Below are 72,089 nucleotides of genomic sequence, written 5' to 3' on the forward strand. Positions count from 1 at the left end.
GGTTTTTTTAGAATTGTAATATATTCATTTTAAATGATATAATTATTATTCGTATATAATTATTTGTTTTATCTTTAATATATTTAAAAAATTTATTGAGTCGATGTCATGAGTCAACCGAATACTATCTTCATTGGAAAATGACTAAAAGTATACTTTTACAAAATAAATTATATTATTAAGAGGACGTTTTGCCATTTTATATTTTTATATAAGTCGATAAAAATACTCAAACATGTTAATATTTGAACAGAAGACAACATGGCCTTTTAAGTTTTTTTTTGTCAATTCAATCTCTAAGTTGGTGTCACTTAACTTGTGACACCAAATTAAATCAAACAAGTTTATGTTGTCTATGTTTCTATAATATTTTGTAAAATATATAATTTATGTTGAATTGTTCCACTAAAACAAGTTTCAAAAAATGATTTCAGGAAAATTTGTCAAACAATGAAAAGTATTTTATGCATTACCCAAACATTAGAAAATATCAGTTTTTTTAAAAGTAAATCTATTTACCAAAAATTATTTTTCAAAGTTGTTTCCAATGAAGCAAACACAACCTTATTTGATATATTGTTAGTGGAAAATTTAAACTCCACAAAGGGCAACACATATTCCTTTTAAGATATAATAAACATTAAATCTTAACAAGGGTAATTATTTGATACACAACACGTGAAGTTTTTATACTTCACAAGTAAGTTGAGGTTGTGACAAGTGAACCATTTTTATATATTTAGTTTTTTTTTTACTATACCTTATGAAACACATAGTATACCCTTAACCTACTTGTGGAATATAAAGAACTCCACAAGCGATATATGAGATAATTTTTCTATTAAAAAAAGAGTAATTATTTCATACACTATTTGTGAATTTTTTTATACTCCACAAGCAGGTTGAGGGTGTGACAACTGTCGCATTTATTTATATTTATTTTTTATTATACCGTAAAATATACTTGTCAAACCCTCAATCTGCTTGTGAAGTGTAAAAGACTCCACAAGCAGTGTAACAAATATTTTTCCTTAAAAAAACATAACATTATGAGAAAATATATGGTATACTAGCTGTGAAATTTGTAGACTCCACAAACAAGGTTAGGGAAATTTACAAGTATTCTATAGAAGTATAGTATAAAATTAAAATATATATACATAAAAAAAGAACAATTTTTCAAACTACTTGTAGAATAAAACAAAAGTATACTATTAATAGACCAAATATTGACCCAACATTATTTTAACTCTGTTTATGAAATTAAAATTTTTGACTTGCTCATCTTTCCTTAACTTTGGTTTAAGGAATTAGAAAGTGTATTAGAAAGTAAGTTTAAGTAAAAATTTGATAAATTAATGGCATGTAGTTTTGTATAATGATTTAGCTGGTGTTCAACTTTATTAAAAAAATAGTTTTAGTTTTTATTTAATTTTTAATATTTAAATTTATATTATTTATTAAATTATTTAAAATAAATGGAAAAGTTAGTGTTTGTTGACATGACATACATGTGTATGCCACGTTAGCAATTAATTTTTTTAATTTTAAGATAATAAAAAATACTTTTATAAATTTTAATCTTGTTTGTAAAAAATTTGAATTTTTAAATTAAAAATAATTAATTATTGACATGACATCCACATGTATTCCACATCAACAAAGTTAATCGACTATAACTTTTCATCTATTATGATGTTAATTATTTTAATCTATTTTGGAATGATTTGACAAACAACGTAAATCTAATGGCTAAAAGGTGAAAATTTAAATGGATAGTTTTTTTTTTTTAAGTTGGAGAGCCAAATGAATTATTATACCTATAATTTTTTTAATTCATTAGTTAGATTTTGACTGAATTTTTGAAAAATATCCATTTAAAAAAATTTACTGGATTAGGCTGAAATAACGAAAACCTTCCAACTGGAAGCATTTTCAACTGATTTGTAGCAAAACACTGCCAAGCGCTTTCTGCCACATCAACTGAACATGCTTCCAGCTGAAAGTATTTTCCTTCCGTTTTTTTTAAAGTAGGGTTAGAGTTTTGTGATTTTTGTGAAAATTTAAATGGATAGTTTTTTTTTTAAGTTGGAGAGCCAAATGAATTATTATGCCTATAATTTTTTTTTAATTCATTAGTTAGATTTTGACTGAATTTTTGAAAAATATCCATTTAAAAAAATTTACTGGATTAGGCTGAAATAACGAAAACCTTCCAACTGGAAGCATTTTCAACTGATTTGTAGCAAAACACTTCCAAGCGCTTTCTGCCACATCAATTGAACATGCTTCCAGCTGGAAGCATTTTCCTTCCGTTTTTTTTAAAGTAGGGTTAGAGTTTTTGTGATTTTTAGGATTTTGAATTTAGGGTTTTGTAGGATTTTGATTTTTCTTTATATTTTTAAAGTTTATTATATATTATTTAGTTTTGTTTTATAAATTTTTTAGATGTAAAGTTAATAATTATTTAATTCAATATTTACAAGCATTGTATTTACACCAATCGTATATTTGAATTATTCAAATTGTAAAATTCAATTCGATTCATAATTGAAACTCAAACTACTTGATTTGATTAAATCTTAGTTTGTAATTTTTTTTTCAATTTTTTTTGAATGCAACTGAGTTTTGATCTATTTTTTTATGGGAGGTTAAAGTCGATCAAATTTTTCAATGCATTATTTTTGAACTTTCAGTGCATTTTTCTTCAGAAAATATATTCCAAGAATCCCGGGATATCTGATCGGTGAGTGGGAAAAAGTGGGGAGTTGAAAGTGCTAGAGGGAAAACGCTCCACGTAGGACATGTTTTCAGTGCAATGTCAGAAAGCATTGAAAGCGTGTCCAGCTGGAGGCATTTTCAGCTAGATGCGCCCAGATGAACATATGTGGTCGCCGATATCGAGCACTCCATTCAATTTGTTACCCGATAGATCATTGCGTCACAAACCAAAAGGTCGATCGACATCGGCTCGGATATGCGACAACATGGATATTCGAGAAAAGACAAACCAATCGAGCTTATGCAAGTGGTGTAGGAACCTAGAGCATACAATGTCGTCATCTCCACATCGATGGGATGATATAAGGACAACACCTCATTAACAAATTTATTAATTTTTTAACTACAATTTATTTGTTGATATTTTTCATTCATACTCAAATTTTGTTGTAATTTGTAGACACGCGTTTTTATTATACCATACAAATCAATAAAATATACCAATTTTGATGCTAAAGTGATATTTATTTAAAACATAAGGATTTACAACATCCATACGATAAAAATATTTCATATTTATTTAAAAATTTACATGAGAAGCACAAAAAAATCAATCCAATCCCTGATCAAAATGTGTGCCTCATCGGAATGGTCAACGGTTGCGAGCCGAATTCCTTCTTGGTTCAGCCTCTAGTACAGGTTGTGGTCCTAACCTCTCATCTTCTTCACCTTCATCCATAGTTGATTACCATCGGTTGCCATCGTGTATCCTCCGTTCTAGGAATAGGTGGTTGTGAAGATGGTCCACCTTGGTAGAACAATGAGCCCAGAGGTGTTTGTGACACCATCGGCATAGGGATATAACTATAATATGTCCCATACAACGATGACATAACAATCAGACTTTCGTCCAGTACTCCAAACATAGACGGCCTATACGTCATCATTGGCATTGTCGTTGTTTGAAAAATTGATGGCATCGACATGTAATATGTCAGGGATGGAGGTCCATAAACAAAACCTGGCATCAAAATAGAAGAAAAAACATGTGGTGCAATATGTGATGCTTGTGTAAAAATGACAGGGTTAGTATAAGTACCAAAATAAGTTGAGTCATATTGATCGTAGGTGTAGATGGTGGACCCGCCTCGGTAGCTTCGTCAGACCTTAGAAGCCTAGTCTCCTATCATGGCCTCCTCGTATGCGGTTGCCTACCCCTCGCCTCTTCACCTAGCAAATATAACTTTCCATGGACCTTAAACCATGGCATGTACTCTAGAAAGCAGGCTCACTCGATAGCGATAATGGCCTCGCGAGTAGGTAAAAAAGCATACCTATTGTTCCAAATGTTGATATATTGCGCGTGGAATGTAGGCCAATGCTCGTCCGTTCTCCCCCACAAGTCGATATGATACAAATCTTCGATGTCTTAGGGTGCCGATGAAATCGTTTGCCTATATCTAAATTGTTGCAACACTCTATCCGACTCATGCATCTCCACAGTAATGTACACTACCAATGACACATTCACGTGCCAGATGTTGGGATTTACCAAGAATTTGAATGGGATGCATTCTTAAAATTTTAGTTATCTATATACTACTAATGTTTAAATGAACTACGTTAATATTATATAATTCAAATTTAAAAAATACATACATCCGCTTCCAATTGTTGGTCTAACAGAAGTTGTATATCTCGAAGCTCATCCAGTAGTCCCACGTAACTCAACCCATGGTTTCACCTATTGAAATAATATGTTAACACAATAATTTAAATTTTAAATAATTTTATTATGGTAAATATATTATCTAATGAATTTTACCTTGTTACAAGTGAAAGTGTATAAGGGTAGTCTGCTCGAGGACATAAAAATGGCAGTCCGCACTGTGCCCATGATTGTAATGGTAGCATGCAACCACCGATTTTGATTTTTTGTGATTCTGTCGCCCAACAATCTCCCGATACAACGTCGCTAACATGACTGACCCCCAACTGAGTTCACCCACTTCTCTAAAGTCGACGAGTTTTAGATACCACCTTAAATGGATAAGATTTCGTGACTTATCGGACATTAGGAGACCCCGATAATTATAAAGATGTACACTCGAGCATGTTGTTCTCTTTAAACTTCAGTCGAATCCTCATCGGGACCACTGAATTTCTTCTTAACCAATTCATATCTATCCGGTCTCCATAAATCGTTTTCCGAATCCTTCCCAAAAGTTGCTCGCATACGTCTCTCTAATCGACTGCGTGAACTGACCCAGTCACTACCTGCCCATCCACCGATAACCTGAGCTGTAATTGCACGTCGTCCGGAGTGATAATACACTCGGCACATGAAAGATGGAATGTGTGCATCTCGAGTCTCCACCTTCCCACCAACGCACTTACAAGTGTGGGGTCCAATTTACACCCCTACCCATAAGGGTCACGTGCAAAAATCTGGCATCTCTGAAGTAGGGTTCGATTAAGGGTGATAAAGGAGCGGGTAGGTTATGAATATACGTCTCCAAAATTTCATTTTTCGCCTATATATAAAAAAACATACAAAATATTAAATTCCAATATAACAAGAAAGTATTTAAATTAAATTAAATTAAATATAATAAAAAAATTCTTACCATTTGCAATTGATTTACATAAATGTGCTTGTCATCTGAATGAATTAGAGATTTTGTCATTGTTAATTTCGAAAAACACGAAATAAATTGTAATAGAGAAAATAATTTACGAAAATCTTAAGACAATTTTAATAAATAAATAAAAAGAGTTGAGAGAGAAATAAAATTTGATTGAGAAATTCAGAGGGAATTGAGAGAAATTTGAGAATGTGAGAAAGAGTTGAGATTGAATTGAAAAAAATGAAATGGGGGTATATAGAAATTTAAAAAGTGATTGTTAGGAAGGGAGCAGTTGTTCCAACAGGTGGGGGGGAGTCGTTGCTCTCTAACGGCTAATTAAATAGTCATTGGAGAAAATAGCCGTTAGGAGTTACCGTTAGGGAAAAATCAGCTGATGTGGTAGAAAACGCTTCCACACATTGGCATTTTCCTACAAATCAGTTGAAAATGCTTCCAGCTTAGTCCCATCAATTTTCAAAAATTCGGCCTAATTAGTAAATATTTAAAAAAACCTACATTTTTATGTAATTGGTATTCTTTCCGAAGTTAAAGTGCGAATCACGCATTTGCAAACTTGAACATGAATATGAGAGTGAATCTTAAATTAGTATGTCTTTTGTTATCCATATGAATCCCTTTTTTCCTCAAAATACGAATACTCAAATCTTAAGCTTTAAGCATTCATAAAAAAATCTGTCATTCTTACTGAATTTTCAATTCGGATATTTTTGGTCCCACGGGTATGAATCCTGTGTATATTTCGATAGAAGGTTGCGTCCCGTATTAGGGTTGTTTAATTTACTAAAAATAACTTTCCAAAAATATTTTTTAAAAGTTGATTGAATTTTTGAAAAATATGATAATTTTTGTGTTTAGATGATTTTCATTAAATATTTTCGTTTGTTTTGAAATTTTAATAAAACAAACTCAACATAAATATTCTGTAACTGAAATATATTTATTTTATTACTTAATTTAAAAACTAAATTTGAATGTTAGTTATATATTAATAAAAATATTAATTGAAATGGTTTTTTCTCTAATCTAAAACGAAATTTTGCTAATAATTGTTTCATTAATGAATGTATATAAACACCAATTAATTATTTAATCATTATTTAATTAATTTTTATATAAATACTAATTAATTATTAAATTATTATTAGAGACTCAATGCCCCAGTATATTACGGAAATTCTAGAAAAAACGAGCTTTTAATAAGCTCACTTGTAATAAGCGGATCAAAATTCAATTCACTTACATAACAACTTCGTAAAAATTAATGAAAATATTTGCGAGTTCGATTTACGAAAACACTTATTTTTTCAAAACCATTGACTTTAGGGTCGAACCACTTGTACTTTAACTATCTATCCAATTAGCAAATTTATTAAATCAAAATCCAATATAACACTATAATAAACTTGTAGATATTATTTAATAATATTTACGAAATCGACCATCAGAGAATGGGTTCCAAAACTACCGTTTCCGATACCACTAAAAATTGGGTTGTTGCAGCTCTCCTCCTTTAAAAAATTTTGTCCTTGAAATTTTTACCAGCAAAAAGGATAGGATACAGTGTTTTCAAAATTTCTTTCCGTCCAACTTCCCGTAGCCTTTTAAATATATTTTCTTTTCAAATCACCTAAATTTTTTGACGATCTGAAGTAGGTTTCAAGCAATCTCGAATTAATCGAACCTTTCCTTCTGTCTCACATGTCAAATCAATTCATGTCAACTTTTTATCGCTTAACTCTAATTAATACAAATGAGTTATGTATTTGCATCCGTATAAAGCCTCGTATAGTATCATTTAATACTCAGTCGATAACTATTATCATATACAACAATGCAACTTATCTTCTAGTATTTGAATCAGTCGCTTTGATTTTCTATCAATCTAAAGATGACATGTTGTACCCAAATTTAGTTCTGTGCCTAAAGCTTCATACAATCTATCACAAAATCTGAAGGTAATTCTCGAGTCTTGATTAGAAATGAGAGATAATAGCATATAATGTAATTTGATAACTCAGAGATGTACAGTTCAATTAACTTCTCAAGTGAAAAGTCTATTATGATAGGAATAAAGTATACTGGCTTGGTCAACCTGTCAAGTATTACTCAGATCACAACTTCTTTTTCCGATATTAAAGGTAAACTCGATTCAAAATCCATAGCAACTTGTTTTCATTCCCATTCTGCAATCATTACAGGTTATAGGAAACCTGACAGAACCTAGCGTTTGACTTTATCTTGCTGGCATATTTGACATTTAACCACATAATCTAATATTTTGTCTTTTCATTCCCAGTCATCAGTGTAAATTTCTCAGTTCACACAAATAGTTTTGAAAGCACAAATTCTCGCTATTATCAATATCGATCTCTAAAGTCTAAACATTTTAACAAGTCTTCATTTATCTAACAATTCCATATCATTTTTCTATTATTCCTAAATTTTTTATAGAAATATCAGTTTAGTTCTCAGCTTGGTTAAAATGGCATCGTCACGTTCCAAAGTCAAATGAGTATTCGTTACTTTCAGAGCAAACAAAGACTTCTGACTCAAAGCATCATCTACTACGTTAGCTTTTACTCAGATGATAATCAATAGTCAAATCATAATATTTCAACAATTTGATCCATCTATGTTGTCTCAGATTTAACTCTTAAGTTTCTATTAACATAACTTTCGACTATTCGGGCATTTATCCAACCAAACAAAGCTGACATTTTTCTGTAACAGTTTTGACAACGGCAGAGTTATTATCAACAAGTCTACAGCAAATGATCTAGAATATCTATTACGTCCCAGAAAATTGTCCCTCTGTCATAACTTTCAGAGATTTTCATTTCACAATGCTGAAATTTTGTTTCAGATAAATACATATACTTTTGCCAATATTATAAGTCTCAGAAATTTTACTTCTTGAACTCTGATGGGCGTCAAAACCACCAAATATAAATTTCTACGACAAAAATAACAGTACATTGAAATATAGAGCAATAAGGTCGAATCCACAGGAACTGGTTATCTAATTTCGCCTTTTTTCGTGACCAGAATTGTTGTCGTGGTCATAGTCATGCCCACGACCTATGCGTAGCAATGCTGAAAAATAAAAAAGGGGGGTTTAAATTGATAAAGAAAATAAAATAAGGAAATACGTAGTGTAATAAAATAAAAATAAAAACAGATTCGAGATTGCAAAAATAAATTTAAGCAAATAAAGTAAATTGGTAAATAAAATATTTTTAAGCTTAGCCTTAGCCTCAGTGTACTCCAATCTTAAATCGATCCTTAAAATAGATTTTTCCTTCCAAGCGATAAGCTAGTTATAGTGACCAAGAACATCCCGACTACCAACTTTTCCTTATGTAGTCGATCCCGACAATACTTGCAAACCGAATCTTGCCAAATTTCTAACTACGATACACGTGTTCGCAATTTAATATTTTGACAGCCTTATGATCTGAAAAGCCCAACTCGAATCAACAGCCTCAACCGCGTGGGTTTTTTAAATCCGATCTCTATCTCCCTTGATAGAATCCAACTGGCCTTTTCCACCTAGACACGTCAATTTGTTCGTGGGAATTCAAACACAACACAATCGATTCGACTTCCCAACTGTATGCCAAACAACTCCAACCCAACGTGCACTTTGAATCGAAGTTGAATCAACTTTAAGGGACGAATTTGTACTATCCCATATACCGAGAGATAGAAAATGTTGCGTTAAGAGGTTTTTTTGAGCGGGTTCATATCTCACGATTGTTTTGTTGGAGCAATTTCTGAGCTAAAGCTAAATAGGGGTTTAGTTAATCATTGAAAGAATCATGCTTGAAAATAAATGATTTAAATGGAATTGTGGAAGGTGGAAAGGGAAAGGGGCTTAGAAGGTAATTAAACCAATAAAGTTTGAAAGTAAAAGAAAAAAAAATGAAACAGCAGAATGGAGAATGTAGAGATGCATAAAGGAAAAAAATAAAAAAAATTATTAAATGCCAAGGCCAAAGTGTGTGTCTCATTAGTTGTAGCCACTAGGTATTTATACACACTTTTAGTGCTAAAATTTAGCTAGAAATTTTCATAAATATTATCACTAAATAAATAAAAATTTTAAAAATCAAATTTAAACTAGAGATTAAATTCAAACTAATTACAGAATTTTAACAATATCAAAAATCTTTCAATATTTATCTAGCCACTTTTTTAAAATCTTCAACCCTTCAATCTTTATCCAGCCATCTTTAAATCTTCAATCTTTCAATCAAGCCCTCCTCTTTTCTTTTTGTTTCAATTTTGCCTCTTTTTGTAAGAGTTTGAATTCAGCACACCAGCTTCATTCCTGATAAGAAAATCCTAAATTTAATAGCATTTTATCAGATAATTAGCCAAAAATAAATATATTAAAAATATGAATTTATCTTGCTATCAAATTCCCCCTACTTAGCCGATGCTTGTCTTTAAGCATGATATCTACTAAAAAGAACTCGTTAATCCTTTTCAAAATCAAAACCCCCTTTCCTAGTCAAGCATACTACAAATAATTAAATGAATAAAAAATAAACAATTGCAAAACTCAATCAATAAGCATTTTATAAAATCTCGAACAGTATGTCAAATTCAAATATTTCACTAAATTTAGGCTTAGTTAAACATACGAAACGATCATACTTAATATATACTTTTACATATATATTTTTTTCAAACGTAGTCAAATCTTATGACACGATGTGAGACGACAACCCAAGCACCTCACCCCGGTTACTCAGCCTGACATGTTCTCTTTATTTAATTGTTTATTTTTAATGAATTCGAGACATAATCAAACCTTTTGACGTGAAACGAGAAGACAACCCAAGCACCTCATCCCAGTTACTCAATTTTATATGTCCCTAATCGATTTATTTCTCATTTCTCAAGGCAGCTTGGTTAGCAGAGTGTTACAAGTTTTAGCTCGTCACCAAACCTTTTGACGCGAAATGAGATGACAACCCAAGTACCTCATCCCAATTACTCAACTTGGTCACATTTCTAAATCTTCACTCTTAATTAAGCTAATAGCAAATTTATTTAAAACAAGTGCTTTCATTAGGCAAGTTAAAAAAAACAAACAATTTTCATGAAATATTGACTAAGGCATAACATTTTCAATTCTACGTTATTCATGATTCACCCACTTATTTAAATAAACTAAACATAAGAAGTAGAGGTTTATTTCCGAAACAAATTAAGAAATTATTCTTAGCAAATCACATGCAAAGAAAAAAGTATGGCATGATCCCCCTACTTAGCCCACATTGCCCTTAATATGCAAAAAGAGTAACAATAGTGGAGAAAAGTGTAATCCCGTGCATATTTAATAGGCCGGAGGGCAATAGAAGTGATCGCTTTGCAAGATGGTGACGATGCTTGAGATGTTAGCTCTCATTGTTTCTAGGCGAGCCTCAATGTAATGAAGTTGTTCATCCACAGTGGAAGATGGTTGCTCCTCTTGTTTGCTAGTAGCCGAATTGCGTCTTCGTCAAAAGACTTTATTGCTTCGAGCGATTCGTGTACCTGGGGGAACAAAATAAAATGAAGTAGAGGTGCTGGCAAGCAAACCCATAAAATCCAAACAATATTCATCCAAAGGATCCATATTAAAAACATACGTTAATGATGAAAAATTAGTTCTGGATGGGAGTATACTTTTACTTAGATGTATGATGTAGGGGCCGAATATGAGAGGTGATGCCGAATTACAGTATGAAAATTACATTCAAGCTAATATCCCAAATTGACCCTAAAACCAGAATGCGTGCACTATAAGAAAAATAGTTGTCTTAGTTAAGACAGATGTAGAATCATTGTAGCCCGAATAATTAAAAGCAAGAAACCTATGAATGTACCTTAGGGTCGGTTCATGCACTAAAAAAGCTTTAGAGGTCTTAGAATTGTAAGACCGGGATATTGAGTTAGTCAAAACTGAGTAAGTGGAACCGACATCAAAATCACTAGGTATCTCAAGAAGAACACTATGGTACGAGTCAAATTGGACATCGCTAGGGTCAACAAAACCCATGGCTATGTTAAAATGAGAAATAGACATAGAAAATGAATTACCAAGCAATTTGAATTTAATTACATCCAGGGTTTTAACTGTCCTAACTACAAACATATTAAAATTAAATGTCGCATAAAATTTAAACACAAGTTCATAGTATGCAGCACAGTAAATATTCATATATGATGTCTAACCAATAGCAACAAAATAATTAAATACTGACTCACGCATGTTAAGTGCATCAATAGTAAAGAGAAAGATACATTTACAGACTGGAATTGGCCGATGTTGAATTTCCTCGTATCTTGTTTGGTGTTTCGATGTTATAAAATTTAAAAATCCTTGAAGCCTCTGTTCTGTCGGCATTGTATAGGTTTGGCCCCGTTGATTGCGCCTATTATTACGAGAAGGCTAGTACTCATTTTTTACTAGGCTTTGCGGTGGGCTTGGTATATTAGCAGCTTCAGTACTGCTGCTCAGGGTTGACTCTAACCTTCATTGGGCTGGTGTGATAGTGTATGTCGAGCACGAACAGTGGTCGATCTTGTTCGCCATAGAGTTAGTTGTTCACTTTGGTTCGTCATGCTAGCTTCATCTAAACGACCTATATGAAACATTAATAACAGTAAATCAGTTTGTAGGTTCAAAATGTTATACCTTGTGTCGCTAGACTCATCGAGACTAATGTGTGAACATTTCATCTTGACCGGCGTCGGGCTTCTTTGTCAATCTTGACTCATTCCAGCAACATGTATCAATGGTGGTTCTGGAACTTGATCGTCAAGATCGACGACCGATGGTGCTGAAAATCAATTTCGGCCTTGGTTTAACAAAATTGAAAAAATGTCGACTGATTAGCGTCTAGTACGAACCATGGGATTTTTTCGGGCTCAAAAATCTATCTATGATGATATACAGCAACGGCGAGCTATGGTAGACGACGGTGGATAGTGACATACTGTGGTGAATGCTTGAAATGTTGTTGAAAGTTTGGGTGCTTCTAAATGCGGCGGTAGAGTGGTTTAGGGGAAGGAGTGGTGTTTTGTGTAGGCTCGATAGTGGGGGCTATGAACGGCAGCAGTGGTGGCTTGCAAGGGGTGGTGTTTGACGAAGGGGAGATAGAAAGTAAATGTGGAGCATCGATGGTGAAAGGTGATATTTTGGGGTCGGATTTTTTTCAATGGAGGTGGCGAACGACGGAGATTTTCAAAGGGTGTTGGCGATGAAGAGGTCGACGATGATGAAGGGGGAACGATTGTTGGGTTAGGGTTTTGGAATAAAAGATGCGTGAAGAAGAAGAGTGAAAAGAAAAAGAAAGGGAAGGGTGAGGTGGGGTGGGGTGGTGGTTTGAAAAAAAAATTTAGATTTTGACTTTCTTTTTCTCTTTTTTTCCTTCTTAGTCGTCTGGCCTTTTCTCTATTTTTTTCTCTCTTTTTTTTCCTTTTGGTCGTTTGGCCTATTTTCCTTTTTCTCTTCTTTGGGTCGTGTTAGGCCGTTCAGCCCGTATATTTTCTCCATCTTTTTCCCCCTTTTTTGGGTTTGGTCTATTTGGTTTTCCTTAGCTATGTTAGGGTTTTCAACTTTTGGGATGGGTTATGGGTTTGTTGATTGTAAAAAATGTACACCCCAAATATAAATGTGCCTACAGCATAATTTATTTCCAACTTTTAAAACAAATGACTGTCATCATCCATGCTCTTGGAAAATAACACGATCAAAAGGATTAAAATAATATTTTATTTAATTTTCAAACGAAACTAGAATTAAAAATTAAATTAAATAAAAATAAATGTGGGTTGCCTCCCATAAAGTGCTTTTGTCTAACGCCGTTAGCTTGAAGACCTGAAAAATTTAATCGTTCGGCTCCTCGAAAAATAATTCCTCTACCACCTATACTTGAAAATTCTCATAAAAGGGTTTTAACCTTTGACCATTGGCCTTAAAACATTTCCCAGATTCCTCGCTTTTAATGTCAACTGCACCATGAGGAAATATTTTAGTAATAACAAAAGGACCAAGCCATTTGGTTCGAAGCTTACTCGAAAAAATTCTTAGTGTAGGATAATAAAGTAACGCTTTCTGGTCAAATGAAAATTGTTTGCGAGATATTTTCTGGTCGTGAAACGCCTTGGTTTTGTCTTTATAAATTTGGGTGTTTTCATATGCGTTTCGCTGGATCTCTTCAAGTTCTAATTTTTGATAATTACCTGCAGCATCCAATTCCATGTTGCAACTTTTCACCACCCAAAATATCTTATGTTCTAACTCCACTAGAAGGTGACACAGTTTACCAAATATGAGTTAGTAAGGGGAACATTCCTATGGGTCCCTTGTAAGCAGTACGGTACGCCCCCAATGCATCTTTTAAACGTAAGCTCTAGTCTTTCCTATTTGATTTCACGATCTTTTCCAAAATCGACTTTATTTCATTGTTTAAAACTTCCGCTAGACCGTTTGTTTGTGGGTGATAAGTCGTGGCCACATGTTGTGTCACCTCATACTTTTAGTAGAGTATCAATTACCTTGATGCAAAAATGAGTTCCTCGATCGCTGATTAATGCTCTCAGTGTGCCAAACCTGGAAAAGATAAAGTTCGTTAGAAAATCCACTATAGTTTTAACATCGGCATGTCGGGTAGCTCTAGCTTCTATCTATTTAGATACATAATCTACTGCGAGAATAATGTAAACATTATTAAATGATGAAACAAACGGTCCATGAAATCGATGCCCCATACATCAAAAATTTTGCATACATGTATAGGTGTTAGGGGCATCTCATTTTTCGGCTTAAATTCCCCATTTTTTGACATCTCTCACAAGTTTTGCAAAATAAATAAGTGTCACGAAATATGTGTGGCCAAAACAATCCACACTTAAGTACCATATGTGTAGTGCGTTTAGGACCGAAATGCCCTCCACAAGTATAAGAATGGCAAAAGAAAAGGATAGATTGTACCTGGATTTCTACGACACGTCGTCAAATTACCTGATCGAAATAGTGTTTCCATAGGTATGGATCATCCTACATATAATATCATGAGTCTCTCTTGAGCTTGTCCTTTTTAGAACGTGATAAGTTGGAATAAACAATATCTGTAGCGAGGTAATTTACCATATCTGTAAACCATGGTAAAATTGTCTGAGCTGAAAGAAGACTTTTATCTGGGAAGTCATCTTTAAGAGGTGTGTCACCTTTTGAAAAGAGAATTCAACTTAAATGATTAGCTACTAAGTTCTCACTTCATTTCTTGTCCTTAATCTCAAGATTGAATTCTTGTAAGAGAAGAATCCATCGATCCAGCCTAGGTTTTGCCTTTTTTTTCTCGATCAAATATTTTAACATTGCATGGTTAGAAAAAACAATAACTTTAGTGCCTAATAAATACGATCTAAATTTTTCCATAGAAAACATAATGGCTAATAATTATTTTTCAGTAGTTGAATAATTGCTCTGGGCAGTATCTAATGTTTTAGGGCGTAGGATATGAGTGGGGCTCTTTCCCAATTCTTTGCCCAATGACAGCTCCTACACTTTGGCTACTCGCATCGCACATGAGTTTGAAAGGGTAATCCCAATTTGGTGGTTGTACTATAGGAGTTTAAACAAGCTTTTGTTTGAGGGTTTCGAACACGTCTTCACATGCTTGATCAAATTCGAATACGTTATCTTTCTGCAAGAGATTGCACAACGGTCACAAAATCTTTGAAAAGTCCTTTATAAAGCACCTGTAAAAACCTACATGACCAAAAAAAGAGCAAACTTCCCTCATAGTCATGGGGGTATAGAAATGAGTTGATGACATCAGTTTTGGCCTTATCGACCACGATCCCTTCAGCTCAAACAATATGCCCTAAAATCAATCATTTATCTACCATAAAATGACACTTTTCATAATTTAAAATGAGATTAAATTCTAGGCATCTCTCTAAAATTTTAACGAGGTTCGACAGACATTCATTGAAAGAATTACCATAAACTGTAAAATTTTCCATAAATACCTCAATTATTTTCTCGACATAGTCAGAAAATATACTTACCATACACCTTTAAAATGTGGTTCGCGCATTGCAAAGTCCAAATGACATCCATATGTTGGCGAACATGCCAAAGGGACATGTAAATGTTGTTTTCACTTGGTCCTCTGGTCCCACTGGAATTTGGAAAAAAACCTTAATAACCATAAAGACAACAGTAGTGAGTTTTTCCTACTAAACGTTCTAACATTTTATCAATAAAAGGAAGTGGAAAATGGTCTTTTCTAGTTAAAGAGTTTAAGTTCCTATAATCTATATAGACTCTCTACCTATTTTGGACTCGAGCGGGAAATAAATCTCCTGTCACATTTTTTATTACATTCATACCATTTTTCTTGGGTACCATGAATTGGGCTGACCCAATTACTGTCAAAAATTGCATAGATCATCCCGGCATCTAGTAGCTTTTGAACTTCCTTTTTTACAACATCCAACATTTTTTACAACATCATCCCTGTTATGTCGGTGATCGTCCATCTGATTGCCCATTTGTAGTCTCTCAAGACTTCAATTAAATTCTCCTCTTCCAAAATCGAAAGTTTACTGGAAACTATTACTAGTAAAGTGTTCCTATTACCTAAATAGGCATACTTCAAGTATTCCGGTAATGGATTAAGCTTTATCTCTTGGGCCTGCAAAATAGAAGGCAACAGTTTAGTTTTAAGAAGAGAAAGTTCAAAGTATTTACCTTGGCTTCTATGAAATTGGGGAGTCTCCAATAGAACAATGGTTTCCCGAATCATTTCTCTGAACATCATTAAATTATCCATCATTTCGAGGTCTAAACTCCCGCAAAGCACTGTTTGTAATCCATCCCCTTCATTATACTCAAAATAAAATTTCATTAATGGTTCAATAATATCAACACTAGAAATATTTGATATTGTGTTGGGATGGCCCATTGCCTCATAAACATTAAACTTTACCACCTTACCGTCGAATTCCATGTGAGGGTTTCACTTCGAACATCAATCTTTGTACGTGCGGTACTTAGGAATGGTCTCCCGAGTAAAATATTAGAAGCATTTTTTAAGTGGTCGTCCTCCATATCAATAATGTAAAAATCTGCAAGAAAAATTAGTTCATTTACCTTTACAAGGACATCTTCCAGCACTCATTCTAGATATACGCATGATCTATCTGCCAATTGAATAATCACCCATGTTTCTTTCAAATTACTCGTGTTTAGCATATTAAAAATAGACAAAGGCATTACATTAATCGATGCTCCCATATCACACATGGCTTTCTTTATGTCAATTTTTCCTATTTTGTAGGATATAGAAAACATATATTGGTCCTTAAACTTAGGCAGGATTTTCCTTTGTAGCACTGTAGAAACATTATCTCCCACGTTCACCTATTCGTTTCTTTGGAGTTTCTTTTTACCGGTACACATTTCTTTCAAAAATTTTGTATAGCGTGGAACCTATTTAATTGTATCAAGTAAAGGAATATTGATTTCTACCTTCCAAAATGTCTCAAGGATTTCTTTTTCCTCTCGTTCCTTTTTAACTTGGGCGAGCCTTCTAAGGTATGGAGGAGTACAACAAATGGTTAATGAGGTGCCGGCTTTGTGGGAGCTACTGGTTTAGCTTTCTTTTTCCTGTTTAGTGTTGTGGTCACGACTTGTGCTAGGTACTTGTTCTGACTCTATTCCATCCTTTACGGTCATAGCACTTGCATTTTGACGTGGGTTTGGCTCAATTTGAGACAGTAGTTTTCCTTGGTTCTCCAAATGAGTGACCGTGAGCGCTAGCTTACTTATTTGCTGATCCATTTTTTGAAGATGCGCTTCAGTCTTTTGTTGGAACTTTTCAGTGCTAATAAGTAACCTTTCTACTATGGGTTCAAGAGATAACTTTGGAGATTGATACTGTTGAGGCGAAGGTGGTCTTGATTGATATGGTTGATTATATTTAGAATTCGATCCATAGTTTATATTTGTTTGGTCCCTCCACCCTACGTTATATGTGTTCGAGTATGGATCATAATGCCTTTGAGGTGGCCCTGGGAAATTCCCAATGGCATCTACTTGTGCAGTTGCATCCTATAGTAAAATTGGGCACAAGTCAGTTGGATGATCAGGTTGAACACAAATCCCGCATAACCGAGCTAGGTTTGATTTTCTTGCAATCACTACACCAAAACAGGCTTTTAGCGGCGTTTTTAGCGGCGTTCGGATAAAAAAACGCAGCTAAAAATCAAGCATTAGCGGTGCTTTAGAAAAAACACCGCTAAATATCCAGTATTAGCGGCGTTTTTTGGAAAACGCCACTAAAAATGAGCATTAACGGCGTTTTCCAAAAAGCGCCGCAAAAAACCTAAGCACAACGATGTCGTTTTTTGAGTTTTCGGGGCTTTAGCGGCGATTTTTAAAAACCGCCGCTAATGCTCAGGGCTTTAGCGGTATTTTTGAAGAAGCGCCGCTAATGCTCAGGGGCTTTAGCGGCGTTTTTGAAGAAGCGCCGCTAATGCTCGGGGCTTTAACGGCATTTTTGAATAAGCGCCGCTAATGCTCTATTTTTAGCGGCGTTTTTTAAGAAGCGCCACTAATGCTCTATTTTTAGCAGCGTTTTTTAAAAAGCGCCGCAAAAAATATTTTTAAGTTTTTTGGGTACATTATTTAAAATACTATTATTTAAAATGACTTTTAAGTTTTTTGGGTACATTACTGAGTGTTTTTTAATTTACATATTAAATCATTTTTTATATAATTGTAAAAGAGATTTATCACTATAGTTTAAGGTTTTTGGTTTTGGGTATATGGATTAGAGTTTAAGGTATAGGGGTTACTATTTTAAGGTTTTTGCAGATTTTTGTTAGTGGTTTGGATCCTAGTGTTTCTGGATATTTTGTTGTTGGTGGTTAGAGATTTTTGTTGCTTGATAGAAATGTGTTTAACTCTGGACATTTTGTTTGTTGAAAAACGCTGCAAAAAACATTTTATCTGTTTTAACTAGTTTATTTATGTTAATTAAAATACAATTTAATTTTAATTGAATATTTAAATTCTTCGAAAAAAATAATGACACGTAGAAAAATTAAAAGTAAAAACATAGAAAAATATTTGTTAAAATGAAAAAATTAAAATACTATTATTTAAAATAATTTTAAAGTTTTTGAGTACATGAGTCTTGATTATTTTTAATTTATATATTAAATAATTTCTTATATAATCGTAAAAGAAATAGTATTAATTTTAAAATATTGAATTAATTATCATTATAGTTTAGGGTTTAAGATTTAGGAGTTACTATTCTAAGGTAATTTAAGGATTATGTGTTTAGGGATTATGGATTATGGATTATGGATTATGTGGTTTAAGGGTTGGGGTTTAAGGTTTAGGGAGTTACTATTTCTTATATTAGTGAATACAATAATTGGAAAGAAAATACATTTTGTAATATTTATTTGCAATATTAGATCTTATAAGCAAGGTTGAGAAGTGTCCTGTAGGAGTATAGTAAAATATTTAATAAAAAAATACATGTCCATTTTTTAATGTTACTTGTGGAATAAAAAAGATAATCTATTAGTGTACCAAACACTCACTTATTTTTTAATTTTTAAAAACAAAAAATAATATTTCTAAGAATGTCATTAGGTTAATTTTAAGGTCAAAACAAGAGCGGTGATACAAGGTCTTCAAACAGTATGGGAGAACGAATATAGAAAGCTTACGTGCTTCTAGTAGAATCCATTTTAACCGATTTAACTACCAATAGCAAATTGGGCGAGTTATGCTTAATACTTAGTTTGCTCAAGCGAGGCTGAAAAGTAAGATTTCATCACGTTTCGAGATCTCAAAATAAGATTGTCGATCATATGGCCAAAATAGCTTCAAGTGGATTGGGTAACATACAACTATTTGGAGAGCCTCCAGATTCAGTATGAAATATACTGATAGTTGAGCGTAATATTGTTTCTTTATGTTGCTAGTACTTTAAAAATGTAATCAATTTGTACTGTAGTAATTGCATTAAATGATTTTAAGGTTTAGGGATTATGTGTTTAGGGATTATGGATTATGGTTTATGGTTTAAAGGTTGGGGTTTAAGGTTTAAGGGTTATAAAGGGTTAGAGGTTATGGGGTTTAAGGTTTGTAAAGCTAGAAAGGTATTATATGGAGTTCAATAATCGCGCTCGGTGTTGAATTGGCTGTTGAAATGTTAATACTATAAGTTGAACGCTTTAAAGTCACATTATGTGTGTGTGCCTTTGTATATCATGATCTATATCTGACAGATTGGGAAGTGAAGGTAAGTGAGTCAAATTTAAATATTAGATTTAAAAATTGATAAATAAATAAATTAATGTATCAAATTGATATGGATAGGAATTGAATAATATAAAATCATGATTAACGTCTCAATCTTTAATAGAAATTTGATATGTGAGAGATTAATTGCTTACATTAGATAATTCTAACTTAATAATTAATTACTGACCATTTAATCATTTTTCTTATTAAAATATACGATATTTATTTTGAGAGTACTTGAATTTTTTTAAAAATTCAATTTATAAAAAATAATAAATGTTTTATAAAATCACTTAACTAATAATTTTAATAGATTTAAAATGAAATTATTTTTGTATGTTTTATGAAAAACGCATAAAAGGTAACAATAACGGCATTTTATAAAAAGCATACAAAAAATAATTTACTTTAAAATAATTTTTAGCAGACAAAATAAAAAAATTTTAGCATAACAAAACGGTGTCGTTTTGTACAAAATGAAATGATTTTTTACTACATTTTTATTAAAAACACCGCTATTACTTATCTTTTTTGGCGTTTTTCATAAAACCGCCACAAAAGATATTCAAATTCCCTCTCACCCCCCAAAAAAAGAGTTTTGGTTACCTGCTCCTTACTCCCACTTCTTCTCTCCATGAATTTATATATATACACATATATGCATATAACAAATGATTCATTGATTTAGAGTTTTGTTTCTCTCTGAATCAGGACAAAAGGGTTTTCCGATCTATACCAAAAGACCACAAGGATTGATCCATGGAATTCTTTTTTCGGCAGTGTATTTTCTTTTTCCTTTTTCAGTTTTGCTCGATTTTTTTACTTATTTTCTTTCTCTCTCCACTGTTTCAAAGCCAGCTTCTCTTTTGTCGGAGCCATCAGAGCTCAGTAATTGTTCTCAGCTTCAAGTGATTCAGCTTCGTTCGAATCGATTGATCGGCAATGTAACGGCGGATTTCTTTCGGTTGTCTCGTTTAAAAGAGCTTGGTTTGGGTTCTAACAAGTTAAATGGTGAAATCCCAGAAGAAATCACCTTTTAGATGGAAATCGCCTTACAGGTAACATACCAGATTCATTTTCAAACATGTCTATTTGAAGTACTTGAATTTTTCTAGAAATAATCTTGAAGGTGAGATTCCAAGTGGATTAGGTTCTTTATTCAATGATAATTCTGTATTTTCAATGACTGAAAATTTATGTGGTAAGCCATTGAATAATGACTGTAAAAATGTGAGAAAAAAGAAACAGAGGAAGCTGATTTTGTTGATTGCCATGGTCGTTGGTGGTATTGGGCTATTTGTCTTGTTTTGTTGCGGTTACATTTATAGTCTTCTATAGTGGGAAGAGGTGAATGACCGGAGAGAAGAAGCGGAGTACGAGTAGTGCTAGTTTGGGAGCAGATCAAAGTCGTGGAAGTTCAACTTCGCTAATTCAGGTACAATTTTAGCTTTACTTTTTGTTCAAATTTTCGTTTTACAATTTTTTAATATTTTCTAATGTTAAGGTATGCTGATATATTGCAGTAAACTTTAAGAATATTAGACCTCCTGTAATGGAAGGCTTAGATACATTAATCATGGTATGTGGCTTCTTACTTTTACCTTTTTAAACTCTATGTTCCATATGCTTAGCGTCTGGAATTTCTTATCATTTTGCTTGATTTATTCAGAGAAAGAAACAATCTTCAAAGTCAAGTAGCCTTGAAAGCAATGGTATGACTTTCTTGTTGTAACCTTTGATGATTAGTTTACTCCGATTTCACTATCATATGTTATTTTTACAAGTTGGGGCTTGCAGGTAGTTCTTCAAATCAAACATCACCTGCATCTCAATGGTTTTACTCAAAATCATCAAAGAAGGTTTGTTTTGTCATTTTATAGTTGATCTTCCTTTGCTACTGATGCTCTTGTTACTACCATTTTAATCAAACAACCTTCATTAAGCATTTGCTTAAGACTAGTTATCTAGGCAAGTGATCCTCTCTCTCTCACTCTCACTTTCACTCAGACAAAGCACTAATTTAGAAGCCCCCCTCCTTTTTCATTCATATATTTTTTTTATCATTTTCAAGAGCTCACATTGGACCTGAACCAACGACCAATAGATTTGTTGTTGTTATGGTAATTCAGAATTGCTGTTCTGTAGATCTAGCTTGGAGAGTTTCCATTACTTGGTGGTTTTAAAATCAATTATCGAAATTGAATCTTAATTTTCTGTATACTGTCTATACTGCTTTGTTTGTTATCATTTGATGTTTGTTGTAATTGTGGAATTTTGTTTTGATCTCGTGTGTTATGCACATACTCTCTTTCCCTTTATGCAGTCGGGAACTGATGAAAAAAGTGTTGCAGGGAACACTATGGCTGTCCAGGCAGACATGCCATTCAGTGGCCTCACTACTTTTGGAATTGCATTTTTGTCGAAGTTTGAGTGTTCTCAAATGCCACATCCAGTTAGTTAATTGTTCAATTCTAGTTTGCTGCGATAGTTAATTTTTCTGCTTATATAGAATTTAATACCTTCTTTTCCTTTGAATTTCTGATCCCTTTAGAGTTCTGAAAAATATTCAGGTACTTCGGTATTTTTCAATTTCGCATTTTATTTCCTCCAATCTTTGAATTTAGTTCCAATTTATCGTCATTTATTTGCTGAATTAACTTGTAAAATAATTGTTAGTACCTAGGGTTTTTTAATGTAGGGTTGTTTTTAATTTTAGTTGGAGAATATATTGTGGTTTGATTGTTTGTTAGGTTTTGATAGTCATAGGGTTTTTAATTCAATTTCTAGCTTAAGTAAGGACCTCATTTCTTCTGCCTCAATTTAATTAAATTTAATGGTTAGTATTTGTAAAATTTAATGTAATGTAAAATTTTGGCATGTTATTAATTGTAAAATATTTGGTATTCGGGGTTTTTCATTGTTACTGCAATTATATAATTGGTTTTGATGCAGAATAGATACGTTTCAGCAAGTAAATATTTAGGGATGGGATACTTGTATTTTAAGCCTGAAAAGTCATTAATAGGTTGAATAAATACTGCTTATATTTTTGTTCAATTTTTTCTTGAATTTTGGTGAACTCCTTTAGTAATTATTTGGGGCTTGTTATGTTACGAACTGGTATTGAGTAGATATGGATATTCTCTGAGAATTTTTTTTACTTGCATCATAGCCTTTTTTATGATGTTTGCCTTGTGTTTACAAAGATTTTGTATTTTGTTTTCTACCTAGTTTTTTTTCGTGCTGCCTAATTTGTCGAACTTCTAGCATTAGTGAAGTTTTTATTCAAATTACTTGTGTGCTATCATAGGTGCTATTTGCTGGGGTTTACAAGGAGCTACGTCAGGCATGGAGGATGCCAAAGAGCAAATTGTACAGGAGTCCAAAAATTCCACGCTACCATCTCAAGATGAGGTTGTGTTCTTATCTTGGTTCATTGTGGAATATTTGATTGGTTAAAGATCTTAACTACGTACAGGATTAAAATTTTATTCTCTGGAGTTCTATAGTTGCTTTTGATTGATTGGACTGATTGGAATTTTAGGTGTTCATTTGTAAAATTTTCATAACTTGTTTGTTCTGTTGTTTCAGAAACTAAATATTACCCATGGTTTTGCTTGGCACTTTTACATTTTAAATTATCTTAACACCTTACAGTTTTCTTCTTCCTATGGATACCATTACAGCTTGCCGTTGAATGTTTCTTTTAGGTAAATCTTGTGACACCTTTTCTTTCTTTGTTCACCTCACTTTATAGCCTATTTTTTCCCTCCTGCATTGGATCTTTTTTTTTTTAAATCACATGATCTCAAATTTCAATTTCTTTTAACATTTATTGGAAGAATAATGTGGTCTCATTTGATTGTTTCTCCTACCTGGTTCTTGCTTCTACTCGTATTTCTTTTTGGATGAATAAATTTATTTGTTTAATCCTCATCATCTTGTACAATATCATGCTTGCAAGTTTCTGCTTTCCTCCTTATTGCAGATTTACTATCCTGTTATCCCTCTGTTCTTGATGTGGATATTTCTTGTGAAGAAGTACTTACATTTTCCTGTTTATTCATGCGTACAGGATAGGAGCAAATGGTTTGGAGAACTCGTAAGCACTCCTCTGTCACTCCTAAACCAGTTGTTTAAATTATTTTCATAGCCTACTTTGATTTTTGTTATTTGTGGGAAAATTGGTCTACATTCTTAAACTGCTTCCTACATTGTTTCAGCCTTGGGAAGAAAGTTTGCGGGATGCACACGAGTTTGGAAAACTTGTTCTGTTTTAGAACTTGGATCCACTTACTCTTGAGAAGTGGAGGTAATATTTATTATGAATCACAATTAGGTTGTGTTTGAAGCATTTTGTATTTACACGCATAAATTTCTGTTTTCTTTCACTTTTCCTCTCCCTACATGTGTGGTTTGTACCTTTTATCTTTCTTATGAATAATGCATGTTTATATTGCAGATATAGTTTGGAATGCCTTCAATGAAACTTGCAGAGCAAAGATGGTGCAAAAGAAAGCGCATTGTATTTTTATTACCTTGCAATGTGTATAGTCATAGGCAAGTTCAACTAGTCGATGTGTTTCTCATATGTATTATTTATTTTAGTTTTGATTCTAAATTTTATTTTTATTTTAATATCTACGACAACTTCAGTTCTAACTTTTGGATTTTAATTGTGTTATTAATTTATTATTTTAAATTCTAAAACTAAATTCATTAATTTTTATATTTAGTTTTAAAGTTAAAATTTTCATAGAAAATTTAATTTAAAAAATATTTTTTGTTTATCCTTAAAAAGTATATTTAAAGTTCAAATTTAAAAAACAAAACGTAATATAATATTTACCATAAAAATAAATATTATTTGATTAAAATAATTTTTTTTAAAGATTATGTTTTTAGCGGCGTTTTTGCTAGAAGCGCCGCTAAAGGTTTGTTCTTTAGTGGCATTGTGATAAAAGCGCCGCTAAAGGTCATGGTTTATAGCGGCGTTTGTGATAAAAGAGTCGCTAAAGGTCTTGCTCTTTAGCGGCGTTTGTGGGAAAAGCGCCGCTAAAGGTCTTAGTCTTTAGCGCCGTTTGTAGGGAAAGCGCCGCTAAAGGTCTTGGTCTTTAGCGGCGTTTGTAGAAGAAGCGCCGCTAAAGTTAGCGACACGTTCTTTAGCGGCATTTTTTCCGACGCTTTGCAAATACTTTTAGCGGCGCTAGAAAGCGCCGCTAAAGGCCTAAAAAAGCGCCGCTAAAAGCCTATTTTGGTGTAGTGAATCATACTTTTAACCACATAAGTAAGTTCATCAATCTTATTTACTATGGAAGGAGTACTTACCTCATGAACCCTTCTCGTAGGTTCCATAGGTGGTTAATACTGTCGAGAATTTGCAGCCATAGTCGAAATTAATTCCCTAGCTTTTTGGGGAGTCATGTTCACAAGAGTCCCTCCACTAGCAGCATCAATCATCTTCATTTTTATTGTGAGTAACCCCTCATAGAAATACTATAAGAGCGACTGTTCAGATAAGTCATGTTGTGGGCAACTTACACACAACTTCTTGTATCGTTCCCAATATCCATAGAGTGATTCTACTTCTTTTTGTTGTATTCTGACTATACTCCTCCTCAATTCGGCTACTTGAACTGCTGGGAAAAACCTATCAAGAAACAATTAAGACATATCAGTCCAAGTATGAACAAATTCTGGAGGTAAATAAAACAGTCATTCTCTCGTAGAGTTGACTAATGAAAAAGGAAAAGCTCGTAGTTTTACTTGATCCTCAATTACTCTTTCTGGATTCATGCTTAAACAAACCATGTGGAACTCTTTTAGATAAATATGGGGGTTCTCATTTTTCAAACTATGGAAAGTAGCAATAAATGTATTAATCCCAACTTTAACTTGAACGGTGTTTCACTCACCGGGTAAGTTATGCATAGTGGTTGTTGTTCATTTGGTGCAGCTACAAGTTGGTGTATAGTTTGATCTGCCATTTTGTCTAAATCTTCAGATGAGTAAATATCTTCAGTGTAAGATCCTTCTTCAAAGTTGGGTTATGATTATTTATCGTGCCAAATAGCTTCTCTTCAAAGTGTTCAAGCCAACTTTTCTATTTTCGGTTCAAATGCTAGAGTCCCCGATTCTGACCTAGTCATAAAGAAAACAAACAAAAATTAGAAATTTTCACCAATCCCTGACAACGGCGCCAAAATTTGATGGGCGTCAAAATCACCAAATATAAATTCCTATGACAAAAATAACGGTAAATTGAAATATAAAGTAGTAGGGTCAAATCCACAGGGACCAGTTATCTAATTTCGCCTTTTTTCGTGACCAGAACCGCTATTGCGATCACAGTCGGGCCCACGACCTATGCGTAGCAATGCTAAAAAATAAAAAAAAGGTTTAAATTGATAAAGATAATAAAATAAGGAAATACATAGTGTAATAAAATAAAAATAAAAACAGATTCAAAAATGCAAAAATAAATTTAAGGAAATAAAGTAAATTGGTAAATAAAATATTTTTTAAGCTTAGCCTTAGCCTCGGTGTACTCCAATCTTGAATCGATGCTTGAAATATATTTTCCCTTCCAAGTGATAAGCTAGTTATAGCGACCAAAAACGTCCCGACTACCAACTTTTCCTTATGTAGTCGATCACAGTACGACCTACAAATCGACTCTTGCTAAATTTCTAACTATGATACACAAGTTCGCAATTTAAGATTTCGAGAGCCTTGCAATCTGAAAAGCACAACTCGAATCAATGGCCTCAACCGCGTGGGTCGTTTAAATCCAATCTCTATATCCCTTGATGGAATCCAACTGGCTTTTTCCACCTAGATACGTCAATTTGTACACGGGAATTCGAACACTGCACCGCCTATTCAACTTCCCAACTATATCCCAAACAACTCCAACCCAACGTGCACTTTGAATCAAAGCTGAATCAACTTTAAGGGATGAATTTGTACTATCCCATATACTAGATAGATATAAAATACTGCGTTGAGAGGTTTTTTTGAATGGGTTCGTATCTCACGATTGTTTTGTTGGAGCAATTTCTGGGCTAAAGCTTAATAGGGGTTTAATTAATCATGGAAAGAATCATGCTTGAAAATAAATGGTTTAAATGGAATTGTGGAAGGTGGAAATGGAAAGGGGCTTAGAAGGTAATTAAACCAATAAAGGTTTTAAATAAAAGAAAAAAAATTAAACAGCAGAATGGAGAACGCAAAGATGCAGGAAGGAAAAAAAATAAAGAATTTATTAAATGCCAAGGTCAAATTGTATGTCTCATTGGTTGTAGCCACTAGGTATTTATACACACTTTTAGTGCTGAAATTTAGCTAGATTTTCATAAATATTATCACTGAATAAATTAAAATTTTAAAATTCAAATTTAAATTATAGATTAAATTCAAACTAGTTACAGAATTTGAACAATATAAAAAATCCTTTAATCTTTATCTGGTCACTTTTTTTAAATCTTCAACCTTTCAATCTTTATCCAGCCATATTTAAATCTTCAATCTTTCAATCAAGCCCTCCTCTTTTCTTTTTGTTCCAATTTAGCCCATTTTTGTAAGACTTTGAATTCAGTACACCAACTTCATTCCTGATAAGAAATCCTAAATTTAATAGCATTTTATCCGATAATTAGCCAAAAATAAATATCTTAAAAATACGAATTTATCTTGCTATCAAAGTCAGAATTCACATTTACTAGACTTTGCATACAATTGTTTCTCTCACAAAATTTGCAACACTGTTTTCAAATACTAATTATGTTTGGTTCATTAATTCCATAAAAGCGGCTGTGTGTTTGTTTATCCAAACAGTATTACCAAAAACTCACATTGTTCATATCAAGTCTAAAAAGCAGTCTTCAATACTTATGAGTCATAATTTGAAGCTGATAACATTCTGGTCGAAAGCCAATCTTTTTTAAAATACGGTAGCTCCCTTTTACTAATCAAACACATCGGCTATACGATGTAACATATATTTTTTTTCTTTATGGTGACTCTATTCAACCATCTGTAATCAATATACAACCGCATAATCTCAGCTTTCTTTTCCACAAATAACATTGGCACACTTCAAAATGGCATGCTCGGTTGAATAAATCCTTTGTCTAATCATTATTACAACCATGCTTTCAATTCTTTCCATTCTGTATGATGCAATCAAGATTGGAGCAGTTCTGGGTGTCACTTCAATAATAATTTCAAGTTTTCTCACTCTAGCAGTAAACCTAGCAATAGGAAATACATCAGTGCATTCGTTAATTGTTAAAGCTTTTTCCATCTTTGTTTTTGATATTCTAGCATCTAAAATGTAGTTAAATAAACTTTACAATCTTTTTTTGATCAATACTCAGGCTAATATTGTTAATATGATATTAAGAAAAAAACCAAGTCTGCCTATCTCAACATTAACCAATTCACCATTCAGATATCTAAACACAATTTGTTTCTGTCAGCTATAATGTCAAGGGTTGTAGCCTCTTCTCTAGCTCAAATAACTTAAACTCCAACTAGTGCACGAACTTCAAATCTCAACGTCATATCCCTAGTCCAACCTTGATTGGTTCCAAATTTATTACTAATTCTTGATTTCCTATCTTCTTGCGAAGTTGGCATCAGTTTAACAATTCAATCACTAATGACATTTGATTTCTCAAGTAATCCTTCAACAAGTCTTAATAGAGTCGTATTTTCCCTGAAACAAGCTCCCATTCTCATTCTATATTTTCCCTGAAATGATTTTTGTCGGAATGTTCAAAAACCAGTTTACTCTGTTTTGGACACTACCTGTATTAGCCACCGACATAGACTAAGGCCTCGAATAACTCTGTTTAGACATATCTTTTCTTTGGATTTCCTGTAGGGCAAAGGATTGACTCCTAAAATTTCTCGTCTGCTTAAATGAGAAGTCGAGAAAGATCTGGTCACATTGTGTTTTCTGGGTCTCGGCTTTTTAAGTTAGCTTAATCTTTTTCATTTCATATCTTACCATCTCTAAGCTCACTCATACAGTACAATACATTCTTTCAATGTTATTAATGTTAGAGTTACCCACATTTGATACACTTCTTCTGTCCCTTATTTACAATCTTTCTTACCTTGAAACTCTTCTGTCCCTTATTTACAATTTTTTTCAATTGAGATCAGTTAATATTTACCGTATTTAGGTTTTAAGGACAATGGGGTGCCATAGAAGGCACAATCGAGGGTGAAGGTTGCATTTGAGGTTACTGAGCTAAAAGGATAGCTCCCAAATGTTGGGTGAACCACTGGTTTAACAATTGGAAAAAGGCATCTCTTGTAATATTCCCAAGCCCTTGTACAATGAGTACACTAAAAATAGCTCCCTAATTAGATGCAGAAACATTACTATTAACTTTAATCAATACGACACAATTTAATTGACCAACAATAGTTATCTAAATGAAAAACAAAATCAATCCATACCAAAAGGCATCACACTATCACAAGTTATTATGGCATGTAATTCTAGACTCAACACGTGTTACATTTAGACCTAAAATCAGCTAAACTTGTAGCTCTGATACCACTAAATGTAACACCCCTTACCCGACCCGATCATCGGCTCTGGTCAATAGAGTACCACATTCGTTGTCGGAGCAACTACAGATAAATTCACCGTAAAAACATCATTTCACTTCATCAATCATGCAATCTATCAATAATACAACATTGAATAACATGAACATTCTTTCTCGGGTCTTATACGAGCATACAAATGCTTTAGGGTTAGCCTGAGATCAAATAGGGACCTTTTTGTGACATTTTAAAAAAAATTATGATTAAGGATACCATAAACAAAACATTCAAATATTAAATCATATCATAATAGCTAGATATTAAGATACACAATTAATTTGAGTCTTAATTGAGCTTACGAAAGCTCGTTTGTATACTCAAGCATGAACATGGACTAAATTGTAACATTTTAAAAAGTTAAAGATAATCATGTAAAATAGGGGTCACACAGCTGTGTGTCCAGGCCATGTAAGTTTTTGAAGTTGTGTGGACCAAAATGTAATATTTCATCAAAAGTCACACGGCCATGTAGATGGGTTGTGTAACAAACTAAGACCATGTGATATAAATACTTCCTAACTACCAGCAAGCACACAACCATGTCAACTATTTATGTGTTACACACAGTCGTGTGTCAGTGTAACGCTTGGGTTTGTGCAAGTGTACACAGTCGTTATCAAGTAATAAGTAAGTATCGACTTATCGTCTCCACAGGGATTGTGCTTGTGCTAAGCCACTTAACTTGTAAAATTATATTAACAATTTGTAAAAAAAATAAAAACACAATATAGTTGAGAAGTGGTGTCTAAATTAAATTAAATGCAATGATCCCTAATGCAAGTTTTCCTAAGTATGCAGACTATATGAATGAAGTAGATTTTAGTAAAATTAAACACAATTTGCAACAATTATAACATAAATAAACTAGGACAATTACTTTAATTAAACTTAATTTATTATCATCATACTTAATAATATTCGGAAAAACATTCCATGGCAACTCGATCTTTCATGAATTTGGAAACCAAATTAGGTCCTTTCGGAATCCTTTACTTAGTAAATTCGCATTTTGTTGATCCTTATTTACTAAGGGTTTCTTAGCATTCGTGTGAGGTAACAGGGACGTGTTAGGTTTGAAGCAATTTAATCACACAAATCTAAAAACTATGCAGATAACAGAGCCTGGTTAGGGTTGTTATGCAACCTACAATTTAATCGGGTTAGGATCTAAATTGAGCATGCACATTTCAATTATGCGTCCATTAGCCATCATCTGGTTAGGATTTCTCAGCTAATTCAGGTACATTTCAATCACGTATGAATGAAATACAGACTTGATTTTAATTGAAAACATGTTCGATTGAGGCACAAACATTATAAGCATGAATCAAATAAATATTATTTAATTAAAATAATCATCCTAGCTTAAATAAAATTTAGCTATCATTGTTGTAAACAAGAACAAAGAACTCATAGCAAACATCTTTAAATTAAATTAAAGAAGAGAAAGATTAAACCCAATTCAGAGTGGCTGTCACCCAAGACTCTGACTGACGAGGCTCCTTCGCTCCTTTACTTTGCTCCTTTGCTGATGGCTCTCCAAGGTGGCCGACCAAGGGCTCTTTAAGAGGCTAATTTGCTGAAATCCTTATGCAATGATGATGATAGGTGTGAGAGCGAAGAGAGTTGAGAGAATTGAGAGAGGAGAGAATGATGAGAAGTGAGGGATGATGGATGAATGAATGAGAGGGTCTTATTTATAGGTGAGGAGAGGGGGATAGTTTACTAAAAATAGGGGTGTTCATCCTTTGAAAAATCTCTCATGGTTGGCCGGCCATAAATCAAGCAAATCAAGCTGATTTTTCCTTGATTTTTTGTCAGTTTGGATGCCACAACAATTCAGGACTGAGACTCGGTCAAGTGAAATATTCAGGTAAATCTCTAATTTCTTCAACTCTTCAAAGACCTTGTATAATTAAACCAAAAGCTGGTTTATAATCAGCCATGTGCAGCCAAAAATTGGGTTGACTTGGTCCCCACTTGGACGGTTTTGCAATTAGAAGAAAATCCTTAGACTGTCAAAGATAGCAAATAGTTTAGAGGACCAATAAATTAATTTAACAACTTTAATTAATCAATTTACTTAATTAATTAAACCCAATTTTTATTAATGAAATATTTAAAATGAATTATTAAAATATAACATTATATTTTATTATTTAATTTAATCATGCATGGCCCACTTCATAGCTTAAAAATATAATATGCTTAAATTAATATAAAATAGCCATTTTATGCATGAAAACTATATAATAAAACATAAAATCACATTTTAATAATTTCTATGTCCTAATTTCATATTTTCACATATTTCATTAATTTATTAAATAATTACTTGGTTTTAACAACAATTTTAAGTAAAAAGGTGATGAATTATATAGGAAAAATCCTATATATTTTTCTGTTTATAGTCAGCCTATATGGTGCAAAAATGTGTTTTTTGGTGCAAGTTACCAAAACCAATCTTCCAAATAAGCCAAACATATACATCTATCAACTTTTAGACTTGTCCAAAAGATATCATATAGCAATCCCTAATCAACTAACCAATATGCCTCAGTGGTACCATTTCACAACAAGGTTATATCAGCATTGTCAATCATTCAAATCAATTGATACAATTGTATACCATTTATATCACATTAATCCAACCTTTTTACAATTAAATATGACCATTTGGAAGCTTCAACCATTTGTGAACCATAATACCATTTTTCACATTTTGAGCTTTTTAATAAGGCATTTAAAAAAAATACATTTATAGTTCAAACACATGAGAACTCTTAATTAAACACATATACACTTCAAGTCTTACATACATATTATATACACATTCAAAACAAGCATATTATATATGGACCATTTCATCAACTTACAAAATCAATACTTAACCATATTGAAACCTCTTTACATGCCACAAAACTGAGATTCAAATGATAGAAAGACTACCAAATCAATAATAGGATCGTGTGAGCTCCTCAAAAATCCACTAGACATGTTTTGTAAGTTAGCCATTTATAGAGAAAGGGAAACAACAGGATAAACATTACAAATGCTTAGTAAGTTCACAGGTATTAAACCAAGTAACTTAGTTCAAGTTATAATTAAACATTACATGTTACTTAGCTTGGTAAAGTTTGTCTATCATGGCAAATCAAATATAAAAAAGGTGAGTTAACATTTAACCTCATCATATAAAATTTCAATATGAAATAAACCAAATCAACTAGAATCACATTTCAATACCATTCTCAAAACCAATTCAACATTTAACCATATGAACATCATTCTCATAATATCATATCATTCCATCTATTTATCAATTATACATCCATTTTCAATTTAATGTCAATTACTATTTCATTTACTTATTCAAATTCCAAATCAAATTAATTGATTCATCACATTTCTATATCGACTTTCCGGGCTCGTATAACCTGCTTGCATGATTTTTCACATGTCATTGATATCCGTTAATCACAATATGTATACAAATCATCAAATCATAATATCAACCCAATTCAAATATAATTTATCAAATTTTCATTTTATACCCCTTTAATCTGACTCAGATTAGAACGGATACACAGATCCAATCAATCACACCAGTTTGGCACTCAGTGCCTCATCGGATAATGCCAAAGTAAATAGATTGCACCCAACGCTCATCAATATGTTTGGCACCCGGTGCCTCATCGATATAATTGAAGTAAAAATTGTGTCCAGCACTCATCAACACGTAGTCGAAGTAACTTGTACTCTATCTATTCTATGGCATGCCAACTATATCCGACTCTACCCGAACAATTAATAGGGTAACTAGTAATTAATTTCTTTATATTTTGATCCTTGTTTAATCAATCTCAATATCATCAATTCATTAATCAAGATATCATTTCATACATAGCATAACACAATTCATTTCAATACCAAGCCGATTTTACAACTTCACGAATTTATACTATTTTTAATTCTATTCAATTTAGTCCTTTGTCTCGATAATCAACATAATCATATTAATTTGATTCAATTAAACTAATCAATCTCAGATTGCAATTCATTATATTCAATTTATCAATCAATTTGTCATCTATTTATGATTTAATCCATATCTCACCTTTTTATACAAAATCGTAAACAATCCAAATTTCAAATAAACATATTTACAATTGTAATTTTAAATACATAAAATTTAACACAAAATACTGTATGAGCTTACCGGTCAAAACAAAGAAACAATTAACTCTCTAAGGACTAATCAAAGAATTTGCCTTTTCCTCAATTAATTCTAATTTGGTCCCATTCTAATCTATACAATCATTCAATTCAATTTATCAATTTCAACCTCTTATTTCATCCAATTATAAAAATTTATTAGCTTAATTTTATTATCAATATTCCCTAAAGTTTTACATTTTACTCAATTTAGTCCCTAACATTGAAATAGCTATATCTTTCAAATATAAGCTTCATTTTTCAATCCGTTTTCAATTTCGTCCTTGAACATCCCTCTAATTTCAATAATTATAGAAAACTCATGTCAATTTTGAAGTATTTTCATTTTAGTCCCTAAAATAAAAACTAACAAATTTTACTTTACAAATTAGTCCTATTACACTTCTAATCTTCAAATCCTACCATTAAACATAAAGAATCTCAAAACCATCAATGGCAACATTTTATAACTTTAACAATTTTTAAAATGGAGGTACAGTTTAGGTAAATCATGTTATAATGATCTCAAAAACATAAATTCATAAAAAAAGGGGTTTAGAAAATCATACCATGCAAAGTTGAATACTTGGAGCTTCAAAAATGGTGTTTTTGGCTCCTTAGCTTATGTTTTTTGATGGAAGAACATGATTAAAATGATAATGGCTTTTCTTTCCTTTCATTTTCTTTATTCTTATTTTATGTTATAATATTAAAGTTTTATAATATTTTTAAGCCATACTACACCTAAATGTCCACCACTATTTAAAAAGTGGTTAATTGCCACTTTGATCCTCAAACATTTATTAATTAAGCATTTTAACTAATAAAATCAATATCGATTAACTTTTACGATTTCTATGATTTAGTCTTTGTACTTAATTAACCATCAATTCAATAAAAAATTCAGACCAAAATTCAATTCACCTATATAAAAACTTTGTAAATATTTAATGAAAATATTTAAGCCATACGGAAACAAGGTCCTGATACCTCATTTTCCCAAAACCACTAACTTTAGGATCGAACCACTTGTACTTTAACTATTTGTCCATTTAGAAAATTTATTAAATAAAAATCCATTATAGCACTATAATAAACTCATCAAAGAATTTTCATTTCTTTTGCTTCATTGGCTAGGAACTAGGATCTAGTCTAAAAAAGTGTTTAATAATATATAGCTAAATTCTCGGCATGTCTATTGTCGTCCAAGCGAAAACATCCCGACATACTATCAATAGGTACTTCATATTTTCCTTCCCTTTAGGGGAAAGGATCGAGGTGATTTCGGTAACTTTTTCAAGTTCCTCTTGCTACAAATGGATGGGATATAATGTTTCTGATGGTTGTGCTTTGGGGAGTTGGGTTTCAAGTTTGGCTTCGAGACTTTCCAGATTAATCCCCATTTTCCCGATTATATTGACTATTGCAAAATGATGGGAGTGTGATGTGCAATAAATCAAAGGGGAAGTAAAGAGTCTTAGTTCTTTCTAGTGATCTGCAATAAGACAATATGACATTTTTAGGCTGCCTTTTGATCAGCTTTCATATACCCTTCACCTCTAAAAGTAGAAAACTTCGTTGTCATGCAAATGGTGGCAACTACTATCTTTGTCATCCTCATGATTGGCTTCTAGAAAATGGCATTGTAGGCCACCAGGTGGTCAATCACCAGAAAATCTACCATTTCTATGATTGCTTGCTTACCACATCTCAAGATTACTGGAAGGATAACGGATCCTTTAATTGTAATAGGTTGGTTCACGAAGCCATAAACTGAGCTTGCGGGCTAGAGCTGCATATTCTTGATTCCTGTCTAGTAGAAAGCTTTAGCCATTAGTATATCTACTAAACTACTCATATTGACTAGAATCCTCTTAACTAGGAAAGAAGAGATATTAGTTGAAGCCACTAGAGGGTCCTATCCTTCTACATCTATGACATCTTTTTCATCTTGCTATAAGAATCAAAGGTTTCATGGGGAAGGCTTGAGTTCTTTTACCATGGTTGAAACTGATAAAACACTTCTCATGTAAGCCTTTCATTTTGAGTTCGATGCGACCCATTCCACATACTTCCCTCCTACTAGAACATCAATGATTTCTCTCACTAGTTTCTTTCCTCTGTCGTCATGTTGTGGACCTAATAAACCTATTTCCCTGTCTTGAGCCTTGTTTGATTGATAATGCCCTAAGCCAAAATTTGCTTAAGGTGCCCCTTCCAGATCGTATTTTCCAAAGCTTTCTTTAAATGTACACACTAATGAGTACGGTGTCCTCAAGCATTGTGGTATTTAGGGGTGAGTATTCCATTGAGTCGAGTCAAATCGAGTCAAAAAATTTTGAGTTAGTCAAGTTGATGAATCATATTTTAGCAACTGAACTCAATTTAAATTTTTTTCGATTCAAATCGAATCGAATCGAATCAAATCACATCGAATCGAATGAAAAAATTTTGAGTTAAGTCGAGTCGAGTTAATGAATCATATTATTTATACTCAATGTGGCATTTACATATACCGATTATTTAACTAGTAGACAAAGTATAAGATTATTTAACCACATAAACAATATAATTGTTTTACCTTTTAACTTAATGAGTAAATATTTATCAAAACAATGAAATTTTGCCTTTTAACTTGATAGTTTTGACTTTGAACTTTAGAAAAGGTAAACATTTATCAAAATGACGTAGTTTTGCCTTTTCTTATTTGGATTTTTGGATAACTCGAATTGTGTAATTCATATTCGAGTTAAACCAAAAAATTTACTTTTTTATTCGAGTTGATCCGAATAACTTGATTAACTTAAATAACTCGAACTATTTAATTTAAAAATTAATTTTTTTATCGAGTTTTTTGAATCGAATCAGATTTTGCTCACCCCTAATGGTATTTACAATAGTGGTTGGAGTTGTTATGATGTTGGTTGGGTGGGAGATGCAATGTCACTTCTAGAATTCCCTGGTACTCTACTTGGTTGAATATATAGGTTGCGGAATAGTTGAGTTTATGATAAGTCCTAAATTGATTGTATAGGGCTCGAGGTCACTGGTCTTCACCTCCTCTATAGTTAGGGATGGGTCCTTGGCGATCCATGGTATGGAAATTGTTCATGCGCTACTGATTTATCTGGTTTGATTGTCCATATCTACGCTCGCCTACCCATGTATTGGTTCTTGGCTGTTGATAGCCTTAAAATCTCCTAAGAGGTGATCCCCCACAAAAGGTTGGTTTGATGTGGTACTAGGATAGAGGTATCGACACAATTTCTTTACCTCATCTCTTTCCAAAAAATTATGTATCATTTCATAGAGATAGGAGAGTTTGCTCAGTGTATTCTCAATGATGATGTACATGAGATGTTGCTGGGTGGTTTCAACAATGAATGCTTGAATGGCCTATTCATCAATGCTTGAATGGCCTATTCATCTGTGACCCCTTTTGTGACCATAGTGGCAGCACTGAAACGTTGCACATAATCAACAAGGGATTTGTTTGCTCATTGGCGGATGGTCATAAGATATTGCTTATTGGTGGATGGTCATAAGATAAGTTAAAGATTGTTTGAGTGTCTTGATTTCTAGTAAACGACTTATAAATTGCTCAACCAGCTGTTTGAAAGAGTAAATGGATCCTCAGAGCAATGATAAGTATCGTTGTTGAGCTATTTGTAAGAGGGTCTTAGAGAAGGCCCTACACTTAACTCTATTAGACACTTCTAGTATATTCATCTAATTATTGTCCTAAATCAGATGATCTTTTGGATCCCCTAACCCGTTATACAAAAATTTTAAAAACTTGAAGGATGCTAAAATGTGGCTATCAAAAACCTCAGGTGCCAATGGTTTATTGGAGTATTTCTAGATAGATTCATTTTGTTTGTACCTCATTTACTTCTTGTATTAGTTCTCCTCTAAAGGCTCTGAGTTGTTTTCCTATAAACGTTATTGTTACCCTGGGAGTGTTAGGATATTGTTGTGAGGTTGGCATTATTTTTGTGAAGATCTTTCAAATTATTGTGTTATACTCTCCACGGATAGTGGACTGAGTGTTATCCTCTTGAGGAGTCGGGTTTTCTCATTCGGGAACCCTTATGTAGCTTTTAACTTATGGATAAGCATCTCGTTCTGGGCACTTCTTTACTCAAGGACACGTTGTTATTCTTGCTGCTCCTTGAAGTGATGCTTTTGCTTAGAAAATTATTCTTCTAGACGTCGTAATTTTTCTTGGGTTTCTAAGTCATAGGATTAAGGACCCGATGCTTATTGGCGAGAAACTTGATCTAGAGGGGTGAGGGTCACAGTTGGTGGAGTAAGTGTGGTTGTAAGGCAGGTTATAGCTTATTGCAGTCAGAGACTTATTTAGTTAAAAGGTCTAAGAGGGGACACACCAGGTTGTGGCTAAGGTGCTGTAGTAACTAGGGGAGTCGAGGCAGCTGTAGAAGTTATTCTTATTGGTGCAATAAGAGAGATAAGATTAGGAATCAAGGGATCCCTTAGAGCCTTCATTAATTGCTCTAAGGTGGGTAAAAGGATATTTGCATATTGTAAAGGGGTTCCTCTAGGGAAGGAAGAAAAAAAAGTAAATTGAGTAGAGTTCATGCCAATAGAAACTCCTAAATCATGTGGGATGGGTGTAAGGCCCAATTTTGGCCAGGCCCGCATAAATAAAATTAATAAATAATAGAATCCAATTAAAAGTCCATTTACATCTGACCCATTACGCTGGTCTGAATACTAAACTTAAACAAAACCCAATTAACCCAAGCCCAGACCTAAAGCCAAATCAGCCCAAATTACTAAACCCTAGCCCAATTACAATGCGGCCCAAAACAAAACTTTCAGAAACAGAAACCCTAGGGTTTCTAGCTAGCCTCAGCGCTGCAGCCAACGCGCCTCCGTACGGCCACCTCCGTCCACGCCACGCACGCCCAGCTGGCCTCCGTACACCAGTACCTGCAACAAACACAAGCAAACGACACAGCACAGAGAGATTTTTGTATTTTATTTTTATTTTTTTCTTTTTCGCAGATTCAGCTTTAAAATCAGAGGGAAAGCCTTTGTATTTTTTTTACACACACGCATATTGTATCACACACACAATATCAATAAAAAAAATCAAAAGACAAGAGAGAAGGAGTTTTTCGAAGGTGATTTCCTTCTTTAAAGTTTTCTTTTCTTTTCTTCTATCTTTCTGTTCTTGTTTCTTTTTTGTATACTTAAATATAAAGAGAAGGAGGAGACGGTTACCTTCGCAAGAGTACGCCAACGGAGCTCCGTTCACTCCGTTTGAAATCAGAGATGGATGGGATTTCAAGATTGCGACGCTAGAGAGAAAGGGGGGATTTGTACCTTGTTGTCGGCGCCGATGAAGCCCTCCCTCTGAGCAAAACAGAGTCAAACGGGCAGAGGGGAAGGTGAAGCAGTAGAAGAAGGGAAGCTGGAGGCGGTGCTCTCCCTTCTTCTGCAAATCTGAATGAAAGTCTTTAGAGTTAGGTTTTTTTAGTTTTATAATGTTTTCATAATATGGTGCCGTTGAAGGACCTGCGACCCGCACGGTGACCCGACCCGAGGGAAGGATCCGCGCACTTTGGGTCTAATGGGATATTTGCGCTACGGGTCCTTCCGCTTTGTCACCTGTTTCAATTTGGTTCTTTTGTTTTTTTTTCATTTTGGCCCAATGATTTAATTCAGATTTCACTTTAATCCGCGCTGAACGCCGCGTTTTGGGGCTCAAAAATATTACAAGATTGGTCCCTCGTTCATGGCGCGCGTTTCATTTCAGTCCCGAGCTGCTTTTCACTTTATTTGCAATTTTAAATCCCCGAATTTTATTCAGATTTTAATTTGAACCTTAACTTCTAATTCCAACCTTTTACAAATATTACTTCATCTAATTTTTTGTATTTATGATCCCCTTTTCATATTTTATTTATTTCATTTTTATTATTCATATTAAAATGTCTGATATTGGTTCCTTTAAGTTGTTTCATATATTACTTATTTAAATTGCTCTCTATGTTATTTTATTAAATGTTTTACGTGTATTATTTATTTTAGATTTTATATCATTCCCTTTAAACTGCTTTTGTGCAATGTTTTAAATTGTTTTAAATTGTTTATTACAAACTATTTTATGTTTTAGTTACGTTAAATTGTGCATTGTTAATTTTGCATATTTCGCATTATTCATTTTAAATCTTTATTATTTACTCTAATTTGTTTGTTATGCTATTTTAGTTCATTCGTTTTGATTATTAGTTAGCATTGAAGTAACGTACATAGTGCTATAATTTCTATCATGCGAGTTATGAATTGTTTACTCGTATTTTCATATTGTCGTCATTCATCAATGTACCCCTTTACTTACGCATTGTTTTAACATTGCGTCAACTTTTTACCCAAATTCATAAAAAGGGAAAAATCTTGGAATTAAATGCAATGCTCGGCATTTAGAATCTTCGAAAAGATTGAGCCCTAACATATTGGGTTCCAATTTTCCTCGTTGAATCTAAATAATCGAGGACGTGCTTTAATCGAAATAAATAAATAGCTCATTCTCGAGAATTCGATACGTGGTGTCTTAACGCATTGGAGATGACGTATTGTTTTCTTGAGACGAGGATTTTTCTAACAAATGGAAATAAAGGCAATATTCGATATTTAGGAATTTGGAGAAATCGAACCCTAACTTACTGGGTTTGATTTTCTCATTTGATCCAGATAATCGGAAATCCTTCTCAAAATGCATAGGTTTTAAAAGTCAAGAGATAAATTTAATTTTGAGGATTTAAAATGTTGCACTCTAACTTACTGAGTGTGACGATTTATTTCTTTGAAATAAGTGAATCTCATCGTCTAATTCATTTTATTCAAAATAAAAGGTTCATATTTTAAAATCTTTTCAAAATTTCGACATTAAGACATTAAACAATCGATTCGGTACCAATTTTGGGCGTTACGAGGGTGTTGACCCTTCCTCGTGCGTAACCGACTCCCGAACCTAATTTTTCTCAAAATTCGCAGACCAAAAAATCATTTTAATGGTGAACCGGTCACACCTTAATAAAAGATCGTGGCGACTCCATTTCCATTTTCAAAATCGATATCCATTTTTCAAATTTCAAGAAAACGGTTTCGACAATGGGAGTGTTGGGTGGAGCAGAGTTGATCTGGTTGGTTGGGTCATTGGTCTAGTTGGTTTGGGCAATGGGGATGCCACTTTGGGATTGCGAAGCCATGATGTCCATGTTAACTACACCAAATTTTGATACAATAATACAAAAATGAAGAGGTATGGGGGAGAGAACAGTGGTTGTTGTAAAGGTCAATTCACCCAATTAAGGCAGAAAGCTAAATGTTATAGAGAAAGAAGGTGAGAAAAGTGTTAAGGTTAAGAACTGAAGATAAGTTGAAAGAGTATAGGAATGATTTTCTTGAAGAGTCGATCCCCTCTTCATCGTCCCTGAAGGTATTTATAGGCAAGGTCTCGTTTAAGGTGGTGTTAATGTGTTAGACTTGCCATTTAGATATCATTATGGAGTGTATGGAGCGAATGTCTTCGATAGAGCTAGGATGTTTGTGATGGGAAAAATCTTGCCATTCACTTTTGAATTGATGGTACGGGGTAATTGAGCCCACGTGGTGTTTGGTGACCAACAACTTTATGTTCCCAAGGAAAGCTTGGGGATCTAGGTGACAGAAGGTTTGCACCTGTCTAGATGGTTGTCTTCAAGAAAGAGAGCTTGTGGGCGGCTTCTCAATTTTTTGTTAGATGGCTTGCTAGCTTGCCATGTGTCCTCAAACGACATATTTGTGAAATTACATAAACCTTTATAGTTAATACTCATTAGCAATCATCTTTGAAGTTTTATGTTTCAAAGCAGCAAAGATTCTCAAGACAAAATGAGTAAGCTAAATGGATCGTCTTTGCAATTTTTTTGGGGAGAAATGAGAGAAATGTTGGGGATAGGAAATGAGTGAGGTTAGTAAGATTGAGTTGATTTTTTTTTTAAGCTTTGGGTTCACTTTCACTTTTTAATTGAGTCGTATTTTATTAGTTTTGGGTTAATGGTTTGGGTTTAAGTTTATAGGGTTGCATTTAACAAGTAATATATTTATTATATATTATAAAAATAAAGATTTTTTAAATAATTAATATATAATATAAATTAATTTTTTCGGTCGATTTGGTTCCAAAATTTAAAAATTGAGAGCTAATTGACCAAGTAAAAAAATCGATGTTGAGACCAACAAGACTACCAAAATCAACTAAACTAAAACCGAAAAAGACTTAGTATGTTGGTTTTTTTTATTAAAACCAATTTCTGCTCACCGCTAGGTATAGGGACTTAATACCTCAAAATTAAAGTATAGAGACTAAATTTTAAATTTTAGAAGAGTACAAGAACCTTTAACATATTTAAACCTTCAATTACTTATAAATAAAAATGTTTTTTATTATAAAATCTTACTTTTATGAAATTGATATAAATATTTTAATCTCTATGATCTTAATACTTAACATATAACTTCAATTAATTAATTAGTAAATATTGTTTGTCTAAGTAATAAATATTAAAAACTATATTTTGTAATTTTAACTAAACATTAAAAATTTAACTAATATATATTAAAAACTACAATTGTTTTTTAGTATCCCATGTAAATTAAATTAAAACTTAACTCATACATATTAAAAACTATATTTTATAATTTTCAATAAATTAACTAAGTAGTTTTTAATGCATAATATTCAATAAAATTAATTAAATAAATAATAAATATTATTATTTTAACATTGTTGTATCAAAATTTAATATTTACATAACCTTTTAAAAATATACATTTATAATCACGAAAAATTAAATTAAGGATTTATTATAAAACATTTTATAATACATAAATGAATAGCGTTAGTATATGTTAATACTTATTTAAATATTTTACTATTCAAGTTTATTAATTTTAAATTAATATTATACTTTTATTTAATATTTTAAAGGTGAGACTATCTGCGAAGATCATCTATTATAGGAATTGGGTCAAATTAGTCTCTCTACCAATAAATGGATCAATTTAATCTCTTACTATTAAAAAGAATCAAATAAGGTCGAATTGTACTAGAGTACCATTTACTATTTAAAAACTATCATGAAAATTATTTTGTAATTTGTAATTAAATTCCAAACAAAACATTTCATTTATAGAACCATGAAAAACTTTTAAAATATAACTTTGTTAAATAGTAAATGAAAATTTTAAATGATAAATGCTAACTTTGTTAACCTTATTTAAATTTTTTCAATAGTATATGAGCTAAATTGATTCATTTAGTGGTAGATAGACTAATTTGATTTAGCCCAAATAATAGAGAGACTTCACATGTACGTTTACCTATTTTTACATACAATTATTCTAGGTAAACAATAAAAGAAATTCCACAAGCACGGCTAAGATTATAACATGTGTCCATTTATTTATTAGATTTTTAAATGTAACTCAAAAGACATTTGTCATCATCTAAACCCTATTTATGATTTTTTTTTTCTTTCCATTGGTAGGAGACCAACTATGACAAGTCATCTAGGATGGTGTTGCTCGGAGCAAGGATGGGCGAATGTGAACGTTGATGGGGTAGCCGAGGTTGGCATAGGTCAAGTGAGGGTCGGAGGGGTGGTTTGGGACTCCTATGGTAGCTGGATTATTGGTTTTAGAAGAATCATTGGTATTAGATCAGTGCTCCATTTGGAATTGTGGGCGCTGCTTGAAGGGCTGGAAGTTGTTTGGAGTAAAGGCTATTGATAGGTAATTCTCGAGAGTGATAGAGTGAAGCATTGCAGCTTATAGGAAATTGTGTAGATAAGAGACATGTTTGTTGGAAAGGATTGTATGAAATAGTGACGCCACATCATTTGTATCCCTTTTTTAATAGTTTAATGCCACATTAGCATTTCCATCTTGAAAAAAATCAAATCCAAATGAAAATCCTGAAATTCAAGATAAAATTGCTAATGTGGCATTAAACTATTGGAAATGGATAATATTCATGTTTCATACAATCTTTTTTCCATGCTTTTTTATTGGTTAGATGGATTAAGGTGTTACTATAATGGCAATGGAATGTTAAACTCGAGCAAGTGTCGAGGGAGTAACCAGGTAGCCGACTATATGATTAAGAGGCTAAAGGTTGATACGAGAGGATTAAAGATATTTGACTCACCACATTGGGCTACTAGAGCCTGCTGGGGAGTTTGATATAGAAAAAGGAGTTGTAATTCTTCGATCTAGATTGATCCTCGTTTCCATTAAAAAGTATAGTCTTTTTAAATAATAAACTTTTTTTCTTTTGAAAATTTTTAAATAATATATTTCACTTTGAATAAATTGTCACAAATATTAATTAATTCTAATTTCTTTTTAATATGGTAAAAAGTATTATTGAGTCTTTGTATTAATAGTCAGATTGTATTTTGTCTCTTTACTCAAAAATAAATAAATTAGTATCTATACATTAAATAAAAAAGCAAACTAGTCCTTTCACTTACAATTTTCATCCACCTCTATTATTAAAAACTGACATGGCTGATAGAATAATCAGACAATTACACATAGTATGTCACGTGGACCTCATGTCAACATATAGAGACAAATTTTTAATAGTAGAAATTGATAAATTTTTTTACTGAAGGACTAATTTGCTTTTTTATCTAACATGCAAGGACTAATTTGTTCATTTTTTTTGAGTAAGGAGGTAAAATGCAATCTGACTCTTAGTAAAAAGGCTTCCATAATACTTCTACCTCTAAATATTATTTTTTATCCTTTAACTTATATAGATAATAATACAAACTTTAAAGATTTTAAAATTAAAATTTATATATATATATATATATTAATTTTCTTATCCATGCAATGTAGGATTTATTTTATGTATTAATTAAATTACATGTAATGATTTTTTTAGAATTTTATAACGTTTTACGAATAATGTGATTATGAAATTAAAACATAATAATATATATAAGTGTAGTTTTAAAAAATATAATTGAATGTAATTTACTCAATTAAATAATATATTAAATTTTCTAAATTAAATAAATTGTCATATATGTATATCGTATTGTAATAAAATATATTTGTATTAATTAATTACTAAAATTGAATTTAATAGCTAAAAGTACAAGTGCGATAAACAGAACTAATTGTTGTTAATTATTGTGTCATTGCAATATCAATTAAAATTTATTAAATTAGTTCATATAATTTTCTTAATATTTTAATATTTAAAAATAATATAATTAGTTTGTCAAATTTTGTTAAAAACATATATTGTAATCAAAAAATTCTGATGAAAATATAGTTATGTTTTGTTAATTTCTAGTAAAAAAGCAATTTAATAAAAATACAACTGTATTCTAATAAAAAATGAAAGTATTTTAAAGCTAATTTTTATCAAATATTAATTCTATTTGCTTAAAAAACATGTATAGTTTTTAATGGGGAAAATACATATAAAAGCCCTTTTTTAGAAAAATTTACCGAAATGGGCCCTGTAAATAAATTAATTACTGGAATGACCCTATTTCCCTAAAAATGCGTCCACATCAACGCGTTGTCAGGGGACAAAGTAGGAAAACGCTTCTTCAAGGAAGCGTTTTGCACTGCCGTTAGGGTTTTGGGTTTAGGGTTTAGAGTTAAGGTTTTGGGGGTTTTTAGGTTTAGGGTTTTAGAGAAAAAATTAAATAAATAAGGGATTAGGGTTTAAGGTTTCTCAATTAAATTAATTATAAATTTTTCAAAATTGGATTAGGTTTCGTGTTTATGGTTTTTTAAGAAAAAATCAATTAAATTAGGGTTTAGGGTTACTTGAGTAATTTAATTAAGAATTTTTTAAGGAAATCGCTCCCACATGGACGCGCTTTTGCTACAGTAGCTCCTGAAAAAATAATTTCGAGTAGACGTTTCTGAGCAAATAGTGTCAAAAATGCTTTAAGCAAGATGCATTGTCAGCAAAAGTACTGAAATAGCTCCCACGTGGAAGTGCTTTTGCTACAGTAGCTCCTAAAAAAATAATTTCGAGTAGACGTTTCTGAGCAAATAGTGTCAAAAACGCTTTAAGTAGGATGCTTTGTCAGCAAAAGTACTAAAATCGCTCCCATGTGAACGCGCTTTTGCTACAGTAGCACATGTTTGGCCTGAGGCTATAAATGAGGCAAACAATTTTCTCAGATTGCATAAGTTACAGCAAAAATAATTTAGAGAGGCTAAGAAGGATAGAAATTAAAGATGAGTAAACGTATTAGTGCTGTTATTTACTATGATGGTGAGGTTTGCCACACCGAGAACGGTGTTGTTTTTTTATCGGAGAATACAGTGCGACTGGTTTTTAACCAGAACATAGATTTTACAGAACTTCGTAAAAGAATTAGGCGTAAAATATTCAGAACGACGCCAATGAAAGTTCTATCTATTACGTATCGATTTTGTTCTTCTATTGATCCGATGATATATGACTTGTTCGACATAAAAGGTGCTCATAGCTTGGAGGCAATGGTGCAGACTCATCTCGCTAGTGGAGCACCCTATATTGAGTTATATGTACACTTTACATCGCCAAATGATGTACTTGCTACTGCTGTTCGAGAGGTATACACGACCCCTGCCCAACACTTGGTTAGTGGGTTACAAAACACAGAACAACCCATGTTTGGTAGCGGTATGGAATGCACATCCCCTGTAAGACACTCTGTTGGTGGATGGGACATGTACCTCGGTGGGTCGATGTTTGATGCTGGAAATACGTACTGGGGAATGGGATCAACTTCTAGTGGTAGGCAATCTACATCCAATTAGGGACGTTATGAAACACCCAGAAGAAGGGATGATGTACTCCCTACGACATCCACCGGTGAGGGGACGTCGTATGTTGCAGATGATGGTGGGTTAGAAAATGACTCCGATGTGGATCCACCTCGAGAGGCCGGGCCCAATAGTGCAGAAGTTGCATTATTTTCTGAACCGAAGCTTATTCCAACTGAACCTGAAGATGTTGAAGGGGGTTCAGATGATGAAGAAAATCCACGATTCAGGGCATACTTACCTCCAGCCCACATGCATAATGTAATACCCAAATTTTGCTCGGCCCGAGCCCAACTATTAAAACCCAGATATAAAAAAAATATAAACTAAATAATAATAAAATGTCCCGTTTTACAAAGCTCAATGCAATTCGGGTCCAATACCTAATTACAGACCCACTAAGCCCCAAAATAAACCCACCTAAAACCCAATAGCCCAATCCAAATTTCCTAATACCTAACCTAGTCAGCCCAATACACCACCTAATTACATACCTGAAATTAAATAACCAAACCTAAAATACATTACCCAATCCCAAAACCAAATGCATCAAGCCCAAACAACCCAGGTTTTCTACAGTTTCAGAAACCCTAAGGGTTTCTAGAACCTCCAGCGCCGCAGCCACTCTCCACGCATGCAGTGCCTCCACGCGCCTCCAGCTAGCCTCCGTACTGCCACGTCAGCCCCCGTACGATCGTACCTGCGCGCAAACAAACAAAGGCAGCAGAGACAAAGAAAAAGAAATAACAGAGATAACAGAAGAGATTTTGGGATTTATTATTATTATTATTTATTTTTATTTTTCCTTTCGATTCGGTTATATAAGACCGATTCCAACACTGTAAAGGCCCCCCCTTTTTTTTACACTGATATGGAATACAAGAAAAGAATCAAAATGTTCATAGAGATTGAAAACAAAAAATTTAAAAGGTGATTTATAGTTTGTTTTCTTTGTTTGTTTTTTTTCGTTTCTTTTCATTTCTGATCTTTTCTCTAAATGCGAAATAATAAAAAGAGAAAAGCGAGGAACGTACCTGGTGACCGGCCTTCTGCTTGCTCCGTCGCAATCGGAGTCGCGCAAGAGGATTCGGAATAGCCACTGATCGGGATATGAAACGGCGCAGAGTTGATAGGGGAGAGCTTAGGTTTTTCTTTCAAATGGCAGATCAGATTTAAATTAGGTTTTTATTTTTATGTTTGTTATAAAAAAACGGCGCCGTTTAAGAGGTGAGATCCGATGATCCGACCCGGTTCAGGGAAGAGGATCCGCGCCTCTTTGTTCATTGGTTTATTTTCGCAACTAGTCCTCCTTTGTTTTATATTGTTCTAATTCAACTTTTCGCAGTTTTCTATTTACACCACATAATTTATTCTGGTTTCAATTTGGTTCATAGTTAAACGGTGACGTTTTATTATCTGATTTTAAATGTTTGAACTATTGCGTTTAATTGTGGTATTAGTCCTCATGTTTTTGATTGATTGCAAATTTAGTCTTCTAAGTGCTGTAATTTCGATTTAATTTTTTTTTAATTTTACTTTATTTCTTATCAATCATAATGTTTTGTTTAATTTCATAAATGTTATTAGCTCTTATAGTGAGTATATTAAAGAAACTCTCATTCAATTTAGTTTTTATATAGCATAATGTAAAATTAGCTTAGTTTTTTTATATAATAAATTTTTAATGTTAGGATTAACATTGTTTTCAAACGTATTTTTAATTTAATTTTAAGATGCAACATATTGTTATTCCAAATTATTATTAACATATTTTGAATTTATCAACATTGTTTTAAATTTTTTAAACCCTATATCATTATCTGTTTCACCGCCTATATATGTAAAAATGTTTTTATAATAATTGACATACCTTGTGTATATTTTAATAATTCATTTTGTGTTATAACTTATATTTTTGATATAATATTTTTAAATGCCACTATACGTGTTATTAAATCATTTCAAAAAAATATGTATATTCTTTTGTTTTGATGTTTAATATTATCATGATTATAAATTTAAAGTTTTTATATGTATATATGTATTTTAAGTCGATTTTATATAATTTATTTCTTTCAAAATCTATTTAGGTGATTACTTTTTAAAAAAATTATATACGTATTGGGACTCTACATAGTCATTTTATATGCATTATTTAGGGTACATTAATAAATATATTATTTGTTTCAAATTTGTTTTAAAATAACATTATCCAATGTTGTATCATATTGTTTCACGCCCATTTTGAGCCTATGTGTGAATATTTTAACTTATAAAGGTTATTATTAATAAATGTTGTGGCATTTAATTCATTTGATATTTGGCAATTAGGATGGATATTTGTATAATATGATAAAAATTGTTGTAACCACTTTCGTTCGAATTCCTCCATTGTTTATTATCCCTCAGTTTGTACCTAGAATGTGAATTGTATCTTTTTACATTACGTATCGCTATTCAATCATGTTCCATTTGTAAAAGTCGCTTTTTTAAAGCTCAACAATCATTCTATTCCATAATTTTCAAAAGGCTTGGCGTTCATATTTTTCGAGAGAATTGTGCCCTAACTTATTGGGTTCCAATTCTTCTCGATGAATTCAAATAGCTAATTGTTTATTTTATTAAAACCATACAATCTCTAAAATAAAGTTTTTTAAGATTTCAAAATGTTGGATCCTAACTTATTGGATATGACATTCTGTTATCTCAATTTTAAAATAAATGCAATATTTGCTGTTTAGGAATTTCGGGAAATTAAACCCTAACTTACTGGACTCTGATTTTTTGATTGACCTAAATAATCAGATATCCTTCTCAAAATGCATAGGTTTTAAAAGTCAAACTTAATTTTGAGGATTTGAAGTGTTGCACTCTAACTTACGGAGTGTGACAATTTATTTCTTTGAAATAAGCAAGCATTATCATCCCATTCATTTTATAAAAGGATCGTATTTTAAAATCTTTTCAAAATTTCGATACTAAAACATTAAACAATCAATTCGGTACCAATTTTGGGCGTTACGAGGGTGCTAACCCTTCCTCGTGCGTAACCGACTCCCGAACCTATTTTCTCAAATCTCGTAGACCAAAATCGATTTTAAGGTGGGCCGATCACACTCCAATAAAGGATCGGTGGCGACTCCATTCCCATTTTCAAAGTCGATCCCCATTTTTTTCAAATACAAAAAAATGGTTTCAACACATAATGTCGATTTGTCTGCAGATGTTGCGTTGGAGTTTCCAGATCTACCACACCAGTTGCATGATCGTACAAGTTCGGTATTGGATTCGAGTGATTTGAAGTTGGTAATCATTTTTCCAACAATGATAGTTTTATTAGTTCTTTGAAACAACATAGCATCAATAACTGTGTTAACTACCACGTGGTCAAATCTAAAGCTGATAAGTTTGAGGCAAAGTGTGCAGTGCAAGCTGATAAGTTTGACAGATCGCACTAAGATGTTATTAGCGGGCAATATCGTGTACACTTACGAAATAGGACTTGTGACTGTGGGATGTTTGACGCACTTCGTTATCCGATGCGCTCATGTAATTGCAGCTTGTCAGAATCTCCGTCTGGATCCAATGAGCTATGTCGACGAAGTGTACAAATTAGAAAACATGTACAACATCTGGAGACACGTATTCCCACCGGTCCTAGATGAACGTAAGTGGCCATCTGTATCGCTTACTCCCTTTAAGCTGTTACCGGATAGAGAATTGCGTCTCAAACCAAATGGTCGACCTTGCTCGACTAGAATACATAACAATACGGATATCCGAGAAACAGCCAGTCAACAGAAGTTGTGCGGATGGTGTAGGAACCCAGGCCATACAAGCCGATCATGCCCAAATTACAATAGTTGAACGTTATTGTAAAAAATTTTGTATTATTTATATTTTTTTAAATCAAAAATTGGTACAAATATTCAGAATATTGACTTATTTAAAAGAAAATCTATTTTATTAAAAATATTAAAGTAAAGTACAATTACTTTATTCAAAACAACGTTTTATTTTATTAAATGAAATAATATAGAAATATTCAACATATTGCCTTATTTAAAAGAATTTCTATTATATTAAAAATGTAAAAGTAAATTTCTATTTTAGTACATGAAATAATATAGAAGAATATCTATTTTATTACATCAAATAATATCAAAATATTCAAAATGTTTGTACAAATATATTAAAATAAAAATCAATCTTCGTGCCCGCTAGATTCAGTACCACATGGCGTTAAATTAACTTACGCTACCGGATTCCTCCTTTGTCTAGCTTCCGTGAGGGTTCAGTTGCTCGTGAGATTCGGTTCCTCTGGTAGGGATCTGGTTGTCGGTGTTGGGATGATGAGCCACCTTGATAGAATAGTGACTGTGGAGGTGTTTGCATCACCAACAGCGAAGCTGTTTGAAACCCATACGGTGATGGAGATTGGTAAAAAGAAGAGCTCCCTGACGGCCCCTCTTGCGATCCCTCGTGCGACGTTAGCCTATACATCGGCGGTCCACTCGGCGTAATAAAAAATGGAGATGAACCGGGCCATGGACATAAACCTGCCATAGGACTATAAAAAGGAAACATATAAGGGTTAGGATATATAAAAGGGCTAGGATACGCACCTGACATCATCTGAAAAGGCTGTGCCGTGGGTATCGTCCGTTGAACTGCTGGGTCAGGTGACTGTGTTGGTGCTATTGCTGGGCTTGGTGATTGTATGGGCGCCGATGATGGGCCGGGTGAATGTCTAGGCCTCGTTGATGGGCCTGCGTCGTCGTCCATTCTTTTTAGATTTAAATGGCCACGCCGTTTCCTTTGGACATACAATTGTCGTTGCCTCTCCTCTGCCGACAGTAAATACGGCTTGCCATGGATCCTAAACCATGGCATGTATTCCGGCACGCACGCTAACTTTAGAACGATGATCGATTCTCGAGTAGGTATATAATCATACCGATCTTCCCACATTTGGATATAGTATGACCAGAATCTCGGCCAATCCGTATGCAATTACCGTAGGTCGATTTTGTGATGATCATCCAACACCTCAGGTGCCACGAAAATCGGTTGTCAAAATCTAAATTGCCGTAATACTCTGTCTGACTGGTGCATCTCCACGGACTTATAGTTGACCAATGCGACTTTCACATGCCAAGCGTTTGGATTTTGGAAGTACTCATCCGGAATTACTGCCCAAATTGCCGGATCCTCGTATGTTGTCTATTTAAACTATATGAACATGATGGAAATATTAGTTATATACAAAATACATAATACTAAATACATAATACATAATACTAAATACTAAATACCAATCGACTAGCTCATGATGGAAATATCTATTTTATTTAATACTTACTTGTGCTTCCGACTGTTGGTCTAATAGAAGCCGTATATCTTCAAGAGAGGTAGGTAATCGAGCATAACTTGCCGAATGGTTCCACTTAATTAAATAAATTTTTAGCATACTATTATATTTTAAATCTATGTAATAATTGTAAAATCTAATATAAAATTTACCTCGTTATGAGTGGGAATGTATATGGGTGGTCCACTCGAGGACGTAAAAATGGAAGGCGAAACCGTGCCCATGACTGCAATAGTGACAGGCGACCTCCGATTTTCGCTTTATTCGGTAGCGTCGCCCCGCACATCTCCCGGTGCAATGTTGCCAACACGGCAGACCCCCAACTAAATTTATCAGCTACTCTAAACCCAACGAGTTTCAGCAGCCATCTTAGATGTACAAGGTTCCGTGACAAGTCCGGCATCAGATAACCTCCAATTATCTGAAGAATGTATGCCCGAGCATATCAGATTCTTTCTAGTTCGGTAGAATCATCATCCGGATCCGGGAATGTGTCTCGTAACCAGCCCATCTCGATCCAACCTCCGTTAATATTCTCCGGTAACGTCCAAAAGCTCGTAGCATACCGCTCCCCAATCACCAGATTGAACAGACCCGGTGACTGCGTACCCGTCCACCGACAATCCCAATTGCAAATTCACATATTCCAAAGTGATAGTACACTCTCCACATGGAAGATGGAATGTGTGCGTCTCGGGTCTCTACCTCTCAATCAACGCACTGATAAGTTTCGGGTCCAACTTGCATCCCCGGCCTACCGTCGCCACGTGCCAAAAACCCGCTTCCCGTAGGTAATTCTCTACCAATGGTGATGGAGGACCATGCATATTACGGATATAGCATTGTAATATCCGATCTAAAGACTTTTATAAAAAATAATAAAATAAATAATAATTATTTAAAATTGCATAAAAAATCTTAAATAATATTTAAAAATTAAATTTAACACTTACCATTTTCATTTGTTCGACGGATATGTGCTTGTCATCAAGACGAATTAATTCTCCGGCCATTGCTAAATTCGTACAAATTTTTAAGATTTAAAAAAAAATTTTAAAAAATAAAATTTAAAACTTTTTTAAAAATAATTAAAAAAATTAAAGCTTTTTTAAATAGGAATTTAAGAGGAATTTGAGAGGAAATTGAGAGAATATTAGAGAGAAATTGAGAGAAAGGATTAAGTTGTGAAAAAAAAATGAAAGGAGGGTTTTTATATATATTTTTTACCGTTGGGGTGGGTCACCAACGGTAAAAAAAGTAACTGTTGCTACTGTTCAGCGCGGGTAAAATGCGTCCCCAAGGGAGTGCTGACGTGGCAAGAAAACGCGTTCTTGAGGGCGCGCTTTCTGCGCACGTGGACAAAGCGCTTCCATGAGGAAGCGTCTTCCTACAACGTCCCCTGACAACACGCTGACGTGGATGTGCTTTCGAGGAATTGGGCCATTCCGATAATTAATTATTTATTGGGCCCATTTCAGTAATTTTTTAAAAAAATGGCTTTTAATGGTATTTTGCCCGTTTTTAATATTATATTTATTCTAAAAACATTATTTTATATTAATGTATTACGGTTATAACACTAAATTTGATTTAACAAAACAAATTAAGGTAAAAGTTATATTTTGTTGACAATAAATTTAACTAAGTAGTATTTTATATCAAATTATACAATAAACATGCATTACCCTACCTTGCTCGGAAATAAAACATTTCTTCATGAATGGAATTAACAGTACCATACAACTGCTCCAGCTCCACTTCCATGGCTTGCAATTCACAAAACAACCAGAAAGCCTTCGATGCATTATTAAAAATATATATATACACAGCATGCATGCTTATGTTTGGGCCACTTTTGCTGTTTCTACTATATCCTAATAGCATGAAAATAAAAGAAGAGACTTACATTGGCATGGCCTTTCTTGGCGACATTAAGCCAGTCCTTAAAAGTCAACTCCTGTCCTTCAATCTCCAATGCTGAAAAGCAAGCCACGTGATCTCCCTGCTCCACCGCAGTCCTTTCTCCACCCACTGAAAAATATGGCCATGCGACGACGTTACCTTGACGTTGAACTTGTGAGAATCGGGTAATGGTTGATGACGTTCCTGGTTGGGATTGATAACCCGGTACTTCCCCACCGTCATGGAATTGCTTTTCATGCCTTCCCAGATGCATTTAGGGTTAATTTAGTAATTTTTTAAAAAATGTTTTTAAAAAATATGTGCAAAAATATTTTTGAAAAGTTTAGTTTAATATTTAAGTATTTAGTATTATTGTTAAAAATATTTTTAAAAAATAAAATGACCGTTTTAGAAATGATATTATCAAATAATAAATATATATTTAAATAATGTTCAAATTAGTTAATATTATTATATTTTAGTAAGAATATAAAAATATTTTATTATGACTTGTTGTTAATATTTTAATATATAAAATATACATTTTAAAATTTAATTAAGCACCAAAGAAAAAAAGAAAAATATTATGCTGTTGGAAGGGTGAAAAATAATTAAACAAACTAAAAGTTTTAACTTTTCCTCTTCAAAAGTGCTTTCCAAAAATATTTTTAAAAGCAGATTGTTTAGCACCACTTTTCTTCTAAAAATACTTTTAAGCCAAAATATTTTTTTTAAACACTACTAAATAAGCCTTTAATCTTTCCCAATTGTCGAAACAAAAAATAAGAAAAAGACAAAATAATTCACATTAATTAATTTCTTAATAGAGAGACAGATACTGCGTATGAAATCACAAATTGCATAAATATTTATATTTTTAGAGTATAAAAGATTAGAGATTTTCTGTTATTCTACAGTTTACTTCAATATTTATCATATACAAATATTATTTATTAAATTTATTCAAAATTCTTTATTCTATCTAGATTATTTATTAAATTTAGTTGAAATTCTTTATTTATCTCGTTAATTTATTAAATTTATTTGAAATAATCTAATCAAATTGTTTAAATTTGAACCAAAATTATAAATTTTAATTTACAAAAGAAAGCTACATGTCATCAAATTTAATACTCCATGTCGTCTCTAAAATGTTATAAATTTTATAATAAGGTTTTAAAAATAAATATAATATATTTGAATTGCAAATACAATAAACTAATTTAAACCTAATATAAACTATGAAAAAGTTCTCAAAATCATGATTGAATGGTTAAAGCCACTGATCCTACTAAATAAATTATTGAAAAATTTATAAAAAAAAAACCTAATGAAACCGGTTAAACCAATTTAATTAGATCATATTAATTCACCCCTCAACCGATCAATATCTCTCCAAACTAATACATTGACCACTTATTGATTCAACCGGTCTGATCGGCCGGTCTAATTTGGTTCAACCAACTATTTGGAGAGTGTTAGTTGAAGGGCAACAAAGCTAAAAGGATAAACGGCACCGTTTTAACGGGTGATGCATCTTTCTTCTGCTTTCTTCTCAATATACGACTCCGTAGAAAGCAAATTACTGGAATCTATCATTCTCGGAACGAGTAGAGTTTGTGAGTTAGGGTTTCCAGTTAGGGTTTTGGGAACGCATGATGATTGGGATTTGATGGTGTGACGAAAGAGTAATCAAGGGTAAAAGAGAGGGGAGGGGGTGTAAATCGCAATCCTAACTGCAGTAAATGGAAAGCTTTGAATCTGAAGAACCAGAGAAGAAGAGGCCTCACTTGGATTCTCCCGCCATGGCCCGTAATTCCTCCACTTCTCCCAACCACACCAAATCTGTAATCTCTCTCTCACACTCTTCTTTTTTTTTTTTAATATTTTGTATTCTTCTTTAATTTCTTGATCAAATTAATGGCTTTGCATGATTTTATTCACTTTCTTTTTGAGCTATAATTTCTCCTCAAATCAAAATTGCTCTGGAATACATTTTGTTTTGTCCTGTAGCCAGGAAGAATAAAATGGTAAAACTGAAATATTGAATCTTGGGACATTACTTTCGACCGTTCACAAAATGGAAAGTTGATCTAAATTTTTTCCTGCTATTAGTTTTCTTCTTGGATGCTCAGTTGTATTCAATTTCTTCATGGTCTCTGGGTTATTCATGGAAAGTTTTAATTTCAAATGCTTTCTCTCTGCCGTCGAGACAGTATAGGAAGAGAAGGGGAATTTGTTTATTACTTGTTGTGGATTAATTTTGATTTAATTTATTGTTAATGGTGGGTAAGTAGTTTGCTGTGAAACTCGATTGGGTCTATACGGGGAAAAAGGAAAACAAGCTCCTTCTCTTAGCGATTTACCCATAATCAGTATATCACTGATATGCTATTGTTTGTTTAGATTTGCGGATTTAGGGTGACACACCAAAATTAAGGGTTTTAAAAAAAAAAAAAATTCTTTTTTCACTTAATTTATCTGCTAGGGTTATGTAACTCCAATTATTATTAAATTGAGCTGATAATGTGAATAGTTGAAGTACTTTGCACTAACCGAGTAGGTTTGCTGCATCAATGCTGTATATGTCAAATGGAAATATTGTAAATTAATGAAATGTGATGTCTTTTTCATCGTCTCAAATTATTTGAGTTGCCTATTTGCATCTATCTTAGAAATTGAAATTTTCCCTTAACTTCTAGTTATATTCTGGTCTCTTATCTGATTCAAACCATTCCTAGACTTGTCATGAATCAGTTTTAGGCATCTGATTATATGCATGGGCACCATAAATCCACCAGTTTGCACATTTTGTTGAGTTGATAAGCTAAGCCCTGAGCATAACCTAATTCAATATCAGGCATACCTAAAAATGAGTGGAGATATATTGTCCCCTGCCATCTGATTGAATTTGCCTTTCACTTTTTATCCATGATTTGATTTTTCAGAGTGCCATCTTATTATCACTATGATATTTCTGCATACACCCCAACGTGTAAGGTTGGTGCACATGTCAAGTAAATTTAAAATTGATAAAATACGTTTTTCATTTTTTTCCCTGCATGTTTACAAATTTGTGTTTTTAATTCTCTCATGCATTTGGTTTGATATAGATGGATTTTTTTTTATCCAGGTTGACGCGGCAGTTCTCCAGTACCAGAATCAAAAACTTGTCCAGCAGTTAGATATTCAGAAACATGAGTTGCATGATCTTGAAACCAAAATTAAAGAATTAAAAGACAAGCAAGCCTCTTATGATGATATGTTGATAACTGTGAACCAACTCTGGAATCAGGTTTTTTTTATGGCACTCTTTTACTTCCATCTGTTTTGATCATTATGATTTTTTTATAATTCTTTTTTGTTACTCTACTTTATAGTTGGTTGATGACTTGGTCCTGCTTGGAATACGAGCTGGAGGAGGCCATAATGCTTTACGAATCTTGGACGAAGCTGACAATTCTCGAGGTTCAGATCAGACTAATTTTTTGTTGAACAAATTTACTTTTGTGTGTTTTTGGAGTTGGGAGAGGTAGTGCTGTGTCTTTTAATAGTAAAAAGTCAAAGTGTAAGTTCTCTCAAATTTACAATACTTTAACTTGCCCTCTTTAGGTTCTATTCCATCGTGCCCTGTGGAGGAGATGTTTCTTTGTAGGCTTCTAGAAACAGATTTTATTGATAGAAATGACAAAGATGGCATTGCAAATTATGTTGAACAAGTCTTATTTTCACGCCATTCATCCACTAGCGAGTTGATAAAATCTCTGGAGGATACCATATCTGCTGAGAGGATGAAAACTGAGAGCATGGCTCTTTCTTTGCATGGGAAATTATCTGTTGAAGGTTAGATGATTTCTTCTTTTCAGTTGCTTAGTAATTTGTCATTTCTTGTGTTTTTCATGAAATTTTCGGCAATTTCTTCATTAGCTAGTACTTCTATCTGCAGTTTTACGTTGATTATTATATATCGCTTGCAGACACTATAATACAGCTTTCTAAGATTTATGACATGATGAAAGAAGAGGCCAAAAATTTGCGTGAGGTGATTGACACTCTACATTTGAAGCATAAAGAGTATGCTGATGGGATTCAAACATATATAAGCAGCCATGCAACCGATCAATCTGATGTTAAACGTCTTCAAGGTCTCTGCTAGTTCTTTTATGCTTGCAATAACTTCCTAACATTTATAAATGCAATTCTCAGTAGCATGTTTAGTACCAACTGATTAGCAATCTGGTTGTTTGTTAGCCATTGCCTAGATTTTCTCTTTTTTGTCTTATCATGATTGTACGTTAAAGCTGTAGTTTATTTATTCTGGAAGGTGAGCTGGAGGAAATCATGGCTGAACTTGAAGAAAGCAGAAGAAAACTAGTTGATCTGAAAATGCAGAAGAATATAGCATCTGGGATGCATGCATCAACTCCAGTTCTAGCAAATGGAAGCTTGTCACCAGAAAAGCCTGGAGATAAGACAATGGGCTTGCGGGAGATAAAGGATTTGATTGAGGAGACAAAGGTATTGATTTACGTAACTGCGTTTTTCTCAACCTCTCTCCCTCTTTTGGTGACTAATCTTATATGATATGTTACTAAACAAGTGTTGCAGATAGTGGCAGGAGATCGACTTTCTGAACTTCAAGATACACAGGAAGAGAACCTAATCTATTCAAAACAACTGAAGGATCTTCAGGTTTGCTTGGATTATTGATCTTCGAAAGTTGATTTTTCTTTCAGTTGAAGTACCCTTTTCAATAAAGCTACATATTCTAATAATTTAACTTGCAAAATTTTACTCTCATAGAATGAACTGAAGGATGACAAATTCATACAATCCTCTCGGATGTACACTTTGTTAAATGATCAGCTCCAGCATTGGAATGCTGAAATGGAACAATACAAAGCGCTTACAGATTCCTTGCAGGTTAAGTTGCTTGATATACTTTTTCACATGCTTTGGTTGCTTGAGTACTTTTTGGTCTGTTTTGAAAGTATAATTTCAGACTGATAGGTTTCTTGTCATGAGGAGGGAGAAGGAACTAAATATGAAAGCTGAGACAGCAGATGCTGTTAGGAATACAATTAATAATGCTGATTCTAGAGTTGAAGAGCTGGAGCTGCAGCTCCAGAAGTGTATCATAGAAAGAAATGACCTTGAGATTAAAATGGAAGAAGCTATTCAAGATGCAGGTAAAATAGTAAATTATAAGTTTAAGGTGGAAAATCCTGGATCTTTTGTCTTACACAAATGCTGTTTTTCTCCCCAGGAAGAAATGATATTAAAGCAGAAATTCGTGTTATGGCATCAGCTCTGTCCAAGGAAATGGGAATGATGGAAGCTCAGTTGAATCGCTGGAAGGAGACTGCTCACGAAGCCATTTCCTTGCATGAAGAAGCCCAAGCACTAAAAGCTTTGTTAAGCGATAAGGTATTTATCCTGTCTTTAGTTCCCTTTGGGGAATAAAATTTGAAAGTAGCTGATATGGATGAAAAGTCCTTAAATAGTTGTTTTTATATTATTTCAACTATATTTACCTGCGAAAGCTTTGAGAGTAGTGTGATGGGTTACTTTTGTACCAAGCGGTGGAACTTGATTGTCTAATAGAATATCATTTTGGAACTTCAGAATTTTGTGTTTGTGGACAGCCATGTTGATTTTTGTTCTTTCAATGACTTGTACTGAGTCATGTACCTGTTTTATTAGTGTTTCATTTGATTATTTAGCATGTGACTTGTAGAAAATTGTGGTTTTGGATAACGTGGATTTATATTTCTTAAATTTAATCTATAAAATAAAGAAAAATTGTAGTAAGAATGTTGAATGTTTTGACACTTTTTGTGTTCTAATTGTCAAATTTGAGTTTGCTGGTAACTCGATCTGTTCAATCTCTAACCAGTGTGCTTTTGTCTAAAATTTTCTGATAGACAAATCTACAAAAGCGCTTGGCAGAAGAGTGTGCTGAGCAGATTGCAGAAATCAAATCTCTCAATGATATGGTATGTCTTGTCTTTTTGGTTAATTCAGGTTACTTTTCTCTTCTTTTTGTCCATTACAATATTGGGGGAAGGTGAAATGCAGGCGCTGGGGCTGCAATCCCTGCTTTGATGGAAATTCCAGCGACCTTTCCTTGTTATCCTCAAGTGTTCCTTTGTTTTCGATGACTACTGAAATAATACTTTTTCTTTTTTCCAAAGTTTTCTGCTCTTGCTCCATATTGTGTGCACTTATAGTCAAAACTATTCATATTGCCATCTTCAGAAATCTGATGCATATGACTTGAATTGACGTTCATTACTGAATAACATTTGATTAATGCAGATTGAGAAATTGCAGAAGGAAAAGTTGGAATTGCAGATCTTCTTGGACATGTATGGCCAAGAAGGCTATGATAATAGGTATGCTAGTTTGAGACTTTATTGACACACACACACAAAAAGAAAGTGTAAATGCAATAAAGGAGAGTAATCCTTTTTAGTTCTATGCCATGCAAGCAGTGGATATTTGGTTAAATCTTCATCTGGATTTATGTAAATCGTCTTAAATTGTGCATTTCCTGTTATGTCTGCTTGAAGTGAAATAAACCTATAATTAATTCTCTTGAAATTTAGAAGCAAATAAGTGCTAAATTGCTATTAAAGGAACAGGTCTGTGTGCGACTTCTAGTGGTGTCTCGAGTTATATGGTTACCTCTTGCTAAGCTGAAACTTCAGAATTTTAAGTTAATTCAGAAATTGATCCGGAAATGGTAAAATATTTTACATTACCTGTTTACGTAATTGTTTAGCTTGTCAGTGCATTAAAATTTGCGGTACCTTGATTCTTGTATATGAAAGTAAGAAGCTGAAGTGATTCTGAATTTGAAGTTCTGTGGTCTAGTTGTGTTCTCTTAGATTGCAAGCTGGGAAGTTCAATATAGTTTTAGGTACTCAATTTTGTGCATTAACAATTAATCATACTTTCTTCTCCACCATATTATTCCAAATCTATTATCTAACTTGGGAATGTTTCCCTCTCTCTTGCTTCAACTTTTTGGTTGCATATGACATTCCTTTTTCTATTAATTAATTTGGGTTCTTAACTTAAATTTCAGAGATGTGATGGAAATAAGAGAATCTAAAAATAGAGCTCATTCGCAAGCTGAAATCTTGAAAAATGCTTTGGATGAACACAGTCTAGAATTGAGAGTGAAAGCTGCTAATGAGGCTGAGGCTGCCTGCCAAGAAAGGCTTTCTGTTGCCGAAGTTGAAATAGCTGACTTAAGAGCTAAACTGGATGCTTCTGAGAGGTTTGTTCTTTTGTAGTTTTTGGTTTCTTTTTATATGTTATATGGTTTGCCATGGCTATGATTTGACTGAAAGGACACTGATGGTGCATGCTGATATGCTAGTTGAGGAATTAAATATCTAGGCTTTTTTATTTTACATTTTAGGGTTTAGTTTTAAATTATATACTCCAAGAAAAAAACTTATACACTCTAGGATATTTTCAATTGTTAGGTTTTATATTTTAGACTGTTAGGTTATTTTATATTAATTAACTTCTTGTCCAAGTATTAGGCTCGCCATTATATTTGGTATTTTGTGTTTTATTAGGATTTTGGGATTATTTACAATATCTATGTTATTTAGTTCAAAGGAGGTTTTAGATGATGAATATTCAAGCTATTGTGATATTAAGTATTGAAATCAAGTCAAAATTCATAAAGTTAAATCAGTTTCATTCTTTAAAGGTCAGATTTTCATGGTTAGTTATAAATATTTATTTTAAGTTGAACTAAATTAATTGCTTTGAGAATGCGAGCAAATATGTGTCTAAAATATTCATCTGTTTGATGAGTAGCATGTTTTCAAAAATGAGCAAAGAGAAGTTCAAAAATGGGAAAAATGAACTTATTTGTTATGAATTAATGGGAATAAAAGATGCAGTATATAAGGCGCATTATGAACCGATCAAAACAAAAGCTGCATTACATTAGGCTTCTGATGAAGTGGGGCAGTTTTGAAAATATTTGATCCTAGTCAAAGTTCGTTTCTCAGGAGTGTTCTTCCCTGAGAAGGAAAATCCTATTATTTAAAAGCACGTTGATGTTGTAAGCATTTGAGGCCCTAAAGAACAATCTTGTTGAAGAGGGTTTGAGAGATGAGATATGTGAGAATCTGTTGAGTTATTGCAACAGAATTTACTTGATGAGGATGCTAAATTTACTGCTTGTAAAACTCATTTTGTGGCTATCCTAAAACTTGAAGAGTTTTGTTCTAGTTGTGCCTAATGAAGGTCTTTCATTTAAGGTATTTGTCTAAATAATGAGATTAAGCTCATTGTTATTGATGATAGTTCTTCCATTGACTTTGTCATTCGAAGTGTATTAAAAGATGAGATGCAAGTTGCTTTATTGAAGATGTGAATGTCACAAATGAAGTAGATTTTAACATTGTTATTTATGGGTCTTGCTAGAAATTTCTCTTTTGAGTTGGTGGAATTAAAGGTCGAGCTCTCTCCAACTATAGGGCAGAGTGATGGAGGATCAAATATGCTAGTTGAGAGCTTAAATTAGCTAGGGTTGTAATTTGTATTTTATGGGTTTGAATTTAACTATGTATATAATGCATACAGGTTATTTTAATTTGTATTTTTATTTTGTGCCAATTAGTGGCATTTTCGGTTTGTATTTGGTATTTTGCATTTTTTAGGGGTTTGGGGTAAGTCATAAGGACTTATGTCATTTTGGTTCTAAGGAGTTTGAAATTGAATGATGAACATTTGAGTTATTATGATATGAGTGATGTGACTTCCTTTTTGAGTTTTTTTTTTTTTTTGCCTTAAAGGCTTAAGTAGAAAATCAGCCCTTGTGTATTTTCAAATTTCTAAAGTATGCCTTCATCCTTCCATTGTATCCAGTCAAGCTTTTACACCTTGTTTGGTAGGAGTATATCATTTTAACTTGCCTTTTAGTGCGCTAAGTTAACACTAGTCACTTATTTTGTTGTGAAAATTTGCCAGTACCTATTAAACCACTTAAAAATTATGTAGCCTTCTTTCCCAAACTTGGTGAAAACCTTTTACACTTGTTGGGATGGTATACTTTTATACAAGGGATATCCCTTCTAATTTTTATATTTCCAGAGTTTACGTGCTCAAAATATAGAATTACAACTATGATTTTAGTTCATTTATTGCTACAGAGCATCTTATGCCATACAAACGTCTCTTTAGGACTGCTAAAACAGTTTAATTAACTTATCCTCCTAACCTTAGTAGTTGCATCTAATAAATTTGACATTAGAACCATTTGATGCTTGCTATAGAGGTAAAACACCTATTACAAGTTACAGAACTCCGTAGGTAGTATGATCCAAATTATTACTTCATCCTTAATGTCAAACATTTGTGACTTGCACAAGCAACTGGTGTTGGAGTTCTCTAATATAAGTTTCTGGTTTTTATTTTCATGATTTGTTTCTTTTTGCTTCCTGAAATTTCCATTTAGTAGTGTTATCTAACTATTTAATCTTACAATAAATCACAGGGATGTTTTGGAACTCACGGAGGCTATTAAAAGTAAAGATCGAGAGTCAGAGACATATATTTCTGAAATTGAGGTTTGTCTGAAATTCCTTCTTAGGGAGGAAGAAGTATCTATTCAGTTTTGGTTCCTGCCACCTTTCTCCTGTATTCACTGAATTGCTAGAGCTGCCTCTCGTTGGGTACTACTCTCGCCATTTATGACTCTTTGTTGTCTGCATGATGAGAGATTTCTTTTATTTTTTCCAGACCATTGGCCAGGCTTATGAAGATATGCAGACACAGAACCAGCATCTGTTGCAGCAGATGACTGAGAGAGATGACTACAATATTAAGGTCCATTGCATATTATATACCATGATATTTCAACTTTATTCTTGCTTTCTGTATATATTGATAGTTAAGTAGAAAAAATTATATGGTGTTGCTGCATGGGCAACTTCTGTAATTGTGATGGAATTAAATGCAGCTTGTCTCTGAGAGTGTAAAGACAAAACAAGCACATAGTTTCTTGCTTTCTGAAAAGCAGGCATTAGCAAGGCAACTTAAGCAGGTCAATTCATCAATTGAGTCCGTGAAAATGAGGATTGGTCAGAGCGAGGAGCAGGTAAATAGTTGTGTGCTGCTAAAACTCGTTCCAGAAAACTTACCTTCTAAATATATTTACATGTATTTATTTATTTGTCAAATTGTAGCTTTTTTGATCAACCTATAATTTAAACCTTGCAGATAAAAGTTTGTCTGACAGATGCTGTTAAATTCACTCAAGAGGATAGACATTTTATGATTAGCCTTGAAACTGCGAAGTGGGAGTTGGCTGATGCTGAGAAGGAGTTCAAGTGGCTTAAATCTGCTGCAGCATCTTCTGAGAAGGACTATGAGCAACTCCAGCGAAAGGTGGATGAGTTCCAAATGAAGTTGGATAAGGAACAGTGAGTTTTCTTTTCTGTTTATGGTGGATTTCCCAGGCCTATGTTTTTTTCTTGCTCAGCTGTATTGTCTTTGGGTGGAATTAGAAGATAAAAGATCATATATGTATGTTATCCGAATCCAAAAGCATTGCTTTTCTCCTATGTTGGACTCGGTGGTGAATGTTGGATATTAGCACGTCCATCATGGGCAAGTTTTTTTTTTCATGTATTTGGATGATCTTTGGAGGTTATTATGTCCATGTATAGGATATGAGTGTCAGTCACAGGCACCTTAACAGAAATGAAGTGTTGGAGCTACATAGCTCTACTCTTTATTGCCTATCACAGTATAATGTGTGCTGGAATTAGCTGCAAAGATAGTCGAGGGACAGGCTGTTATAATGGTCAACAGTTGCTACAATAACAATGCTTTAATCTACGCCTATGCTGCATTTATTCTGGAACATTTCATCTTAGGACTTTAGATTATAATTTTTGCCCTTTAGGACTTTAGACATGTTTCCTTGCCAAGAACATACCTTTTCTTCGTGTTGTTAAATTAAATTATTTAGCTTTCCTTCAAAAATTAAATCTGTCCTCTGTTGAAATGTGGTTTCTCTACACCCAGAAGTCAGAGGAAGAAGCTTGAGGAAGAGCTCGGCGAACTGAATAGCAAGGTTGCTGAGTTGAGTTCTGAAACTGGAGAGACTGCAATACAGAAGCTTCAGGATGAGATTAAAAATTGCAAGAATATTCTCAAATGTGGTGTGTGTTTTGACCGGCCAAAAGAGGTGAGAGTTATGCTGACCTGTTTTTCTCTCATAATATGTACTCGTATGTTTATATTTCCTCAACCTCTTATTGGACTGATGGATGTGTTGGCTTGTCATATTTGGCAGGTAGTAATTGTTAAGTGCTATCACCTATTTTGCAATCCATGTATACAGAGAAATTTAGAGATACGGCATCGAAAGTGCCCCGGCTGTGGAACTGCATTTGGTCAGAATGATGTTCGGTTTGTGAAAATATGAAAAAGTGTTCCATGGCTTTTGTATTTCAGTCTTTGATTTAGGTTAGTCAAGAGTTAGCATCTTGAAACCAAGAGGCCCCTTAGGACTCCCAACTTGATAGTTATAGAAATAATATGTTATTTTTTCTTTTTCATATGTAATTATTTGATGGGCAGGTCATGGCATGTATGTCAATTGTAAATGGAAATCAAACTAGGTAAATCATCACATCTTCAGGAATTTTCCCTTTTGATCAGTGTTTTTGAAACCAGACCGGCTGGTCGGTTGCATCGGTTGGACCGTGAACTAATGGGTACGGTCACCCTCATCAGATCGGAAATTCTTTGAACCGTAATATAACCGGTCAAACCTGGTTAAAAACCCAGTTAAACCGGTATTTGATTACTTCAATTTTTTATTTTTGTTTCAGATTTCTTTTCCATTTTTTAACATGATTAAGCAAAGCTTTTTAATATACCAAAAAAGGAAAAATAAAGATGGAAGATGGAAAAAGTATATAAAAAAAAAGCAATTACCTTGGTCAAAATTGTATTATGGAATGGGCAAAATAAAGATAAAAGAAGTCAATTATGTAATGGAACAGAATCAGAGAAGGAGCTTATGAAAAAAATTGAGGGAACACGAAGAACGGCACAGAGCAGCATGAGACGGAAGAAGCATGTCATTATAGGATATGGGGTTAGGTTTTCAAATTTGTTTTATGGGTTGGTCCTAGAACACGCCATTAGAGGTGCTTATGGTGGACTGGATTGGGTTTAAGTATGATACTAACATATTTTATGTGATTAAATTATCAAATAAAGTTTTTTTTTTAAATACGAAAATAACTTGACTTCTTGAAAATTACGGGAACGTGCCGTTTTTGATAAAACGCTTCCAAATCCTCCTACATCTATATATAAACGTTGGTTTATCAAGAATACGCAAGAAAAACAGTTCGAATTATTGATTCATCGCCAGAGATGGCTTAGAACTAATAGTTCATTATCTAATGGATTTTTCCGTTCTAATCCTCCATCCAAGAGTTATTAGTATTTATCAAATTTGTTCCTATCTAATGAAGGGCTATTGGATCAAATGACAAAGACATTGTTGAGAAAAGATGGCTTTTCCCTGATGAAATGAAAATTGGATTCATGTAAGAGGAGAAAGGTTTCTCATTACTTCGCCAGAAAGATATGTGGTCGTAAAATAGGGATTAAATGCAAATGAAATAAATGAAATAGATATAGATAAATAATATAAATATAATATTCTAATATATTATAAATAAAAATGTATAAATAAATTAATAAAATGTATAAATAAATTCTAATACTAATATATATTGGAATATATATAATAGAATAGAAAAATATATAATAGAATTAATATTCTAACATCTAATATAAATTATATATTATATATTTTTCACTAATAATAGTGGAATTACTGGCACAGAGTCAAAAAGAAAAGGAAATTGTGACACGCTACCGTTGATGAAGCACTTCAATAAATCCGCTTATAACAAGCTCTTATATGATTTCGAGTAAAATCGAAAATCATTAAGCACAAGCAAAATGCGCAGTAACACTTTTGGAAGTATCAAAAGAATGTTACTCACATGTATCAATAATAAGACTTATTCTTTCTTTTGGTGTCCCTCATTAAGTAAAAGCCAATTATCTATCTAATCTAATATTAATTGGATTTCTGAACACTCAGAGACTTTCATCCGTCTGTATACAAAGTATCTTCCAACCCTTCTACAACCATTCATTAGTTAATTAGACACTCCTGTTATCCAATCTAATTCAAGACTCCTCTAGTAGCCACTCCATTAGTAATGGGGCTCCTATATCCAGATTTACTGATTCCCTTCCACTACTTTAGTTTTTCCCCTTCAAATGCACGTGTTCCAAGTTAATGCCGAATAAAAAGGATTTCGGTTATAGTTTTCCTTGTAATGGTCCGGGGCGAGGGGGTACTTGTGATATTTCGACATGGGACGTATTTTATTTGGTGCTTTTCTAGATGTTAAATACCATTAGATGGGTTACTTTTTATTGGTATTGGAAACACATCACATTATGGGAGGGTAACATCTCACAGTTTAAGGAATCTTCCACTTATTTGATGGGATGGTTAAAAGATTATCTATGGTTAAACTCTTTACAACTTATCAATGGGTATAACCCATTTGGTATGAATAGTTTATCAGTTTGGGCGTGGATGTTCTTATTTAGACATCTTGTTTGGGCTACCGGATTTATGTTCTTAATTTCTTGGCACGGGTATTGACAATAACTGATTGAAACTTTAACATGGGCTCATGAATGTACATCTTTAGATAATTTGATTCAATGGAGAGATAAACCAGTGGCGCTTTCTATTGTGCAGGCAAGATTGGTTGGATTAGCCCACTTTTCTGTAGGTTATATATTTACTTATGCGGCTTTCTTGATTGCCTCTACATTAGGCAAATTTGGTTAATTCCTTATGTTATGCGCTGTATCTGCGATAATATCATCTCTTTCGATGGAGAATGGGGGAGTTATTTTCAAGGAAAACTCAGAAAAGCGCTTCTAGTTGGAAGCATTTTTTCGGTGTTTTTATTAAGTTTTTCTATAAAGTTTAGGGTTTTTAGGGTTTATTAATTTGGGTTTTAGGTTTTTAAGGTTTTGTTATTAGGGTTTTAGGTTTTTAAGGTTTTATTATTAGGGTTTTAGGTTGTTTAAGTTTTTTAGGGTTTAGGGTTTTAAGTTGATAAACATTTTAACCTAATAATTGTAATAATTGAATTTGATATTTAAAATATTCATATTTACATCAATTGTATATTATTTTTATTAGAAATCGAAACTTGGAGTACTGAAAAAATATTTTTGACGAGATGGGTTCTGAAAAAATATCCCAAGAATCTTAGGATATCTGAAATGTTTCTAAAAAAAAATGCCCTGTATAGTGGGGTTGAAATTTGTAGAGAAAAAACACTCCAAGCAAGATGCACTTGTCAAGAAACACAAGCGTTTTCAAGACTTTTGTCGACAAGTCGTCCTGCTAGGAGCGTTTTTTCTCTACAAATTTCAACCCCCACTAGCCAAGGCATTTCTTCAAAAACTTGTTTTTTTGTTATCCCTTAAGCTATAAATGTAACATATTTCAGCCTCTAGTGGCATAAACTGAGGAAATAAAATTTGAAGAAGTTCAAAAGAATAGAAGTTCACAGGAAAGGCATACGTTTGAGCAATGATACTATTTGTATAAAAAGTAAGCATAAGTATTGATTTTTCGTGTTAATATTTATTTGAAGCATTATATTTTTTGCATAATGTTTTTGTTTCGAACTTCTCTTGACAGATAATTTGGTTGAAAATGAGTGGACGAATTAATGCTATTATTTATTACAACGGTAAGGTCCGTGACACCGAGAATTGCATGGTTCTTTATTGGAGAACACAACACGACTGTCTTTTAATCAGAACATAGAGTTGCCAGAACTTCAGAAAAGAATTAGGTGAAAAATCGTCGGATCCAACCAGATGAAAGTATCGTCTATTAAGTATCGATTTTGTACTTCGGTCGATCCTGTGAGATATGACGCTTTCGATATCAAAGGTGCTCGGGCTTGGAGGCGATAGTGCAAACACACATCTATAGTGGATCACTGTTTCTCGAATTATATATGGAATTTTCAAGGCCAGATGAAGGCATTCGGTCGTCAACATCTCTTCCTGTTCGAGAGGTGAGAACAGTTGAAAATGCCAATAGTCCAACCACTTTGTTAGTAAGTTCCCATTATGATGTCCCGAAATCATCAATTGGAAGACATTCATCCGTCTTGGCCTTAGATTTCAATCGTGAGAGGCAGAACACCGAACAATTGGGTTTTGGTGGTAGAATAGAACACATGACCTCTGCACAACACTCAGTTAGTGGGTGGGACATGAACCTCAGTGGGTCGATGTTCAACCCTAGGAATACTTACTAGGGAATGACAGCAACTTCCAATGATTGGCAATCAACATGTGATTCTGGACGTTTCGATACGTACACGAGAAAGGATGATGTACTCCCTATGACGTCCATCGACGTGGGGGCATCCAACACGGAAGATGTTGGTGGGTCCAAGAATGAATATGGAAATGAATCCGATGTGGATCCAATCCGATGGCAATGAAACCAACACATGCGGTTCTGTGAAATGATATGAAATATCAGTTTTTAATTTTGTGAAATTATAACAAATTACAACGTTAATTTTGTAAAATGATAACAAATATCAACTAGCATTTTGTTAAATGATAACAATATTCTTCTAAAAACATAATAATAAAAAACATCGATACAATATAAACGTTTGATACAAGAAAAAAATTAATCAGTGCATGTGTTGGTCAAAATTTATGCCACATCAGGGTGGTCGACGGTTATGCATTAGATTCCTTCTTGGTTCAAACTTCGGGCAGGGTTAGGGTTGTTGGGGTTGTGGTATCGGTTGCTCTTCTTCTTTTCCTTTGGTTGATTGCGATCCTTGTATTCTCGGTTACCATTGTGCATCCTCTAGTCTAGGAATATGTGGTTCGAAAGACGACCCACCTTGGTAGAACAAAGATCCCAAAGGTGTTTGTGTCACAAACGACAAATGAGCATAACCATGTTGAGTCCCATACATCAATGGGATAACGAGTGGACTCTCCGTCGGTGCCTGATACATAGATGGTCTATACATCACTGTCTGCATCATCGGGAAAGTAGATAGCCTGAACATGTAAAACATCGGGGATGGATGTCCAACAGTCCAACCTGGCATAAGACTAGATGTAGAAAAATGTGGTGCAACATATGGTGCTTGTGTGAAGATGATAGGGTTAGAATACGCACTAGAATAAGATGATAAATACTAAATGGGGGTGGTGTGGGCATCAGTGCTGAGGTCGTCGGTGCCAGTTCTTGCATGGGCGATGATGATGGACCTGCCTCGCTAGCCCTTGGATTTAATTGGGGCCATCATGGCTTACTCGTATGGGGATGCTGACTCCTCACCTTTTCCCCATACAAATATTGCTTGCCGTGGATCCTAAACAATGGCATGTACTCTAGACCGCATGCTGACTCCGGAAAGATAATAGGTTTGTGAGTAGGTAAAAAATCATACAGTCTATTCCACATGTTGATATGTTGGGAGTGAAATACCGACTAGTTCTCATATGATCGTCGCAAGTCGATAGGATGTAGATCATCAAGGTCTTGAAGTGCCACGGGAATCGACTTTTGAAATTTGAACTGCCGCAATACTTTATTGATCTCGTGCATCTCGACGGTAGCATACACTACTAATGGAACCTTCACGTGCTAGGCGTTGGGATTCACAAAGAATTCTTCGGGGATTACTTCTCAAATTGTCGGATCCTCGTATGATGTTCATTCAAACTATATTAACGTGACAAAATCATTAGCTATATATATACTATTAAATACGAAATTGACTACGTTATTTGCATATAGTTCAAAATTAAATAAATACATACGTCCGCTTTCGATCGTTGGTCTGATAGAAACTATATATCTTGAAGCTCAATAGGTAATCCTACGTGATTCGACGTATGGTTCAACCTATTTAAAAAACTTATTAGCATAATAATTTTAATTTAAATCAATTTAATCATGATAATATTTACTAAATTTTACCTTGTTACGAGTGGGAATGTATATGGGTAATTTGCTCGATGACGTAAAAATAGAAACTGGAACCGAGCCCATGATTGCAGTAGTAAAAGGAAACCACAAATTTTGATTTTTTTCTGGTTGCATCGCCCGGCATGTAACAACTCTAACCTGTCTTCGTCATCAAATTAGGGTTACGAAGCATTACCGATCAATCAAAAAGCATTTATCATTATAACATTAAATAAATTTAATTTTTTATAAATCAATCAATCATATGCATTTTGTCCCTAAATCGAGCCTTCGAGGCCTTAAAAATAGCTTAGAAGCAGTTCGAGACTAATTTGAAACAAAATATAAGATTTGGGAGAAAGATGCGAAAATTGGAAAACAAGGGTCACAAGGCAGTATGACATAGCCCAGGCCGTGTAACAATCGAACAAAGGGACACATGGCCATGTCCCAGCTCGTGCCCTCACTTGTGTAACTCACTAAGTAGGGTTACATGGCCGTGTTGTAGATTGTGTAACTCACTGACTTGAAACAATAATAAATTTCAAATGACACACAATCGTGTCGTCAGGCCATGTGTGCTACACGGCCGTGTGGCAGCCCGTGTCCCAGGCTGTGTGATCTATAATTTGATCCTAAAATCAAACCATTTCAAGTCTAAATCATACCTAACCATTTATATCATTTGGGCACACATTCAAGGGATTTAAACATCATTCAAACACACATATCATGCCATTTCAAACAGCCTACTTCATCTAACCAATATGCCATTCAAAGGCATCACAATTGTATCAAAACATCATTTACCAAAACAAGTCAATATTTGCATATTCCAAGCATACCAACTTAGTTCCTTAACTACCAAATAACATCCTATAAGACCACTTGCATATCACCACAAACATACCAATAAAGAACTTATACGCAAGCACATAAAAGTGATCAAAATGACATAACTTGGCAATGTATTAAGGTTCATCAAACCAGACATAAAGTTTAAAGCATTTACATACCAAATCACCATTAACAAATTCATAAACTACCATTACAAAGATCCTATACATGCCATTATTAACCTTGGCCAAAATACTCAAAACTACCGAAATGGTTACTGGATAGTGTGATAGGACTCTGACGAGCTTCCTACCAATCGAGCTTTCGATAATCTATAAAAAAAAGGAAAGTAACAACGTAAGCAATGAGTGCTTAGTAAGCTCGTACAAACCTAAACATAACTTACCATTTCATTAGCACAAGTCATAGTTTAAGAATAAAATGATTACCAATGCCATA

The 72,089-nt window shown here is 33.3% G+C and overlaps 2 protein-coding genes, 1 long non-coding RNA gene and 1 pseudogene across 7 annotated transcripts; 2 read left to right on the forward strand and 2 right to left on the reverse strand.

The window, feature by feature from the left end:
- Positions 1-10,422: 10,422 nt before the first annotated feature.
- LOC105790869 (uncharacterized) lies at positions 10,423-12,408 on the reverse strand. Its single transcript, XR_008188177.1, has 3 exons — positions 12,273-12,408; positions 11,664-12,004; positions 10,423-10,913 (listed from the first exon to the last, which is right to left on the reverse strand). It is a non-coding gene; the product is annotated as an uncharacterized LOC105790869 (long non-coding RNA).
- A 7,889-nt stretch (positions 12,409-20,297) lies between these two features.
- On the forward strand, positions 20,298-43,341 carry LOC105790870 (uncharacterized). Its single transcript, XM_052634790.1, has 12 exons — positions 20,298-21,136; positions 21,225-21,280; positions 21,371-21,413; positions 21,499-21,560; positions 22,025-22,153; positions 23,012-23,115; positions 23,388-23,411; positions 23,777-23,803; positions 23,925-24,013; positions 24,164-24,226; positions 31,147-31,198; positions 43,101-43,341. The coding sequence occupies exons 2-12, from the start codon at positions 21,254-21,256 to the stop codon at positions 43,339-43,341; spliced, it is 861 nt and encodes a 286-aa protein (XP_052490750.1). The 5' UTR covers positions 20,298-21,136; positions 21,225-21,253.
- Positions 43,342-46,998: 3,657 nt separating this feature from the next.
- On the reverse strand, positions 46,999-53,941 carry LOC128042999 (transmembrane emp24 domain-containing protein p24delta9-like; annotated as a pseudogene).
- Positions 53,942-55,221: 1,280 nt separating this feature from the next.
- Positions 55,222-65,525, forward strand: LOC105790872 (E3 ubiquitin-protein ligase BRE1-like 2). 5 transcript variants are annotated; one of them, XM_052634701.1, is made up of 19 exons: positions 55,222-55,518; positions 56,620-56,671; positions 56,805-56,966; positions 57,052-57,139; positions 57,284-57,514; positions 57,649-57,816; positions 57,996-58,189; positions 58,280-58,363; positions 58,475-58,594; positions 58,674-58,860; positions 58,938-59,098; positions 59,596-59,667; positions 59,990-60,066; positions 60,762-60,956; positions 63,198-63,270; positions 63,443-63,529; positions 63,663-63,800; positions 63,923-64,125; positions 64,733-65,525. In XM_052634701.1, exons 3-19 carry the CDS (start codon positions 56,934-56,936, stop codon positions 65,133-65,135), a joined length of 2,514 nt encoding a protein of 837 aa, XP_052490661.1. In that variant the 5' UTR covers positions 55,222-55,518; positions 56,620-56,671; positions 56,805-56,933; the 3' UTR covers positions 65,136-65,525. The 5 variants fall into 5 exon arrangements, with proteins under 5 accessions (XP_052490661.1, XP_052490660.1, XP_012474117.1 ...); XM_012618663.2 differs by lacking the exon at positions 56,620-56,671 and having other exon boundaries at positions 55,223-55,518; positions 64,736-64,895; positions 65,004-65,525; XM_012618662.2 differs by lacking the exon at positions 56,620-56,671 and having other exon boundaries at positions 55,225-55,518; positions 64,733-64,895; positions 65,004-65,525.
- The last annotated feature ends 6,564 nt before the right edge of the window (positions 65,526-72,089 follow it).

The sequence above is a fragment of the Gossypium raimondii genome, chromosome 8 (assembly GCF_025698545.1).
Source record: "Gossypium raimondii isolate GPD5lz chromosome 8, ASM2569854v1, whole genome shotgun sequence".
Classification (NCBI taxonomy): Eukaryota; Viridiplantae; Streptophyta; class Magnoliopsida; order Malvales; family Malvaceae; genus Gossypium; species Gossypium raimondii.

Bases quoted from the DNA above. Each gene is read 5' to 3' on its own strand.
- LOC105790872 (XM_052634700.1), top strand. From the start codon at position 55,417: ATGGAAAGCTTTGAATCTGAAGAACCAGAGAAGAAGAGGCCTCACTTG. The intron at 57,140-57,283 runs GTTCAGATCAGA...TGCCCTCTTTAG, and splicing joins CGAAGCTGACAATTCTCGAG to GTTCTATTCCATCGTGCCCT. The intron at 58,190-58,279 runs GTATTGATTTAC...CAAGTGTTGCAG, and splicing joins ATTTGATTGAGGAGACAAAG to ATAGTGGCAGGAGATCGACT.
- LOC105790870 (XM_052634790.1), top strand. From the start codon at position 21,254: ATGGAAGGCTTAGATACATTAATCATG. The intron at 21,281-21,370 runs GTATGTGGCTTC...TGATTTATTCAG, and splicing joins GCTTAGATACATTAATCATG to AGAAAGAAACAATCTTCAAA. The intron at 23,804-23,924 runs GTAAGCACTCCT...ACATTGTTTCAG, and splicing joins GCAAATGGTTTGGAGAACTC to CCTTGGGAAGAAAGTTTGCG.